Consider the following 72,089-nt stretch of genomic DNA (forward strand, 5'->3'; position numbering starts at 1 on the left):
TGCACTAATGGCGTAAATTCTTCAATTTCTAACCTTTACTTTTTACTTTGCTACCACTCTGCGTATGCTTTAGTTACAGCCTTCAGTTTTATGTTTCAATCAACATACACTTATGAGCGAGCATCAATCGTCGCAAGCTCCAATCCTGTCACAATGCAATTTTTTACTTCAATCTTGCTAAAAAACAACTATCAAAGTTTAATCTTAAAACAATCAATTTTCGCTTCTTAACTTCACGTTTTTTTTTCTTTTACTTAAAACATTTATAACTCTGACGTCATCACAGCTTACAACCACATAAAACAAAACAGACAGACTTGACCGGCCACATGTATGTACTACTCACGATCTTCTTTTAAGATTTGTCTTACCCGCTAGATCTGCTCCGATTGGAACTTAGGCTAATTCCTTTAGGAAAATCTTTAAACAATCTCGTCTTCTATATGTCCCACGTAAAAGGGCTCTGAATTAAATCTGCTGCTAGCACTTTTTAAAGCCTAGGAACAGGGCGTATCCTCATAGCGTGCCTACACTGACAGCTATTTTTCCTCATATATTATTTGACCTCACTCAAGTCAATATCTTTTTCCCCATATACATATATATTGCACTCTTACTCTTGCATTATATTTTATCCCGTGTCCCTCCCTTACTCTCCACTATTCACTATGCATGCATTCTTTGCCATACTCTTTGGTCTATTCACTCACAGTTCGCATGTTTTTCATCTTCGGACCCTCGGGATCACTGCCTTCGTTACCGCCTCATCCAGCCGCTTTTCAATCCCCTTCTCATAGATGTGGGAGGGATTTCTATCTTAAAATAGGGGTTCTGTCAAACCTTTCCTTGCAAGGATTTTTCCTATTCTAACCACTACCTACGGGGAGCTTAACGTCCTGTCAGCCGAATGGCATAGGTCGTGTGATATTGCCGAGACTCAAAAATTACTTATGTCGACTGCCAATGGTATCTTATGTAACCATCAAATCTCTGCTACCAAGTGAACTGGAGGCTTCCAGCCCTTTAAGATGAGTAGCAATCCCCTGGAGATGGATGGGGATGCAGAGTTTAATCAAACATCAATAATACAGATGACACAAATTGCTTGGCAAAAGTACAACGAACATCAGCAATCGCTTGATACTCTGACTCTAACTCATTTAAGAAAACACAGCATTTTTATAGACCAAATGTGTCACTACTGATGTTTTAGACCTGCTGCATTACCAACGTCATCCTACGTGGCAAACTTCACTAACTTATTGGGAAGCGGGATTGGTCCTAAGTGAATAACTAAGCATAGGTTCTATATCTGTATGGAGTAACGGACAGAGGTAATAGGATAGTTAACATCAGGTGGAGCAACTAAGCCCTCCCCTCAAAATGGCCACTATGAACATCACTAAATGTACGACGTCCCATTGGCTACATAAACTATAGGATCCCAAACTACGTGGTCCCTTACAATTGGTTGGCTACTAAACCCTGTCAGTAATTTTCCACCTACATGAGCAGCACGCAGACCGAACCACCAGGTGCGGGTCAGCTTGTCTTGATACCAGCTTCCCACCAATTAAAAACTGTGATCCATCATCACCTCAACAGTCCAGTGTCAATTAGTACGTTGAAGTTGGCCTTGAGACTGTACTGTTCTCTGAGAATTTTTAAGGAGTATGGCTACTATCCGGCTTCCGTGCGTAGGTATGATGTTCTCATCCGTCCAACTTTCTTCCATCACGTGACTGGACACTACGAATTGAGCCTTTTCGTGCATTTGATTTTATTCTTCAATAGTCCTCTGACGTCTTTTGTTTTTGTTTGACCTTCTTGAACAGGAGCTTCTGTTCTTTCACGTTAATTGTATCTAATGTCAGCCAATTCCAGTTTGATAAGACCTTGGCTTACTTGGCTCAGTCAACTCCTTAGCTTAAATATATTCTGTTTAATTCAATTGCCTTTTGTAACTGCAACCCTGAAATGAGGCCTCCCTCGTTATTCAGTACTGCTTTAAACATAGTGGAAACATTAATTCTTTACTTAATCCATATGTATCTATGAGGTATATAGGTATATGTTGAGCTTGCCGCAGTCTAATCTATTTAAGCATGTGGCTAGCTTCATGATCACTTTGCTGCCTGTGTTTCATTGCATCTGTAAACGTTGAAACTAAGTTTCTTCATCAGGCTTGTGGCATAAGTCTCTTAATCTTGATCTCAAGATGTCACTTATCATCAGTATTTCTTTTGTTCTTCATAAATCATCTGCTTCTCTGGTCTGGTTATCCTTCTATATGGGTGTTGATTCAGCTTTGTACGACGTCAACATTCATCCTGGTCATTCAGTTTCTTTGTTTCATCAGGAATCTCGTTCAAATGGCCATCATATTGTCTTGGATGCACATATGGTTTCCTCAATAGGTACTTTATCATTATTCTCTTAAGGAATGGGCACTCTTATGGGTACCGCACGGAGCCCACGCTCTTCTCTTTGCTTGTTTATCTGTTCAGTATACGTCACATACTTTGGTTCATATGGCTCAGGCAATGTAGGCAGGGCAGGTGGAGTGGGGGTACTTGGCTCCTCCTCTACAGTCCAATCAAAGTAAAGAACCCCAATCCGCAGGAAATAACGGTTTTTACAAGTCCCATCCAAAACTAACATTGCCAGAGAGAGAAAGGGGTTCCATAAGCCCTACTAACTAACAGATTTCTCAACCCCATACATGAGTGGTACTCTTTATTTAGCCTAAACTGAACAGCAGGGGTTAACCCCGTGGCAGGCACCCACTACAAAGCAGAAGTGTGCAAAGCTGGAAGTTGAAGGAAGATCAGACCAGACAAGTGAGAAGGGGCAGCACAAAAAGCAACTGTTCTGGGGGTGGGGGTTACTATGTGTACAAAGCGACTGGGAAATGGGGACATTGGCCTTGAAATTAGCTGCAGACTTTAACTGTCATTGGTAATGTAATAATTCGACAAAAAACGATTGGGGAGAAAAGGGATGAATCGGTGAAGGGGATTAGAGCCCAGACACAGTGTGATTATAGACATGCGCAAAGTTCATATAGAATGAGGTTTATTTTTAAAGGTATCTACTACTTATAGGAATCTAATATCAAACCCAAAACGGCACCAGGAAAGGGGGCAAGCGTGGATTATAAGAAGGAATAACTGGTAGATATGTGTGTGGTTTTTTACAATAAAGCCCCAAGGGTAAAATAAATCCCCTCTGGTTAACTTTGACAGTATTGTGGCCCATCTCCTATACTAACATCATTTCTATTGCAGGTTGCTCAGTGCCTCACTTCACCAGCTGTTCTGGAAGGGTGGGATGGTTCCAATGTGGCCCTCTGATAACCCTGGGGAGGTTTAAAGCAGGCACACCCATGGCAGGGCCATAAAACCAGATGCAACAATAAGGTTAGGCAATTACTCTTCTGCCTCGTACTAATGCTGTTTAATAGTAATTTTGTCCCACTGCTGGCAGCAGTGAGATTCAGTATCAGATTGCACCTACACCTTAGCTTTCCAAAATAAAATGACTGTGCAGATATAGTTGGAAACACTTGTTAGATTTTTTTGTACAAATGAAAATGGGCATAGAAACCATGAAGGGCTTGAAAGCAAGCACACTTTGGAAGCTATGCAAGGAAAGAAGACTTCCCTTTAGCACAGGAATTAGCAAAGGTGAGCTGCTGGAAAGCTTCTGTACTTTTGAGCAAGCTGGGAAGAATGAAGAGACCCGGGGGAGAGTTGTGAACCTGAGCCCAAAATAGAATTACCCATCATAGCTGAGGGGAAAAAAGACATGGGTAGTGATGATAGCAGCCTCTCCTTTCATTCATCCATTTGCATAGGTGGCAGGACTTCCCAGAGGGGGGGGGCGTAATGTGGCTAATCCAAAGGGAGTTAGCACAGCCTTCCAAATGTCCTTTGTTTCTTGTAGGACCCAGGGTAGTCTGCCTGGAGCCGAGTTAGCCACTAGGCCATTCATTCTATAGGAGAGGAGCTAGCCTTAGCGGACTAGATACAGCGAGAGGTGGGAACCTATAGGCGCAGATACAGAGAGATCTAGTGAAGCATGAGCTGCACAGGTCTGAGCTTGAGGATTAGAGGGCTGCCCTCAGGAACACCTCTAGAATGGGGAGTTGTACCTCAAGTCCAGAAGCCCGGGTAAACCCTAGGTGTCAGATGCATGAGGATTTAGTTACGTACTATGAAGGTTGGACATCGATTTTTTACTGTTTGTTTTTGCACTGGAACTAGCATTCCAACACCAAGAGGCTACTGACGGAATCTTTTGGGTTTGACTAGTTGAGTTGTTTACTGACACAATGCACAGATATTATCATTCTGTGTACCCACGAGGAGGGGCACATGTATTCCGAAATGAGTGCTGCTGTATTCAGAAAGTTTTGCAAAACCCCAGAATAGTAAGTTAAGAGTTTTAGAAAACTCACATAAAGCGGCAGTCAAACTTTAGAAGCATTTCTCTCTAAAGTATTTGAGTGGATGCATATCTGGTAAAAATGTTGACACATTTGAAAGACTGTACAATTTGACTGCATCAGAGCATATTGAGAAATATTGTGAGGCAGAGTTGCATCAACATCTTATGGACAAGAGGATGACATACCCTAGAAAGACCCAAGGGAACTTGCAAAAGCTGCTGAATGGTATGTGAGCATCATGTCCACAAAAAGGCTCAGGCGATTATGAACAAATCAGAGTAGGCTTCTGACATACTTGAGCCCTTAAGTGCCAAGGATGAGTATACTCGTCCTTTTTTCACAGACTTTCCACACCCCTCCTCTAAGCAAGGCCCAAAAAGACTTATGGTAATCACCATCATCCGTGGCATCAGCCTCCTCAGGAAACAAGAGTGTGGGAACCCAAAGCACTTTGCCGCCTATGAGAATCTGTCCTATAGAAAGGGAGATCCAGCCTGCGAGTAAAAGCACAAGTGGTCTGTTGTCAGTGTTGCTCTAGAAGACACCATATTCAGTGTAGGGTTCCTACAAGGCCAGGGAGTGTCTGAATGTACCGTGTTTACTCTCAGCGGGAACATTATTGGGTCAACTACCAAAACCTCAGTACCTTAGAATGCGCAGATGTTAATGGAGCGTGTCTCGATAAATTGGAACAAACTCTTGCTGGTTATGACAGGGGCACAGGTATCACCACTGTTAGGTGACAGTAGGTGACATAGGAGCAGTACCTCCCACATGGGAATTGTTTTGTTAGGGGGTTACATGGACCCAGCTGATTCTCACAAGCAATGGTGTAACTTAGATGGGGGAGCACAGCTCTACACACCACATAACTTGAACAACTTTGTAATAATAATAATATCTTTAATGTGATTTAGTTTAAAAAAATTAACTTTACACATATACATCAGCATATAAAAAGACATAAAATCAGACAAAATTCATACCTTGGTAAAATACACTTATTACAAAAAATCCAACCATTAATCATCCTACATTACTAAAATACAGTTTTATCGATTCCTGCCATTAATCATTGTATGTCAATATCTTAACCGAATGATCCTATTATATCAAGTTGCGTATTAGACCTCATTCTTCATACTCATGCCAGCCATTCATACCAATATAATACAACTTACGCTGGCCTCGGCTAATACATCATGTCTGACCTCACAAGAAAATGCTAAGTTTGGTTTCCACTTTCAACCAAATATTGTAAATTGCAGTTAACAGACGCATGCTTTCAGTGTTGACACAATGGTTCCAAAAGGACCTCTCCTTGATCGTATCATCCTTATGTACATAACTTCCCAAATGATATTCTATTACATCTCTCATTTCATAGCATTCAGTCAGGACATGTTTGGCAGTCTATGGGATATCCCTATTCTTACAAAGGCGACAACATTACAGTTCTTTAGGAGTCTTATCTAACACCCAAGTGATCACCTTAGTGGGGAGATGTTCTAGTCTTAATAAAAGAATAACACGTCTTAATCTATTTGAGGGACATAGCATCAAGTATTGTTGTGGCTTCTTAAACGTATATAATCTGGATTGCACAAAATTATATGATTTAAGTTTGCGTAGGTGCTCATAATTCTCCAACCAATCCCATAATTCTACTCGTCTTCCTAATGCGACCTGCTTTTTCACTGTGAAGGGACCTGCCCGATGTGTCCAACAAACATCCCTCAGGAATTGTTCCATTTGATTTACCCATTGGCATGTGGAGCTTTCTTTATTAAATTCTTGAGCAACTGCCCTCAATAAGGCATTACCTGCTCCATTCACCATTTTTAGATACAATCCTGCTCTCTTTTTCAAAACCAATGCTTTCAACGATATCAACCCAAGCTCAAGTCTTAAGAGAGCCATTGGGATACATGTCAGGAGACCCAATACCCTGTGCCAATATTTTCCCTCAATTAGCTGCAACCAGTTTAGCTCCATCTGTATAAGTACTTCCAATCCATACACCAACATAGGGGACAAGACTTGGATGTATAAATGTTGTGATCCCCATAGCGTATAGCCCCCCTGACGTATTGTTAAACTTTTAAAGAGGGCTGGGATTTGGGCTGCTCTTATAATACGGTTACGCTTACATATGAGGTAATTACCTGAAGGTGCAAACTCAATCTCGAGATGTCTATAAACAGGAACATATGTGATTTCGATGTTGTCAATATAGAGCTTAATACGTGTAGTTCTTTTATTTGTATATCTTATCACGTGAGTTTTTTCTATATTGACAATAAGGCCATTTCTTTCAGAGGAGTCCCAGAGGGCCCAAGCCGATCGGCGTAACCCACTTATAGTGTGGTCAAATACTACTAGGTCGTCTGCATATGCAAGAACCAGACAAGGATCTTTACCAATCTTCGGAGGAAAGTTACTAGCCAAGGCTATTACCTGTGGTATATCATGGACGTATAAATGGTACACAACAGGGGCAGTAACGCACCCCTGTTTAACTCCTCTATTTTGCGAGACCTCTTCTGTCATGTGACCTTGCAGATCTAATTTTAATCTCACCTTGGTGTTCTGATTTAATAACCTAAGATAGTATAAAAGGTCAACTGGGCAGCCTAACATTTCCAACTTCTTCCACAATCTCTCTCTTGGAATAGAATCAAATGCTGCCTTAAAATCGACATAGAGCACGTACAGGGGGGGTTGCCCACTCTGCCACGCCCTACTTCACATTATATCCATAACCAAAAGGTTATGAGAAGTGGAATAGCCTTGTCTAAACCCACATTGAAACTTGCATAGTATATTCGCTTTGTCCACCCATTCTTGCAATTTTTTCAATATTAACGAGGCAAATAGTTTGCCTGTAGTGTCAAGCATAGATAGAAACCTATAATTATTAGGATCCATACGAGTTCCTCTTTTAAAGATCGGGATTAAAATTGCTGTTTGCCAAGAACTCGGAACATTACCTTCACTCAAAATCTTCTTAAATAGGATGTTGAGTAGACAGGCCCAAAAATCGGGATGAATCTTAATTACAATGTTCAGCAGGCCGTTGGGACCTGGGGCTCTAGATGATTTCAATAATTTGATCTCTGCCAAAATAGAGTTATATGAGATGTCAATTGTAGAGTCGGGTGGTACTTCCCTTAACTGCATCGTTTCCTCAGAATCAATAACTACATTACGATTTTCCAAAAACCTAATCCACTCAGCACTACCAATGGGGTCAACTGTTTGTTTTATCTTGTTCCCCCTGGCTTCATTCAATAATGCCCAGATGTTAGACATTTTCCTCAAGCAAATAGTCTGGACTAGTCTTTGCCAATTTTTATTACGATCAGCGCTTCTCTTGGCCTTAATATTAGCCCTATATCTATTCTTTAGTTTCTTGATAATCAGGCTATATGTTTCCCACGTAGAGCTAGATTTCTTCGCTCGACGCATATCCGCCCTCAAGGATCTTTTTGCACCCCTTATGTAACTATCATATATAGGAGGTTTCCCCTGGTGGCTGTCCATTGCTCTACTTTGCATTGTTGCGTGTTTGCCAGAGAACAGGAGAATCCATTCCTCAACCTCATTCATGGACATCATATTGAATGCATCAAAGTCAGGTAGACACTCTTCATTTAGGGCTTCCATTGCTCGTTGTATATTAATATCAGACCATCGTATTCTAGTGCCCGCATGGTTCACCTTAACATTGCCCTTATCATGACGTGGGATCTCGGCAACATGAGTATCAAAAGAGCACGCCAACATGTCATGATCGCTCCATTTGTTTTGTACCCCAGCCATATCATCCACAACTTGTAATAAACTTGGAGAGACAAAGATGTAATCTCATGTACTGATCGATGAACCATTACTACATGTATGCTTACCTGGATGATCACTATCAGTACGTCCAGTAATCATCTCAAATTCCCAATTTTGAAAAAATTGCACCCAGTCTTGCCCTTCCCCATCCTCCTTATCATGTATCATTACACATTTTGAATGCAGTTTCGGGTTATTCATACTCACTTCTCCCCCCAGCATATGCGCATTAAAGTCTCCCATCACACAAACCTCTGAGTTATCTTGGACTATTAACCAGTTTGCAAGTAGTTTGTGTAATGCTTCTTATATTAATTCACTCATCACTGCCCCTGGCGGATTATATAAGCAAACCACTAGCATCCTATCTAAACCTTTCTTGCCTTTATGTGCTATTTCAACAGCAATCATGGTGTCCTCTTGGCTCCCCTCAATCCTTTGCGAGCTAAAAATGTTTGATTCTCCAATCCAAAGTCCTCCATAGGGCCTCCCCCTTTCGCCTTTTTTGGCAAAAGTCTGATATCCAACAAACCCATCTAAGAACAAAGGGTTCATTGCCAATGTTTCTTGTAAACAGATGCAACTATATCCAGCTAACTGGGTTATCGGTCCTTTATCGTTTAATAAGTGTGCAAAGCCCCGGCAGTTCCATGTCACTAATGTCAATTTTCATTTACATTCAGCAACCGTAGGTACAACCTCGACTAACCACTTCAACACCAATTGGACGTCTGTCATCTCCACCTTCTTCCCAGTGGGTAGTTGAAGACCTAATGTCTTAACATTAGAGGCAGCTGTTTCCGTCTCTAAGCGAATGGCATCTTCATACTTTATGTCAGCATCTACCTCGATATCCACAGTTCTCAGCTCATCTTTATATGTCCTTAATAAGTGGGCAGTGGGCAAAAATTTACAATGCAATGCTGACACTTTAGGATTAGTTCCTGACAAAGCTTCTAAAAATTGAAAATCATCAGAGTGAAGTACTCTTAATTGGGGTACTGAAAACATTCTCTTCAGAAATTCCGATCGTGAAAGCCATTTACAATCGCCACTCTGATACAAACTTTTTATAAAACAAATACGATTTCCCCCCCACTTCATTACCCTATTTCTTGGATTCATTTACACAAGATGTTAAATCGAGAGGCCCGCCTTGGGCATTCGCCACCTTGGGTGTATTTGCGGGAATAAGGTCTTCCTCAGATAGATATTCAATCATCAAGGTTTCCACTTCCTTGGCCTCGTCAGGGGCTGTCACCTGCTCCGTTATCAGCCAACTGGTCAGGCGACCTCCCCCCTGAGCATTTCTCTTTTTAGCTCGAGCCGCTCTCTTTTTGGCTTTCTTGGAGCGGAGATGGATCATCTCTGGCACTATCAATGATTGCTCATGGCTATCTGCCCTTCTCTCAACCGATACTTGTCTGGTTGTTCTGCGCTGTTTGCAGGTAGTTATAGCATCATTGAGCTCCGACGGTGCTGGGTCTACGTCCGACCCTTGCTAATGCTGAAGCTCAATCCCAATCTGTATGACGTCAGACAGATTACTTTCCACCTCCTCAGTAGGAATCTGTCTTTGTAGATCATCCTTAGTCAATGTGTTGGTGTTAGCTAAGATACGCTCAGCCATCTGTAATAGAATTTTTAATGCAAACTGCAGAGACGCCACTGATGCTTGTATTTCAGCTATTTCCGTGGCTCCAGGATACTTGCTTATAGCCCTCTCGGCCTCAGAGCCGGAGGTAGTATCTGTCATTAGGTTGGGTGAAGCAGATAGTCTTCCTAAGGACGCCACCCCAATAGAGGGATCAGGGTGCTCTTTTACCTGACTCTCCATCTGAGGGATAGCCGGACTACCTGCAGGCGCTGATAACTGTGGAGTCATGCGTCTCTGTATATTTAGACATAGTTCTAAGAGTGAATTGTTGTCAATGTCTCCAAAGTTCAGCAAACTAACCAAGTTAGTGACATTTAACTCTGTCCCTATGGGTGTCTCCAAAACCGTAGAATTAATTTCCACTGATGGATTCAGAGGGAAGAAACCGGTAATCCTGCTTTGATCTATGGAGTGCCCCTCTTAGGTTTATTCTTTTTACCCTTCGCATCTTCTGCGGTGGTCACCATCGCTTTCGCCTTTTTCTTTCTTCTAAAGTTATATTTATTTGTTGGTGCCATAATTCACTCTCCCAACTTTAATAAGAGTACACCTCTCGGCCAGATACTGTCAAAATTAGCCAAACTAAGTGTCTTAAAGCGTTTGGCTCAGCAAGCTTTATCTATATCTTTTGTGAGCTTCCCTCCACAACCTCAATCAGTGTCAAGGCTCAGTATCATTAACTGGGCTCAGGATCAAAGGGAGTAAATCCCTGCAGTCTCCTGGCCGCTTTCTTCCGAGAGCTTGTTAAAGAGGGTGGATAGTATATTATAGCTGAGGTCAGCCTCCAGCACAATAGAACATAAACCACAGTGGTAATTATTCCAAAACTGCGCAATGCACCCGTGCATATGAATAAGTGTAGCTGGAGAGCCGTGTAGTCCTATTACATATAGGACTCAGCTTACAGAATGCTGAAGTTATAATACCCTTCAGCATTCCAGGAGACTCAATGCGCACCGGTTCATGTGCACACCCCTTATCTCTTAGGAGCTTGAGCCGTCTTTGTATGGCTGCCTCGTATCAGGACCTCGCAGGCAATCACCTCGCGGACTGTCACGATCGAACACTTCTCCCGCACAGTTACTCTTTGATCTCCGTTCCCGGAACAGAGCTCCCAGCTCCGTACGGCTTCTTCAGCTCGCAGGCTCACAGACTCATGGGATCGTGGGTTCACCACCATAAGAGAAAAGGACCCTCACTCCTGGCTCTGCCTCTACAGCGTGCGCATGAAACCGTAATGTAATGTGTCAAGCCGCACCCCTGCTCCACTCATCAGCCTCACAGCGTAGAGAGACGTGATGTGGTCACTAGAGTGATGGCTTTGTGAGAAGCCAGTGAAGACTTACTTGAGGAAGTTGGCCAAGAGGCTCTTACTGCTGGAGAGAGTGAATGACCAGTCCACCAGTAGCTAAATGTCAACTACCACAACCCATGGGGTTGCCTACTAGAAGTAACAGAAGGAGCAGTAGAAGAGTGTACATTCATCCTGATCTGACAGAACAACTGCTGGACTGCCAGCAGCTGCTCTGAAAGTTTCAGGCCTGTTCTCTCTGACACTCTGATGGGTGTGCCCATGATATTGACGCTGGAGATAGTAAAACAGTGAAGTGTAGGATTCACTGGATGTCAGACATTGTTAGGAACCATATTAAGAAAGAGGTTTTCAAAATGTTGACCCTAGCAGTGATTGAGACATCCCATATTGCAAAGGTTTTTCCTGTGCTCCTGATTCCAAAAATGTCCAGCAGTGGGACCACAGAAATTCACTTTTGTGTTGATTACAGAGGGTTCAATTCTGTTACCAAAACAGATTTTCCTCCCATACCATGAGAAGAGGCACTTATTAACAAGTTATGGACTGCCAAATTCATGAGTATGTTTCACCTCACATCTGGGTACTAGCAGGTCAGTTTAATGAATGGTGCCAAGCAGAAGTCAGCATTTTCACAACAGATGGGCGCTACCAGTTTACTGTGATCGGCATGGAAAGAGGATAGGAGCCCTCTCCCCCCCAGAAAGCCCCAGCTGCAACATCTTTGTGAGCGCGAGCACACACGGTGAAAGGCCTGCCTGACCTTGTCCGCACGGAGTGCCTGACGCGCTCATGCCGGGTGCATCGCGGCGCCACAACGAGGCTGAGCCCGCACTCTTTTGAATCTCCAACATCCGCCGGCAGGCGGATACGCCGGCCATAACGAAGGCCATACAAAGGCCTGTTCTGGAGCCAGAACCCCCACTCCATCATCCCTACGGCATGGGAAGAGGGTAGGAGCCCTCTCCCCCCCAGAAAGCCCCAGCTGCAACATCTTTGTGAGCGCGAGCACACACGGTGCAAGGCATGCCTGACCTTGTCCGCACGGAGTGCCTGACGCGCTCATGCCGGGCACATCGCGGCGCCACAACGAGGCTGAGCCCGCACTCTTTTGAATCTCTGACATCCGCCGGCAGGCGGATACGCCGGCCATACAAAGGCCTGTTCTGCGCCTGTTTCGCACATGGAAGCGCGGCGTGGCCTACCCCTTATGCCCAATCCAATTGACATTCATACCAATTAAAAGGAGGCGCTGCTAGCGGAACTATCCATACCTGGTACCCAAATCAGCCTACCCACCTTTCAAACGTACACTCCCTAAGGCTTCCTCCTGTCTTGAGCCTGTCAGGAGCTCGAAGAGCCGAGAGCCTGGACCTCTGCAATACTAATCTGTAAGACTCCTCAATCTACCTTCTAATTGCTGACTAAGTCTTTAACTATGCTTTAGCCCGATACGCTGAGCGCTAATGCTGTAAACACGGTAGCCAATTCACTTATATGAACGCCTCCACCTGCTAACCCGCCATCGTAACTAACCTGTACTGCATTGCGTATGCCATCTCATCATCACCTGTATACTTTGCATCTAGGCGAACCCCTCTGGTCTATTGTACCTGCTTGCACATGCCATTGTTAGCCTTACATGTGAATTCTGCATTTAGGTGAACCCCTCTGGTCCACTGCACTTGCTTGCACATGCCATCGTTAGCCTTACCTGTGAATTCTGCATTTAGGTGAACCCCTCTGGTCTATTGTACCTGCTTGCACATGCCACTCTTAGCCTTACTTGTGAATTCTGCATTTAGTTGAACCCCTCTGGTCTATTGTACCTGCTTGCACATGCCACTGTTAGTCTTACCTGTGAATTCTGCATTTAGGTGAACCCCTCTGGTCTATTGTACTTGCTTGCACATGCCACTGTTAGCCCTACCTGTGAATTCTGCATCTAGGTGAACCCCTGTGATCTACTGTACCTGCTTGTACATGCCATTATTAGCCTCACCTGTGAACTCTGCATTCAGGCGAACCCTTTTGGTCTACGGCACCAGCTTGCACATGTCACCCGAAATCCCTCATGCATCTCCACCACATAACTGAACCTAAATGTACTAATTGCTACTCTCCAGTTACCAGTGTACTAGGTCCTGTGCTAAAGTCAAATCTAGATGTCAGCTTGCTTGAGTACCCTGACTTCATCTCCACAAGACAAACGTACCAAACATTAGTCCACTGTACCTCCCAGACACGAATGACTCAGGTATATCACTGAAGCATCTACTTAATATCTAGAGGCCAGTTCACAGTACATCTCTGGAATAGCTAAGAAATGTTCCCCACGAAAGTCACCTTGACGCTAATAGTATTCACTGCTATAGTTAGTACCATGGCTCCCAAAACTAGCCCTTCTAAGGACAGAAACCTGAGACGTAGGTCCAGACTACCTAGCATCTATGAACCTGTAGGAAACCACCAGAATAATGCCAACTGACGCACCACTACCCAACCTAAAAACCTGCACTACTCACACATACAATCCAACTACACCAATGATCAAACCCCCACCATAACTTGCACAACTTTGGACACCCGATCACTCAAAATCTCTCAAACTAGCAAACCTAATAGTTCTCTAACATTACTAGGATCCCTCATCAATGCGAGATCTATGGTGGCCCATGCCACAGAAATTGCGGACATCCTAAATAAGGACAACCTGGCCATAACTGAGACTTGGCTTCACGAGGCGGCAGGTCCAACATTGATGCTAGCAGTGCCCGACAACTACCAAATTCTCAGAGCAGACAGGCCTAATGCCAGAGGCGCCGGACTAGCAATCATCTGCAAATCTACCCTTCCCATCAGACAGGCCACAGCAGTCTCCTACCCATCCTGTGAAGTACTTGCAGCCAAAATGCCCCTCTCTAACAACCGCACGCTCTCAATCCTCTTAATATACAGACCCCCAGGGCCCCTAGGCACCTTTGAAGATGGCTTAACTAGCCTTATAGCCATCAACACTAAAGACCATTCCCAAACCTTATTACTGGGAGACTTTAACATTGGCTTTAATGAAACTGACAATAAACATGCAGAGTCAGTTGCAGCCCTGCTCAAGGACCACGGCCTTGTCCAAAAAGTCCTCTCCCCCACCCACATCAAAGGAAGGACCCTCGATTGGGTATCAGAACTAAACTGTAACATCAATATCACCGCTATTGCTCCACAAACATGGACGGATCACTACTTAATAACCTTCTCCGCCACTCTGGATCTCCTCAGCACCAAAATCAACAACATGGTTCCCCCTCTCCTGACCAGAAGCAAGAAGGACATGACTGCTGAAAACATTATCCCCCTCCTCCTTCCAGCCATATCTGGTTTGGAAAGCAACAACCCAGACACCCTGGTAAATACTTTCAATAATGCTATGACCAAAGCACCAGACGCAGTTGCTCCAGCTAAACTACGTAAAGCTAAACAGGAAGCCCATTTAAATGTCTGGTTCACGCCCCATCTCAAATCCCTAAGACTACAAAAAAGAAGGCTCCAATCTATCTGGGGCCAATCTCCCACTGATTACAACAAAAATAACCTAACCGAATCTGCCAAACTGTACAAAAAAGAAATTATCTAAACCAAGAAGAACACCTTTAATGACAGGATTGCAAAAGCTAATTCCAATACTAAAGAGCTCTTCATCATCCTCCGTGAGATGGAATCCCCCATTCAACCAATAGATAACGCACCTAAAAACAAAGCATGGTGCACAAATATACAAAACGCCCTTGCTAACAAAATTACCTTGCTACAATGTAAAATTGCTATAAAAAAAGGCTACTCTTCCACCCCTGCACCTTTAAATACCCCAATCCCAGGAGAATAAGAGCAATACAGGATTTAGATTCAAATCTATCTCCATAATTGACACAGAAAAAATAATACTCTCCCTCAAACCTTCAAACTGTAAGGGCGTCCTCTGTCCTGCACAACTAATAAAGGATGCAGCTAGGGATCTAGCTCCCTTCATTACCAAGCTTATAAACTCTTCCTCTAAATCCAACACGGTACCCACCAACCTTAAAGAATCATGGGTCCTCCCACTATTGAAAAACCAAACTCTTGATCCCACCATCCCCACCAACTACAGACCTATCACCACAGTGCCTTTCCTACTAAAAATCCTAGACCGAGCTGCCTACATTCAAATCCAGGATTACCTAGAGGCTAACCACCTGATTGGCTCACGGCAATCTGGTTTCTGCCCACTCCACGGCACGGAAACAGCTCTGTTAGACCTCAAGACCCAAATTGAGGAACTTAAGGACAAAGGTAAAACAGCCTTGCTCCTCCTGCTGGACTTGTCGGCTGCATTCGACCTGCTGGACCATGCAATCTTATGCAACCACCTTGAATCTGCCGCCAGCTTCACCGGAGATGCTATAGCATGGGTCCAATCCTTCTTAGCAAATCGCACCATGCGAGTCTTCTCCACTACCAATTCAGCTGACCCCATCAAAATAACCTGCGGTGTCCCACAAGGATCCTGTGTCTCCCCCACCATGTATAATATTTTCACCAAGCCTTTGTTTGACAAATTGGACGGTGTGGGTGTCATCTACACGAACTACGCAGATGACACCCAGATCCTTATACCCCTTTCGGGCAATTACGAGTCAGACTTAGCCTTGGTGAACAAGATATACACCATCATTCAGGCATGGATGGCCGCACATGGCCTCTGCCTGAGTGACGATAAAACAGAACTACTAATCTTAGGCTCTGAAGTAAACATCCAAAAACTATGCCCAAACTACACATCCTTCAGCATTGATAACAACCCTATCAAGGTGATGTCTGTGCTAAAAACCCTTGGATTCTATCTGGACTCCTCCGTTACCCTCAAGAAACAGGTCAACTCCCTCGCCTCCTCCACCACCTACACCTGCAAACTTATCCGTGCAGCTAGATCTTATCTCTCTAGTACCAGCTGCATCACTTTAGCCAATGCCCTTATCATGTCGAGGTTAGACTACTGTAATGCCCTATACTCTGGAACCAACAAATATATCACTGATAAACTTAAAAGACTACAGAACAACGCCTTAAGAGCAGCACTAAATATCACGTACAGAGAGCACATCTCTAATTTCAGGAAAGAGGTCAACTGGTTAAAAATAACGGACAGAATCCTACTTAAAACAGTATCCCTCACATCTAAATGTCTAAACAACCTAGCCCCTCCGTATCTCATGGAAAAAATGAACAGGAAAACTTCCTCGCGACCCACAAGATCGGATAACATCTCTAAACTAGAGATTACAAGGTTTAAACGTTCCACCGCGGGAGGATCCAGCTTTCCCGTCAAAGCTGCTCACTGCTGGAACAAACTACCACTTGAACTCAGAACGGAACAACCATACCCGAAGTTCAGGCACAAGATCATCAATTGGCTGCGTGCCAATGACACATAACTTCTACCCTACCTAGCCACGACCTACCTTTGCCTAGACACCCTAAGACATGCCCTCTGGGTACCTACTTGTATATATTCCTGTACATATATTTCGTGCCGATTCTGCCTCTGCCAGTCCCCCTGGCCCATTAACGAAAGCACCAGCATGAAGGTCCTGCTTCCACAGGTCCACTCCCGAGTGCCTACCAGTGACTTAGACCATCGGGTAAGACCACTACCTGTTTAATAAGTGCACCTAACGTTTTCAAGCTGCCCAGTCAAGTTGCCACTGGCCCTTAATACTTTGGTCACTGCAGCTATCTATCCACCATCCACTATCCACCACACAACCGATCTGCATGTGAGTAATGCCCTTGATTCTGAATGCCTGCATTTGCACGCCCTGAACTATCCAGACCTAAGCAATGCCTTCTTGAATCATGAGTGCATGCACTGTCTGTTTGTGGACCTCCATAGTCAACTATGTTTGAGCAATGCCTCTCTGAGTCATTGATTGCCTGCACTGCCTAGCCTGTCACACCTGAGTATTGCATCCTGAGCCATTGACTGCCTGCACTGCCTAGCCTGTCACACTTGAGTATTGCATCCTGAGCCATTGACTGCCTGTACTGCCTAGCCTGTCTCACCTGAGTATTGCATCATTGAGCCTTTGATTGCCTGTACTGCCTAGTCTGTAATTACTAACGTGGTACCTTAGACAGGTTACCTCCATACAATTATGTATCTACCAGCTATTTACACAACCTTACTGAGGACTATCCTACAACTACTTACCATGCCGAATTCCAACGCATGTAACTCCTTGCCACCTCTTAAGCCCACAGTACACCCCAACACTAACCTTCCTGACTCCTATGTATGCTCGAGTCATGAGCCCCTTGTGATATCGCACCCATGCGACACTCCCTGTAGGAACTTAAGACTCCGTGCTAGACTCTCGAAATTGCATGAACCCACCCGCAGATCCCTGCCCTCTAGCAACATCAAAACCAACCTCAAGCAAACTGGCAAACCGTGTTATACCGGACAACCTTTACAACCTATTCCAACTCAATGTAATATCTTAAACACACCTAATAGGTCTACTACCCCACCTCTTCAAGCCACAGAGGTCACTAAAACCCCAACTATTGTGGGAGCACTCCTCAACGTGAGATCGCTTGTTGCCCATGCCCTAGACATTGCCGACATAATAATAGAAGGCAACCTTGATTTTCTCGCTGTCACTGAGACCTGGCTACATAATGCAGCAGGACCAGCGCTCATGCTAGCCATCCCTGATGGCTATACGATAGTTAGGCACGACCGAGTAGGAGCTAGAGGTGGCGGCATTGCGATAATCTCTAAAATAAGCCTCTCTCTTAGACTAGTACCCACCCAATCGATTCACTCTTGTGAGACGCTATCGGCTAAACTCCAACTAAATAATAACCAAACCCTTATCATCCACCTCCTATATAGACCTCCTGGTCCATTAGGAACTTTCGAAGATGACCTCCACATCTTACTTACAAATAACCTTAAACCTTGCTCTCAATCGATCCTTCTTGGGGACTTTAACTTAGGCCTCCATGATACTACAGATACTAATGCTACACTGGTAGCCAATTCTATTCACTCACTCGGCTTAACTCAAAGAGTTGATAAGCCTACGCATCTGAAGGGAAGAACCTTGGACTGGATAGCTGACTGTAACTGTACAACGTCTATCTCATCTATAATGCCCCTACCCTGGACAGACCATTCCCTGGTGTCCTTTAATTTAGTTACCGCCAGACCCAACCCCACGGCCCCCCCACCAGCACCTCCTTGCTTAACAAGAAATAAAAAATGCATCACCCTAGAGAAAGTAATCCCAGCTATATTACCTACCCTTCATGCGCTATCAGAGAACCTAAGCCCCAGTATCCTAGTGCAAGAATTTAACACCATCATGCTCACTACCTTAGACAAAGTAGCCCCTCTCAAGCTTAGACCGAGTAAGCCGAAAGCTCATCTAAACAAATGGTTTACTCCACAGTTAAAAGATCTACGTATCTTAAAAAGAAAGAGTGAAACCGCTTGGAGGCTTTGCCCATCAGCGGACAACAAAGCCAAACGTTCCACTCTCTCCTCACTGTATAAAAAAGAAGTCTGCCAGGCAAAACGTAATTCATATGATGACCGCATAGCGAAATCCAACTCCAGTATGAAAGAGCTCTTCTCGATTCTAAAGGAACTTGAGTCCCCCATTGCCATTCAGGACACCTGCACCAAGGACAAACCTTGGTGTACGGATATCCAGCAAGCCCTTACCAATAAAATCATCACACTCCAAAATAAAATCAAGCAAAAAAAAAATGCACTCAAAATTCAGGATCCGCCTCATACCAAGAACTCATTGGGGCATAGTAACACCTTCCACTTCTCCAAGATGACCACCCTGGAAGTAGAAAAAGTTATCCTGTCGCTTAAACCTTCAAACTGTAAAGGTGACATCTGCCCAGCACAGCTGATAAAAGACGCTGCCAGAGAATTATCCCCCTTTATTGCTAAACTGATCAACGCTTCCTTCGCTTCAGGTACGATCCCGGCCAACCTTAAACAGTCCTGGGTTCTCCCTCTCCTAAAGAAGCAGACATTAGACCCTCTCATCCCTACTAACTACCGCCCTATCACGAAGGTACCGTTTCTCCTTAAGATTCTGGATAAAGCTGCCTATATCCAAATTCAAAGGCACCTGGAACTACACAACCTATTAGGAGAAAGACAATCAGGCTTCCGACCCCTACACGGAACAGAAACTGCCCTTATAGACTTGAAGTCCCAAATCGATGAGCTAAGAGACAAAGGGAGAACAGTACTCCCACTACTCCTGGACCTCTCAGCGGCCTTTGATTTGGTGGATCACAGAGTCCTCTGTAGCCACCTGGACTCTGCCGCTCATTTCTCGGCAGAAGCTATTGGATGGATCAAGTCCTTCCTGAGCGAGAGAACGATGCGAGTCTTCTCTCCCTCCGCGGAGGCAGATCCCACCCCGATCTCGTGTGGTGTCCCTCAGGGCTCCTGCGTATCCCCAACTCTATACAACATTTTCACCAAGCCATTGTTCGACGATCTGGATCATCTTGGTATCACCTATACTAACTACGCAGATGATACACAGATCCTCCTCCCGCTTTCTGGGGATCATGCTAAGGACACGGAATTGGTGAACAAGGTATACCTTATCATCCAGGCATGGATGGCCACTCACGGCCTTTGTCTAAACGATGATAAGACAGAGTTGATCATCTTAGGTACCCGAGCCAATATCAAAAAACTAGGACAGGAATTTGCCTCCTTCAACATAGACGGGAACATCATCCAAGTATCCAAGGATGTTAAAACCCTGGGATTCTATCTTGATTCTACCCTATCTTTTGACAAACAGCTAAAATCCCTTGCCTCCTCCACGGCCTACACGTGCAAACTGATTAGAGCCAGTAAACCTTTCCTCTCCAACAAGAGTTGTCTAATCCTGGCCAGAGCCTTAATTCTTTCCAGAGTAGATTATTGTAATGCCCTATACTCTGGAGCTAATAAAAAAATAACCCAGAGACTACAAACATTACAAAATAATGCCTTGAGAGCGGCACTAGGCATTAACAAACAGTCCCATATCTCGTCCACCAGACGACATCACAACTGGCTGTCTACAGAGAACAAAATAAAACTCAAGATGCTATCCTTGACCCACAAAGCCCTCAATAACTCTGCCCCTAGTTACTTGTCTGACAAACTCCATAGGAGAACATCTTCCAGACCCACCAGAGCTGGTAACTTCAACTGTTTGACAATACCGAACTTTAGACTGAACACTATCGGAGGAAACAGTTTCCCAGTAAAGGCGGCTAAAACTTGGAATTCTCTACCACAAGACCTGAGAGCAGACATGCCCTACCGTTGCTTCAGGAAAAAAGTTATTCAACTCCTCACCTCAACTGACCTTTGCTGACCGGGGGCTCCTACTTCCTACGAACATCTTGACCCCCTTGAACTTGTATACTTGCTGTAATTACTGTATGCCTGATCTGTCTAACCCAATGTAATTTTAATGTACATTTTGCCATGATGTAACCTGTAAGTATCGTATTTCCTTGCCACTGCGCCCTGTTACCCCTGGGTCTGGCGCGCATAAAAAGTGAATAAAACAAACAAACAAACAAACAAACATATCTGCTTTTTGCTGCTTGTTTTTATATGATTGTGCCTAGTCTCACTTATATTTGCTCTCTTTTGCCATTGTGTTGTACATACTCATGCCTAACATTGTAACAAGCTTAAGTCTTCATGTAAACTGTTGCGCCCGGCTACCCACGGGTTTGGCGCGCATTAACAAATAAACAAACAAACAACCAAACAGACCCTTGGGTTACAAAATGCACCTGCTGGTTTTAAGTGGATGGTGAATCAGTTCTTGACGGAGCTAGAAGACTTCAGTGTCATCCGTTTAGATGATGTTGCTGCCTTCAGCCACACATGGGCGGATCATTTATTTCAACTGAAACAAGCTTCAAACCATGCAGAATGCTGACCTGATTACCAAGGCTACCAAATGCCTAGAACACCAAGTTGGTGGCTTTAAGAAACTGCCTCTCCAGGGCTAATGTCAAGGCTATCTAGGATTGGGATACCCGGATATTGTCACTTCTCCCCTAGCGTTAGCCCCTTCCTGAGAGGCCAGGAAGGTGACGCCGCTGCCCGATAGTGGCCCTGGGGATGGCACTCAGCAGGAAGATCTCATGGGGGAGGGAAGCCCCCTATGGCGCATCCCGTTGTTTCCACAGAGTAAAATGTTTTGATGTGTTTTACTTCATGGAAATTACTTCTAAAATACTTCAAATTTTACCTGAAATTGTGGGGTAAGGGTTGAAAGGCGGATGGGGAGGGATTTGTGTGGGGTTGGCATTGAAGGGGAAGGCAGCATGGATGAGGGCCCCCCAAAAAAACAAAAACAAAACTTTGAAGTATATCTTTAAAGTAATTTCAACAATGTAATTTACATCAAAGTTATTTCCTTTGTTGAAATGACATGGAACCCCCTATGGGGTTAGTGACAACCTGGGCAGAACATGGTATCCCCATAGCCCATTTTACGTTAACCCACCTTCCTCACCAACCCCCGACAACCCCATCCGTAATGTTCCTATCTGTTTTCTCAAAACAAGTAAGGTAGTAAGTAGTAGGACAAGGAAGAGGGTGGGCTCCTCAAGGGACCTCTATCCCTTATGAACTGAGATGAGGAAGAGATCAACTGACTCACTGGGAGTTCTCAAGATGAGTGCTGAGATGAGGAAGAAGTGAGGAAGCATAAAGAGAGCCTCTATAAACCATACTGAGTGGTCTAGTTTTCATGGACTTCCTATTGGCCAAGGGACAGCTGAAATTGAAAAGGGAAATTTAAACACAGAGAGAGGACCTCCATGGAGGTACTAGGATATTCAAATCCTGCACACACAAGGAAGAAGCAGCATAAGGCGGGAACGATACCCATCTGCTTAGGCATCCCCAGAAGGTCTGCTGTGGAAAGGCTGGAGCCTGAGATGCAAGGCGGAACAACCAGCTTGGCACAAAGGCTGAAGAGAGGGATCCGCCTGGGCCACGTAGCCCAATAGGAGGGAGCCACTGAAGTGCCGCTGCAGTGACTGGAATGATCAGAAGAGGCCATAGAGAAGCAGGGAACCACTTCAGAGCCGCCAAAGTCCCTCAAACAATCAGAAGATGTCAGAGAGCCGCAAGGAACCATTGCATATCCATTGCAGTCCCTGGAACAATTGGAAGATGCCAGAGAGGGGAGCCAAAGCGACAGGCCACTGAGAGACACCGCTAAGTGCCCGGAAGAGGGTGAGAATACTGGAATGGTTCTATGGGGTCCCAAAAAGAAAAAACTGATACCAAAGGGGTCTGGGAGACAAGAGAAAGAAACCAATATACAAGGGGCCTGAGACCCAGGAAAGAAAGACACTGATATAAAAGAGGGAAACCAATACCAAAAGGGTCTGGGACCAGAGAGAGAAAGAAACCAATAAGAAGGGTCTGGGACCCAACAAGGAGAATACCTGCCAGGATAATGAACTTGGTGTAAGTTCTAAGTAAACGAGATGAGCTAAGATGGGTCTGCAACCCACACACAATAACGAACTGCCTACAAAATCAACATCATAGTCACATCACCTGGCAGGGTAGTGAATCAGATGGGCTGTGAACACGGTGGCATTGGGAAGAGGTTGAGAAAACCCAGGGGAAGGAAGACATACCCCCTGGTCTTGATGAACATTACAAAAGGAACCAAGAGGAAGGAGTCCAGGGATGTCATTTGGGGGTCACCCAGAGTCGAAAGTGCGAACCCTGTGGTCGCATTTGTGACTCCTGCCCTCTCCCTTGTGGAAGCTTCTAGGCTGTGGGCAGTGGCGTAGCCAGTGCTTATATTGTGCCCAGGGCTGTCGCTGTCCAGTGCTAAACACCCAACACTTTTTTGGAAGACAGGGCTAAACACCAGCACTTCCTAGACACAGAGTGCCGAGTATAGCAGTTGCTGATTTTCTTTCTTCCAACCTGTTCAAACAAAATCCTGCCTTCTATTGGCTGGAGTCTTGATTTTGCAGGCAAAATGGCTTGGGTGGGCCTTTAGTAGAATATTGCTGTGTATTGGCTGCCCGCGAGAAACTTATGCCTGATTCCCTGGGGACTGAAGGCTGGCAAATGGCAATCCATGGAAGGGGAAGTTTCCCAGCTTTGACAGACCATGTAAGGTTTTGAGACAGGAAGAATCTCCTCAAACAGGTTGTTACTCCTCGGCCCGTGGCAGGTGGACAAGCCCAAAATGAACTCCTTAGAGTATTCCATTTATAAACGTGGGCCGAGTGCCTACTCACCCAAGGGGTACCAAGCACTGGAGCAGGGCACCCCGATATACCTGGCCTGCTCAGGTATGGCTGACATTTACAATGGAGACAAGCCCTTCATGGTAGGGGTCAGCACTGCGGCACTCAGCCAGCTCCACCAGCAAAACTCAGCTTACCCTGCCTATCCCGGCTCTGCGCCAGGGTACTCTCCCAGCCCTGCAGTACAGGCTGCGGACACCAGTTCTCTCTGAGCAAAGAGGCAGAAGGACTCTACTTCTGTCAGATGCCTACTTCTGCCCAGGCCCTACCAGCTGCAGCACCATTTCCAGCTGGGCTATCTGCAGGGTACATACAGCCACAAGCAGCTCTCGCCCCTTAGCATGGAGAGGGAGACCACCTGCAGCCCGGAGCAGTCCTCCAACACTCACACAGATTACTGGATGAAGGTTAAAAGTAACCCTTCAACCGGAAAGAGACAATAAACTGTTTACATTATGTCAGAGTGCTGTTAAGCAGAATACTGTGTTCCAGTTAGGTGTTGGGGGCTGGTGAGGCAGAGGTCAGTCCTCTAGTTAATTTACAAAGATCTTCATGCAGCAGTCACCTTATGGGCGTATACGTGTACAGCTATATTCAAAAAAAGCACTCTAACGCAGAGCACTGGGCTCCAGCGAGGTAGGTGGGGACATCGCTTTGTGCTGAGGCCTAATGCAGTCTGTACAGTTTATTAACAAAGGTCTATGTGCAGCAATACCCAAAGCAATGTGATCCATCTACTATGGGCATATGTGTACAGCTATATTACAAAAAGCATTCTAACACAGAGCACTGTGCACCAGACGTGGGAGTGGGTAGGAAATGCAGGGGACATGATTGCTGAGGCCCAGTGTGAATTACTTTTTGTTTACAAAAGTGCATGAGTCACCAACACAAAGGGATCCGTCTACCGTGGTATAAATGTACAGAGACGACAGATAAGTTGCTTTAACACATTGCGCTGTGTTTCAGAGAGGAAGGTTGTGGCTTGGAGGTCAATTGAGGTCTGTAATTATTTTATACTCGGTCCTTCGTTCAGAAGTTACTAGATGTCCAGCGAGGGACAAGTCTGATTTTACATAAAGCGCTAGGTTACATGAAGAAATAGCCCACTCAAGATATGAGAGATGAGGGCGTGCCTGACATTGCATGTTGCTTAAAGATCTTGGTTAAATGAAGAAATCACCCACTCTAGTGGAAGTGACATCATATGACCCTAGACCTCCGTATGAAATGTATATCATATTAAAGTGATATCGTAACTATATTTTTCTTAGTGTACTGAGGAACAATACTATGTGATGCCACTTACTGTTTTGTCAAGGGTTAAAGATCGAGTGCCATCACTTCCTGTGTTGTCACTTGGGGCGGGGACAAATAACATCACTTCCTGTGATGTAATCAGAGGTCATGGGTCATATGCTGTCATTTCCGCTATCCCTGACATACATGAGGTTGTTATTCTTTTGGCATTGTGAGAAGCCTGATAACGGCCAGGAGAAAAAAAGACACTTATCCTGCCAGTTAGAAAAAACTTTGAGAAACCTGAGAAAGGTCAAGGGGGAGAGAGTCATCCCCCTAACACTGTAAATATATGAGACTCTTGTTTAATACGCTTTGCTGAAATCCCAACCTAAGAATCCTTTTTAGACTTGTATCCTTTTAAAAGAACATTTTATTTGCAACACCAGAGCTGAACTTTGGATTGTTGTCCAGAAGAACGGAGCCATTCTTGGGCCACGAAAACCACACCTATTTCTTACTTAAGTTTATAGTGTAAGGCCTGGAAATAGGTTTTGGACACAGGATGGTGGACTCTTTGCTTTAGAATGACATCCTGACAGTTTCCTTAGTATTCTGGGTGGATCAGGGATGCAGGAGTGGGAGCTGCCACTATGGACACTTTGTTTGTAAGGTTCGGCTTAGAGAGATGTGAGGATAAATGGGACACACCATCACCCCTGGTGCACTTTCTTCTACTGGCGGCACGGGCATGCTGGGCCAGGCATTGGAAAAGGGGGCTCCTCCCCACAGTGCAGGAGTGGTCTAGCACAGCCAAAGACATACATCTCATGGAAAAGATCTCTGCAGCAATCCACAGAGGTAGTTCCTCGGTGGAAACTGAATGGTTAGTTTCATAACATGTTTTGGTGAGGGAAAAGGGGGCAGGTGGATGAAAGGGGGAACCAACCCAGCCTCTTAATGTGTAAAAACAGGAGAAGTGTGCCACAAACCCCACGGGGGCAAAGACGATATGATTGCAACCCACTCGGTCAAGAACTTGTACTCGAGAATACCGTTTGAACCTTTGTTTGCCTAATATGAGAGTTCACTTATAACACAGAGGGGTGGGCAGGGAATTAAAAGGGCAGCAGGACATGTTGTTTATCGCATTGCCAGAGGGCTCCTACCCTCATGTTGTCTTGTTTTATTATTGTATGACCTTGACAAAATCCAATAAAAAGAAATTTACAAAAAAGAAAATAGGGGATTAGATTAAATAGACAAAACTAATTTTCATGACAATATCCTTACCCCCAATCTGTCTTTCCACTTTAGCCTTCTGATGAAAGATACATCTGACCCAGGCTTCTGCATTTGAAGATGGCCCACAACAAATAGGCCACGCTATACCGAGGAAATCTACTGTTCTCTTGGTAAGAGACCTGACACCTCTTCCAGGTGGATAGAATGACTTCCCCAGGGTTTAGGGCCGGGATCAGGAACTTCAGAGGAAGCTGCAGCTCAAAAGAGAAATACTTGAAATGGGATAATTAGCATGGAGATCCTTTGAAGTAAGACAGATGGGGGCGACCAGGGAATCCAAGAGCCTTGAATCCTATAGGAAGATGATGTTGGCGCTCTTGGTTATTAATGTAAATCTTTTCCATCTTAACCCCTCCTGACGTTCTTAAAATCAAGGATTCTGGGTATGACAGAGCAGGGGAGGGAAAATGTGTAACAAAGGCATGGATTGGTCTTTAACAATAGGTCTGAAAAAGTGACCAATCCCCTGTTAGGACTTGACTACGTGTGAGGGTGAAACTCCCCTTTGGTGAACTCTTTTTTTTAATTATCTTTAAAGAAAAGCAGTCAAGATGAAATTCGTGTTGGAGTTACAGCTGCTGAATGTACCTGGCAAAAGGGGAAGACAAGAATTCCAGGGGAGGTGGCAGCTCCCACCACAACCACTTCTGGGAGACAAGAGAAGTGACTGCTGGGAGGAATGCTTGCCTGAAGACTGCTGGTACACAGGGATCATGCCCAGGATTGTGGCTGACTCTGAAAGCAGTGCTGAAGCAAAATCACTTGACTGCAAAACGCCTGGGGCCTGGTGAAAGGACCCTCAACACTGAAAGCCGAAAAGTGCTGACATTGGCAAGGCTATTGTAGGACCCAGAATTTCCTAGTTTCAGCCACATCAAGCCAGACCAGACAACATTGAAATACCACTGAGCTGCTGACACAAACCTACTTTCCCATCACCTGTGCTCTAAACTACCCTACGCTGCATCAGGCTGCCCAGAGAATCCAGTCAAGCCACGAAGCTGGCACCACTCATCACTGATTCTGACCCGTCAAGAACAAATTACAGTATTGAACCATGAAGACCGTTTCTTGCTACTGGGAAGGTGCTTTCACTAACTTGAACACTTGTTCCTGTGTTATTCGAGTTTTCACTTCCTCAAGGGGGCGGAGCTTTGGCGGAACACGTGACCAATCACGTGACAGGAATCGCATTGAAAACCAGCGCCCAGCCACCCTTGCGGCGTTAAGCCCTGGAGGCAGTAAGGGCTGGAGACGCTGTTTTGCTGTTCGGCTGTGATCTGTGAGTAACCTGAACTCGGATCTTGCTGCACAGTACATATCACTTAATCAGCTCTAAGGGTCTGGGGTGGAGAGTCGGACTCTGGCAGCTCCACAAGCTGTCGGGCGTTCCCTACCCTGAGACTGAGCGCTCCTCTTAGATCCTCAGACAATTGTGGTTTCTGCTAAAATTAATCCTCTTTGATTACGTATGGACTAAGATCATTTATCCTTAGTTCACAATACATCTGTTTTTATTATTCTGTTTTGGGGCGGGGGGGGCTGCATAGATCCATTTCTTTCTGTATTTTTAATCTAAGAGTGTTCTTGGGACAATTGCTATTATTTTCTTTCTTTTTTGTTGGCTGAGGTTGCCTTGGTCTTCAGTGTAACATTTATTAATTATTAGATTGCTGTGCTCATATTTTTTATTGACTGTGGTGTATATAATAGGTATCATTGCAATCTCAGTCCACTTTTAGCTTAACCTTTCGCTGCTATATTCTTAAAGTCCCCTGTTTTTAACTACTGGGCTCTGGTTCTCTCTGAATGACACGCAAGGGACTGCGAAGTCAGACAGCTATGGAGGCCTCCCTGGCCTCGACTCCGTCTGCTACTGGTAAATTACCCTCTGTCTCATCAGTTACTACTGTCAGTCCCTCCCCGGTCACAATGGGGAATTTACAGCATGTTCCACCAGATGCCCCTTATAACCCTTTACTCCTTAAAACCCTAGCCCGGGCTCAAATCCATGTCAGCGATAGGTCCGAGGTACTTAATGCTATGGGTAGTTTACCCCGCAATGCAGCCTACAATAGCTGCATTTTTAATGGAACTCATGACATCTCGATAGACACACAGGAAGAACGCCTAGCAGCTACCTTAGCCTCTAATCTTGCAAAAGGGGCTATCCCTCAAAAAGATAAGGGCCATCTGGATTACTCCAATAATAATGTGGTTAATTCCGTTCTTTCAACATCTGCCAACTCCGACTCCAGGATGCCTACCCTATCTGTTAGGGCGGCTGACTCTGTAGCTACTGCCTCCGCACTACCAAGGATAACGGTTAATGGGAACTCTGCTCTTCCCTCTACTGAACCTCCACTCGAGGTTAACTCTGCAATTAGGGCCATTAATCATACTTCGACTCTACATGTTAATCTGTCTACTAATGTGGCTGGTACTCCATATACGCCTAAAGGGAAATCGACACCTACCATGTTCAAAACTCCATTTAACAAATCCCATAATCCCTCCCTTAAAACAAAATCCAATCTGGGTATCCAAGGGAAACCAATTCAAGGGAAAAACATTTCACACTTCTTTGGAAAGAGGTCTTCTTCTAGTACCCTTGTTAAATCCTTACACTCACTTCCTACAGTTTCTTCATTAGATCATACTAATCTAGTTGATGTAGTTAAGAAATTGGTGATTGAAGATCCTTTAGCTCAGGATATTGACGATATCAGCATCATAGAATGTGCAGACAGGGCAATTGCTGATAGTCACCAGGCCCCTAATTGCAATAATACTAATAATGTCACCCAGCAAATTTGTGATGATTCTTTTGTAGGCTCTCCTTCTGATCTCATCAATTTTATTGATGAGTACACAGAGAAACAAAATTGGTTGAAAGAAAGGGGTTTACTCCCAGACTCAAAAAAGGATCAGGGTAGCGAATCGATCTTACATCACACTCTTAAGGAGGCAGATGAAAGAATTAAACTTTCCCAACCTACTATTTCGGCTCTGAATATGGTTCTGAGTTCCTTTGTGAGTCTGTATGACAATATATGGTCTGAGGTCAGATCGCACTCTCTCCTCTTATCTGAAATTTATTCTAGGTTAGAGGGCCTTGACAGATTTGAAGAGCTAGTTAAAATTATAAAGGAAGAACATCCACTTTTGCCTACACACGGTCATGACCCTACTCCTCTTAATCAACTACCCTCTGCAGCCCATACCGTACATAAAGGACTTACCGTGATCACGCCAAGTATGCAGGAGGTGGTTTTAGTTCAGGGCCAGAGTCCTACGGTCCCTCAAGGTCCAGTTTTGAATTCTTGTACCCAACCCGCTAAGATGTCGATAACTACCTCTGAGGGTCGGCGAAAGTTTACTGGATCGAAGCCACTACTAACTACCCCTCATACCAAACTTACGATGGTATCAATGGAGGAGAAAGTCCAAGAGGAAGCGGCTGGTCAGCTTCCTAATCCTATTGTTCAAGGTCCTCCCCTTATGGGAGGGTCTTTAGAACTGGCAGATCTCTCCAAGGGTCCCCCTATCGCCTCCTCCCTGGAGTTCATATCTATTTCGACTTCAGAGAATTCATCTATTTCCATTGAACCCATCAAAGAAATCCTACATCAAAAAGTTGTGCCCTGTATAGGAAGGAAAAGGAAAATCACTCAGCAAATGAAGAAAACTAAAAATCAGAAAAACGTGAAACATCTAAATTCTTATACGAATCAATTTTTTAAAAATCTCTTCTTGGCGAATACTGTGGCTTCCTCATCTACTACTCTCGTTCCAAAGGGGACTGAGAACCATGCTGACTCAGTGGCTTCTAGGACCCCCATTCCGACTAGGGTGGCTAATACAGCCACAGCTGACCTACTTCCCATTACAGCAGTTCTATCTCCCTTACCGGATGGTGTGGTTGATGGTCTCTCGATTAATAACATTCCTTCTCTAGTAGTGGGACCCAATATCGAGGGGGTTGTGGACTCTGTGGCTTCTGGTACCCTGACAACAACCTCAACTTTATCAAAGCCGACCTCCGTTAATGCCTTGACTGTGCCTACTACTTATGCTACTGTTAAAGCAAAGGATTTCTCTACTGATGCAGTATCCCCGACTATCTTATCTAACTGTATATCAGGGTCAGTTCAGAGTCACTTAGAGACTACTCGGCCAATGACTACAGCAAACCTGGTTAACATTGATATGGTCAAACATCTTTTCCGGGAGATACTGGCTCCTAAAACTGTATGTGGGGCAGTGCCTAAATCTAATGTATGCCTGTCCCTAGATGGGGCTTCTTCCACCCCGCCCCTATCTCTGGAGCCAACGCTCACTGCTGTCACTGAGGGTTTCCCTGTGACTACTGAGCTTATAACGAGGGACGGGGATATGGGAGCCTTACTAGAGAGGGATTCTTCTGCCCCTCTCCCTTCTAACCCAGCTTTTCTAAGTTTACCTATTGCTGCCCCGATTATGGACCGTGAAGGTGCTCCCTTTGGGCTCGATTCTGTTCGCTACAATACTTCTCTCAATTTCTGTGAAAGACTCCCAGTGGGTCCAAATGCTATTCAAAATAGGACTATACTAAGAGGTGCTAGGGGTCCCGACTTGGCGGTTGATTCTTTATCTCAGTTTACCAAAAAGATCTCTGACTCCCTTCCCAATATGTCAGAATCAAAAGTTCCTCAGGATATTATACAACTTACTAGCCTTTGGGGCCAAGATACGCCAATTTGCTTAAACCGTGGAAATATTTTAAAGATCTTCCATCAACTTCCCTCGCTCTCACTCATCTCTAGCTATGACTTGGATAGCATTATTTTCCCCATTCATGACCGGGTAGATGTAAGTAATATCATCCTTAAATCAAGAGTGGTTTTGGATTTGATCATGGGACATAAGGAAGGGTTAAAGCAACTTGGCTTTGAAGCAAATTTACTGAAATTCACCCAGCCCTCCACTAACAATGAAGGGGATCCAAAATATAGGGATAATCTCACTATGGTATATTACCCGGAAAGAACCTCACAGCCCCATGGGAGGCAATTCATGCCCAAATCAAATGGACACTTTCGCAATTGGGCACAGGTCACTGCAGGTCTGTGGAAATGAGTCCCTCCTGATAAATCCAGAACTACCTCCAGATGCTCTTCCTGTGAATTCCTTTGGGTTTCTCTCTTGGAATTCTAGAGGTAACTCTCACCTCTTTACGAACTTAGACACTGTTACTGTGATCAGGGCTTCACACTGCTTCTTTCTTCAAGAAACCTGGATGCTCTCAACTCCCATTCTAGATGGGTTTAATATCTTTTCTCAAAATGCTAGACCCAGCCTGGGAGGAAGGCCATCGGGGGGTCTTCTCATGGGATTAAGAACTTCCTTGGGTTATAGGTCTAAGGTGCTTTTGGATACGCCTTTTGGTATCCTGGCCCTGGAGGTGTTCTCTCTTGATCTTACGGTTACTCTACTTCTGGTTAATGTATATTGGCACAAGGGAATCTCTCCTCTTGAGCCGTTTTTGCAAAAGTTAACGGATATGCTTCTTTCTTGGAGATCTGTGCATCCCAGGGGTAAACTGATCCTGGCAGGTGATCTTAATTCGGATTGCTCTATCTTTTCCGAATCCAAATATGACGACTTGGGACTAGCAATGGAGGATGACTCCCGCCTAGGCATGAAATTTGCACGTGGTCGTTGTTGGAATCTCGCCATGGATTCAGTGGGTCTTACTTGTCTCAATGGTTACTACGACGCTACCAATCTATCTCGACCCACATGGCGTAGATCTTCATTAACATCTACCTTAGACTACGTGTTTGTAGATCACTCTCTCACTCCTTTCTCGTCTAATGTCGAGGTTTCCTTCAATTCATGGAGTGACCATGGTATTCTTCGGGTCTCATTTCTTTGTTTCCTTCCAACTAAGTCTTTGCCCGTGGGGGGACCTACCCATCTCCAAACTGTGGGACAAGGGACAGGGGTTCGTTGGACTCCTCTCAATATCAGCCTACTGAATCGTAAACTGATCTCTTCTTTCAACCATACCTCTTTTTGTTGGAAATTGGCAGTTTTCAATACAGCTCATTTCGATAGCTTTCTCACTGCCTTACAGCGCAGTATTCACGGCCAGCTTAGGAAAGGTGTTATTAAAATATCTCACCCTCATAGATTTGATCAAGAACTGGCTAACGAAAAGGGTCTCACTAAGAAACTTATTAGAGATGTACAAGCCCTAGACATGGAATGGGCCGACAAAAATAAAAAAATTAAAACCATCCGCCAAAAATATAAAAACTATTGTAAGTTTAGAAAAGCTTCTATGCTACAAAATGATGCAGATCATATGCTTGCAGTGCTCATAAAACGAGATCTGAGGGCATTTTGGGTTACAGTAGCTAGCCTAGATAATGCGGCGGTCGCCGACCAGCTAAATGCCATTCCTGAGGTTCAATGGGTTGAGCACTACACCAAACTCTTTGACATTGGGGGTGAGGGATCAGTTCCCTGTCTTCTGGGGAACAACCCCTCTAAGGACTCATGGAAACCTCTGACTGATTCCGAGACAATACTTGGACTCATCTCCAAAGCCAAGAAATCTAGGGCTCCTGGGCCTAACGGCCTTACTAACAACACATTCAAAGCTGAGCCAGTTCTCTGGGCTAACCTCCTTTCTCTGCTCTTTGAAGATGTCGTTAACTCCAGAAAGGTACCCACTAGTTGGCAAACTGCTCACATTGTCCCAATTTTCAAAAGAGGCCTGCGTAACGAGGTCAAAAATTATAGACCTATCTCACTTATAGATGCGGATTGTAAGCTTTTTGCCTCCTTGTTGCTCTCGCACCTTAATGTCTGGATCAGGGAAAATCATATTCTCCCCAAACTACAAACAGGCTTTAGGGCAGGCCACTCAACTAATCTCAATGGTCTTATTCTCAGTGCCCTACAATCCGCTTCTTGGGGTAAATATGATGGTCCTCTCTATGTTGCATCTATTGACCTGTCAAATGCTTTTGACCTGGTTATCAGGTCAAGACTATGGGGAAAACTAACCAAATGGGGCATTCCGGCAGGGCTTTTATCTCTTATCATGGCCATGTATGAAAATTCAGGGGTCCATATCAGGCTCGACTTGGCAGGAACCCTCTCCAGAAGGATTAGGACACGTATTGGGGTGAGACAAGGTTGCTCGTTAGCTCCCTGTCTCTTTATCCTTTATATGGCCGATGTGGATGACTTCCTGAGAAATGCAGGCATGGTGAGTGCTAAACTAGGGGATCTGAGGCTTTCATGGTTGGCTTATGCCGACGACTTTCTCCTTTTTGACAAAACTAAAGTGGGCCTGCAGAGACTCATATGTAAATTTGAAGAATATGGTATTCTTAATGGCCTTAAGATTAACCCGAGCAAAACCCGTACTATGGTCTTTTCAAAGGGGAGAATGGGGAATAATAAAGTATGGAAAATAGGTGGCGAAAATATAATTAGAGCAAACAAAATCGTCTATCTTGGTTATCTGATTTTGGCTAGACCCTCGGCGATCGAACTTAGACGATTTCTCAGACACAAATTGCTCCCTCTCATCTCCCAATCCCTCAAATTAGATAATAAATATGGTATGTTCTCCCTTAAGCCTGTAGTAGATTTTTTTAAGGGTAAGGTTACTCCCAAACTTTTGTATGGAATGGAATTTCACTACTTGGCACTTTTGACTTTTTGGGACTCTCTTGAGGGTATCTATTGGAGGAAAATTCTAAAACTACCAAATTCCATTCCAATAGCGGCTTTTAGGTATGACTTAGGGTTAGTCTCATTTCGAGCCAGGATTCTCTGGAGGATTCTCTCACTTTTTTCAGCTTTGCTTTCTCCTAAACCTGACACTCTTTATGCTGATGTGGGCCATATGATTTCTTCTCAGGGACATTTAGTCAAGAATCTATATCTCAACGCTTTTAGTGATCTCTGTGACAGGACCCTGTTGGATATTTCCTCCGATAGGGACACCCTACTAACGAATCCGAATAAGGTCAAGGAGAGTCTCTTTTCTCATGACTGGAGTAATACTATTGAAAAATTACACTCGTACCCCTCTCTGAGAGATTTACAATTTGATCATAAAAAAAGAGGCCTGTTGTCTTTTATTTTGAACCAATTCCCCAACAGATATTATCGCTCCCTTCTCACTAAACTCAGATGGAATCTCCTCCCTACTTGGGAAGTTCTACATAAAAGGAAGGAGTTCTCTGATTTAGATCCTAGTTGCCGTTTCTGCAAAACTATGGGGGTGATTGAAACCGCTCGGCATCTCTTTTTAGACTGTACTGTTTTGACAGCTTTAAGGGACAAATATCTAGGACGTTTTAATGTAATGGGGCAAATGGGGGAGGCCCATTTGATCTGGTCTCAGTGTCTCAATATTTCAAACACTAAGGATGGACTTGCTGTGGCTGGATTTATCAAAGCTTTAGATTTATACGCCCCGCTGTTATGATTATGCTTGTTATGACTATGCCTGACTCTATGAAATTTCTCTTTATTCTCTGCAGGCTTCTTTTCTACTTTAGAATTTTGTAAATTTTAAAGTTTAGTGTCGGTATAATTTTAATGCTGCAGTGTATTTTGCACCGAACTCTTTAAAATTTAAATTTAAATTTGTCCCATATTCTCTGGAAATCTTAACTGGAAATTGGATCTATGTTTTAACGCTTGTTTGTATAGTTGAAATTTAAATGTAATGAATGCTTTTCTACCTTTTAAAGACAATTTTTTTTTTTTGTAAAGGTTTCTTGTAAACCATATACAATAATAAAGAAAAAAAAAAAAGAAGACCGAATCGCCTGATTTTTAATCATCGAACTACAATGTGTGCCATTGGAAAAGCACTAAGAAGAAGAATGACTGGCAGCTGTTGATTCACTACAAAAAGAGTAAGGTAGAGTTGTGGATGGATTAGAGGCCACTAAAAAGGCATTCCTAGATTCTGCTCCTTGACCTTCATGCCTAAGGCAGTTACGACACATTCCTACATTAAAATTAATTTTTAAAGTAATCATTATGCAATTTATTTGGATGCAGTTTCCACCTTTGTGGGTGGAGCATGAGGTTTTGAAACCACCACTCTCATGTTCACTATTGCTGGGAAATAGTCATTAGCCCTGATTCATGGAATTATTTGCGTGTAAAACAGGGATTTGCATGCCATTCTGCCCGCAAATCCCTGTTTGATGAATCGGGATTTGCGGGCAGACTTGCCTTTCTGCGATTCCTCCAGAAACATGGTCTGGGGAACTTACACAAGCTAAAAAGTGTGCAAAAGGAAAGGAAAAATAAACAATATGCACTGTGTTGAAAAATGCTTAGTAATTACACAACCACACACAAAGTGGTTTGTAAATTAATTCAAGCGAGATGCTAACAAGCAAAGCAAGAAACAATACGATATGATGCAATGATTTAATTTGTTATAGGTTTACAAAACCAAATATCATATGGCAAAATCCAACATCATTTCAAATCCAAATTCAATAAAATTCCCACTGTTTTACAATCAAATCTTTACAAATATATCCTCATTTTACATTCAAATAGTTTGCGAAATGTAAAAACGCTAAAAGACATGCAGTTAATGTGTGGATTAACTCCTTATGGTACGTACCTCACATCTAATAAAAAAAAAGGGTTTTGACAACACACAAAACAATACTGAACTGTAAAATCTGAGACCCTCCCACATGTTTTAAACTTAATTCAAGAGAGAAACGAAAGCAGGTGTAGCAGAGAGAGACCTCAGCTTTCCTGCTTTGAACAGAAACAACCGGGGCTAGGGCAAAAACACCCTTACCCTTCAGGAAATCAAGAATAAAGAGGTGTCTTTTCATTCATTCATGGGTAGATAAATGAAGCAGCCCTTTTACCCTCGCCAAGGAAACTCTCAAGGGGGAATGAGTAATAAGGCTAAGGGACATCCTCCCATCAGATAAAGAGAAATAAAGAACATCACATACTCGATCTCTTCCTGCCTGGCATCTATATGGGTACATGATTCTGACTTCAAAATTGCAGCAAGATTGAGCACAAAGGCATAGGCTGAAGCACTAAGTCGGGACAACCAGCAGTGAGCAGACATATTCCTGGCATTGCACTAAAACAGCCACACTTGCTCCCCGCTGTCTTGCAGACAGTATCATTCTTTAGTATCCCTCTCAAACACTAACATTCCCAACCCATATGTCCCCATTTGCCCTGCATCGGCACCCACTCCCACACCTTCTCACTGATGCCCCCATTCAAATCAGTGTTTTCCCCAGCGATCAAAGCAATCCATCCCATTAAGCTAATCAAGACCAGGCTTAAGCTAACCCACGAAGTGGGATCCCTTTACCCCCACTGAGTTTCCAATCAAAGCAGCTGTTTGCAACCTATTTGCCCTAGCTGACCATGACAGAAATGTACCTGTGTATTGTGCTGTGTATATATACTGGCTCAAGGCCTAGATTTGTATACTACCCTGTTGTGAGGTTTCCCCATTCTGTGTGCTTCTGCACTGGCCTTTACCTACTTATTCTCTTATCATCCATGCAATTATCATATATTTGAAAAGGTACCCTACCTAGCGATTGCCTTTGCCATCTGGAAAGAAGGCCCGAAACGCTTTCAGAGCAGATGGTGTTGCCAAAACTGAGAGAGAAATGCATGCTGAGACAGGTTGCATTAACCCAGAAGACAGTTAAGAAGCAACATATTAAAAAGACGAGCAATTATCTGAGCTGGGCAATGACGTCTACTGTCTTATTGAGAGTAAGAAGGAAAGATGAGTTCGTGTTGGCACATGTGCTCTAGGAATCAAACATCCATTAAAGATGACCTACAATCCTGAGCCATTAGTGAACAAGGAAGTCAAAGTTACCAAATTTGCATCGTGTAATTGGTGAAAGGGAAAAACGAAAGCATGCAAGGAAGCACAGCCCTGTGACAGAACAATGGGTAGTGTTGTTGAAGTCAAGTCTTTAAAGACCATGAGCCAAAAGTGCTAATCAAAACTGATGCATGCATGGACATAGGTGCTATCAGAAAGTGCAAAGTATTGCTGCTCAAACTATGTCTTATAAAGTGTCAAATATGAGAAAGACTGATTTCTGTTGGGATTCATATGCAAAACCAAAAGTCATTGAGTCATTGTTGTTAATACCAAGTCTTACCAAAGGCAAAGAGTAAAATGTGTGCAGTGTGACTGGATCAAGGGCCTGACCGTGTCAGGGGAGACCTGGAACACCTCACGACGTGGGACAGGGAGCCATTAGTCTGCAAGCCAGAGCAAGTCCTCTTCCAGAAGTGGGGAAGAGCGGTTGGGAGAGGGGGCTCAGTCCTTGAATTCGCCATATATATTAATAGGAGTACTTTGCATTCTGTGTCCTAGTACTGTTGGTAGGCAGAGTCCTCTTTCGTCTTTTTTTAGAATTCACCTGAGAGCAGCCAAGGAAACCCAGAACAGAACCAGGAGAATGGAGTTGAGAACAAGAACGGGTTGCAAATGTGGTGGAGACAGAATTACTGCCACTTTTTGACTGCACCTCCGAACTCATAATGAGGCCCACAGTATTTCTAGAAATCTGCATCTGTAACCGCAAAACCAGCAGATTTTTCACAATTGGTGGAATCCTACTTGACATCTTATGTCTACTTCATGGCGCATGAAAATTAGACATTAAAGCGAAATGACATCACATGCTATAATCTGACATAACATGACCTAATCAGCTAGTTTAAATAGAAAACAGCCAGGGGTGAATAAATACATAGAGAATAAAACAAAAAGAAAACGTAGGCAGATTTAAGCTAACATGCATTTAACAAAATGCATGACTCATTTTGGAGTTCCCCATAGTTTACATGCAGGGGAACTGTTACTATTCCACTATGGCATACACAGGTCCCCTCCACATAATGTTCAATATGTGCACATCGGAGTGCAAAAGGGGATTCTAAAATTGTGACGTACTCACCTGTACGCCACCCTTTGGCACTCCAACATGCAAATGATGTAAACAATGCCTGCCATGTATGCATCACAGCCAGCGTTTACAATGGATTCCTATGTAGTTTAACTGCTTTTTGCTGGTGCAAAATACAGGCGGACACCGTAGCACTCCACAGCATTTACACCAGCATGAAAGACATACTGGTGCAAATGCGTGAAGTATTTGTATGGTAGCAAGGAAGGAGGAGGTGGAACCATAACCTACAGTCAGCCCCTCCTCTCATACAAATGAACGGAAATTAGATGCACCGTTAATTCAATGCAAAAAAGTCCTGTGCAGGACTTTTTCGCATTCAGTTAATGGTACGCCAGGAGCAAAATTAGCTGCATAGATGCAGACAAACATTACTCAAGATGCTTGTACAGCTCAAAGCATGATATGGCATAGCATAACATAACACAGTGTAGCATACCACATCTAAGCAGGTGCAACATTTCAAAGAAGGGCAAAGCATAGACAATATAGCAAAGTGCAGACACATTGAAATGAGAATGCAGTGCTCTTTTGTAGGCCAAGGCCCAGGGCTCAAGGGCAGGAAGACTTCACATCCATCCTTCATATGACAAAATGCTGTATCCTTTTGTTGGGAGGTGCTATTTCTCTTTCCATTAAGAAGTGCTTTCTCTCCTGGCTACAGGAAGGAACACATGTGGACTTGTTGGCAAGTGAGTCCTGGCTCATTCTTTGATACAACTGGTGGCTTCCATAAATAAAGGTTTCTTTCGACTTATTTCCTAATTTCTTATTTATTATTTATTTGCATTTGCTTCGTAGTGCCTTGAGACACTACAGTGTTTTGCAAATCCCAGGAAAGAAAATAAATACATTAATAAACCTGAAGCAAACAAAAGAGGGTTTGGTCAATCACATTACTGCTCCCATGCCCTAGGGCCCTGAGAGGGGTTCTGAGAAGGTATGAGGCCCTAAAAACACCTTCCTTAAGGACCAGCTACCTGGTTGACCCCGATGAACCTTTCAAGTAAATAGAAATGAATATGAATATTTTATGTTAGATATCTTTCATACAGTGCCATTGTAATACAACAATGTAGTACTGAGTGTTGAATAGCATCCTGGCAGGACAGAAGTCAATGCGTAAATTAAGATACATTGGACATAATGACTAATTACTTCTGTGAAGGCCAAGAGAGAGTTGTGAAGCTGAAAACTGAGAGTGAAAAGAGAAAGACTCGACACACATGGAATATTCATACAGCAATGATGAAGGGAGAATGGGAGAGGCAGAAAGGTCTTGAAGATTGAAAAAGGCAATGATACTCAAGAGACTCCATCAAGAGACTCCATAAAGTACTCAATACAATACATATTGTTGTGTAATTCTCAATGAGTCACAAGTTGTTTATTGCCAATGGAATAATTACATGGTTTCTTTTCATTCACTGCACAACTGTATTTAGCAAGAAAGGTCCTACGTTCCATCCGTTGTGTACTTGGACTAGCAATCTCAAGTTCTTCTTTGTTGAGATGCGTTTTGGACTCAATGATGCCTGCTACTAGATTTGATAGGCTAAAAACTGTAAAGCAAGAACAAATGTTGCATTTAGCATAATTGAAAGAAAAAAACAGGAAACATCACAGTTTCACAAAGTACATCATTTATAACTTGCCCAATTCTAGGGACAGACATTTTTTTACATACCCCTAGCTATAAATTAAGAATGTTTGTTTGTTTATTATTTATACCGCGCGCCACAACCTGAGGTATCTGTGCGCTTTTTCAAGACAGCTTAGTGTACATACATACATATGAGTGAACATTAATACAGAATACAAAGTAGAAGGTGGTAAGAGCAATGAAAGAGAAAAAAATTACAGTTAAATACAATGGTTACAAAAACAGAAGCTGTACATGATAGCAATTACAGGCGTAATTGTGCCGGTAAGGGGCCAGTGGAGTCTAAATAATAGACTCAAGCACTGAATGCAGTGTCCTTGGTGAGGAGTCATTTATTGGTATTGGATCTAGAGCTGTAGAGATTGTGGTCAGTACGTAGGTTAAGTGGGAGGGCGTTCCAGGCCAAAGCTGCTTGTACCTGGAAGCTGGTACCTCCAGCTCTTTTCAGGTTATAGCGAGGTGAGATAATGCAGAAGGAGTTTGTGGATCTCATAGGTCTAGATGAGGTTTTTGGAATAATTTTGTCAATCAAGTATTTGGGGGCAGCGTTCTGAAGACATCTGTGGGAAAGGGAGACAAGTTTAAAATGAATCTTGTCCTGGATAGAAAGACATTCATGACTTCTTCTTGTTTCGGAGATGTCGTCCTTTCTTGGGATGGCCAAGGCAGTTCTTAGTACATTATTTTGCAAGATTTGGAGTTTGTTTAGTACTTGTTTATTTGCTCCTGCATAGAGGACATTGCAGTAATCAAGTTTAGACAGGATTAGCGCTCATGCTAAGATCATGGGGCTATTAGTAGAGAGCTAGTTTTTGCATGCATGAATAAGGTTGCAAGTATAGGCGCTAGCTGTCGCAGTGACGTTAGCTTGTTTCTTAAGGTTCAAGGCGGAATCGAGATGGATGCCTAAGGTTTTAGTTTCCTTGGCTGTGATGATCAGGTTACCGTCCATACTGAACGATGTGTATTTAGGGTTACTTTTTTTAGATAAATAGGGTCGCCTAGTATAAGAATGTCAGTCTTTTCATCATTTAGGCACAAGCTATGGATGGCCATCCATGCCGGAATGACGAGGTAGATTTTATTTAGTCGGTCGTTGTCAGAGTCGTAGTTGCCCAATAGTGGGAACAGTATCTGGGTGTCATCTGCATAGTTGGTGTAGATGACACCCAAAGGGTCCAGGATGTCGAATAAGGGTTTGGTAAACACATTGTATAATGTGGGGGAAACGCAGGAGCCTTGTGGCACTCTGCACGTGATAGGGATGGGGTCAGCTGCATCTGAAGGAGAGAATACTCTCATCATTCGGTTGTTTAAGAAGAAGTTAATCCAAGCTGTAGCCTCCGGGGAGAAGTTCGCTGCCAATGATAGATGCTCACAAAGAATATTGTGGTCAATCAGATCAATGGCAGCGGAGAGGTCTAATAGCAGAAGTAGTGCACATTGTCTGTTTTCTTTTATTAGGTCTATTTGCTTTTTCAGATCTAGAAAGGCTGTTTCGGTCCCATGAAGGGGTCTTAATCCGGATTGTCTAAGCCCTAGGAGTTTGTTAATCTCTACGTAGGACTGGATTTGAAGGTAGGCTGCCTAATCAATGATTTTGAGAAGGAATGGGACTGTAGCTATTGGCCTGTAATTAGTTCGGATGGTAGGCTCAAGGGAAGCTTTTTTGAACAGAGGTAGTACCCATGCATCTTTCAGGTTGGTAGGAACCTGGCATGATTTAAAAGAGGCGTTTATTAACTTGGTGATGAAGGGAGTGAGATCTCTCACTGAATCTTTCATAATTTGAGCAGGGCAAATATCACCTTGGCAACGTGAAGGTTTCAGAGTGTTAATGATTTTAGCGACCTCTGTTGTAGTGACTTGGGCGAATTTGAATTCTGGTAGAGTATTGGTGGGGATAGCAGTGTCCTGGTTCTGAACTGTGTCAATGCAATTGATATTACGTCTCTTGGAGGCAATTTTCTGTTGGAGATTTTCTTTTGGAGGATGGTAATTTTATTGGCCAGGGCGTTTTGGATGCCAGTGCCCCAGGCTTTGTTTTTTGGGTGAGAGTCATCCGGGGCTATGGGTGATTCTAATTCCCTTAGGATTCCAAATAGTTCCTTAATGCCAGAGCTGGCATTTTGGATCCTGTCATTGTATGTTTCTGTTTAGTTTTGATGATCTCTGCTTTTAGCGTGCAGAGGTTTCTGTGACTATGTCCTTGTTCTCCTTGGATGGTAAGTTTTTCCATGTGGCCTCACATTTTCTTTTTTCAGACCTCATGGTATTTAGTTGTGGTGTATGCCAGGTATTGAGGTGATCTTTAGGTTTACTCGTACGTAGTTTCAGAGGGGCAATAGCGTCTAGGGCCATTGTCATGGTATTGTTGAAAAGATCTATTAGTTCCTCCGGATCTTAAGAGTTATTGGCGTTTAGTATTGGGATCAGTAGAGGGGCTAATATTTCAGCTGTAATGTTACGCTTGTTTCTAGTAAGTAGTGGAGGTGCAAAACCGCGACACTCCAAGACAGGCACAGACAGGCAGAAAAGCCTTTTACTGCCGGCCTTCTACTGCAAAGGCCGGCTCCCGCCTACTGGCGGTGCAGATTGGTTGAAAAGCAGTGGAGGAACCAATCACGAGGTGACTGTGGATATTGCCAGGCAACGTCAGCCTGACACGGTAGTGGCCATTTTGGAATGGTGTCGTCGTTAGAGATGGGTAGTGGATGCAAAAATGTGCTGCACATCTGATGCTCTGCTTCTTCTGGTAAGAGAAGCAAATGCAGTAAAATAATCTAATGTTTAGATTAACACTCGGAGTCCTTGCAAAGGAATAACTACATCTACCAGCTTCTTTCCCCAATAAGAGAATGTGAAAGCAGTTCCCCTGAGTAGAAACAGAAAGTGTGACAAGGAATTATAAAATGAGTACAGAGATCATCCAAAACCCCCTAACAACTTCGTCTCTCCCACACAACCCACACTCCTCACCCACAACACACACCCAGGAGGCTAGTGAACGTACCCACCAAAACACACAAACTGCACATCACTCTAACCCAGCTACAAACCCAACCACCTCAGACAATAAACACGTTCAAACACTGGACGCCACCTCTCTGGACACAACAAGCCGAGTGCACAAAACAAAGCACATCCAGAAGCTCACAGACACCAGTTGTGCCTCGTTCTGCATGCATCAACAGATGAGCAAAACATCTACCCTGTCCCTAGCCCCTCACTAACCAAACTTTCCCACTTTTCCTTGCAGAGTCACATGAGTGCCTGGAGACCATGAAAATGGCAGCAGTGAGCGGTATGCTATGTTATGTTATGTTATGTTATGTTACTTTGCATTTATGTAGCACCTTATATACCATTGGTATGATCTGAAGGCGCTGGTAGGTTGAACGCCCTCGGGAACCGTAGTTCATGTCAGTAGAGAGAGAGAGAGAGTCATAAGATGCATGTGTGCACCGGATATGTGGGCAGCAGGTGTGGCACTCGTATGATAGCTACTCTTAGCGGTATGTGTGGTGGTCAGGAGATCAGGAGTATGTGTTTGTTCTGGCAGGTGATACCAGACTGATTCTGGCTGCATTAGGCCTGAGGAGAACGCCTAGGCTGACGGTTGTGCAGCCAGCTGTGTTTAGTTAGGATGATGTGGAGTATGTGGCAGGTGTTGGTATGAGAACAGCTATACCGAATGTGTCAAAGTATCGCTGTGTTCTAGTTGAGTGGTGGTGTATAGAGAGTAAGCGTGGTGATGTGATATGGAGGTTTTCAGTAGGTGCTTGAGATCGAGCGCCTTCATGCTCCATGCATTCCATGCACTCCAACTGTTATATGCACTCCAAGCGTTCCATGCACTCCAAGCGTTCAATGCACTCCAAGCATTCCATGCACTCCAAGCGTTCCATGCACTCAAACCATTCTTGCACAATGTCCTTCCTTGCCCTCTAACTGTTCCATACATCCTATCCGTCACATGTACTCACTCAGTTCTATGCACTCCATCTGTTCAATCCGTTCCATGCATTCATTCCGATCCATGTACTTCGGCCGATCCGTGCATTCCATCCATTCAACCCACTTCTTCCGTTACAGCCACTTCTTCCATTACATCCACTTCATCCGTTCCACCTGCATCTGTTCTATCGGCTTTGTCCGCTCCACACACTCTTCGTCCGCTCAACACACTCTTCGTCCACTCCACACCCACTTCATCCGTTTCACCCAATTCATCCGTTCCACCCACGTCATCCGTTCCACCCACGTCATCCGTTCCATGCACCCCATCCGTCCCATTCACTCCATCTGTCCCATGCACCCCATATGTCCCATACACCCCATCCATCCCATGCACTCCATTCAAGTCATGCACTTGATTCATCTATATTGTTCGTTCCGTTCGTTCCATGCACTCTGTCATTCCATGCCATCTATCCTTTCCATGTACTCAATCTATTCCGTGCACTCCATCCATATCATGTACTCCTCCTTTCCATCCTCTCATACAATTTATTGCTCTCGTCCATTTAATTTATTTCATCAATTTCCTTAATTTCATCCACTTCACTGCTTTCATCCAGTTTATTCTTTTCAACCACTTCACTACCTTTATCCACTTCACTCATTCTATTCAGTTTATCCGTTTTAATTTACATTAGGGGTTATTAGTTTTCGATTTCTCACTCGGATCATGCTGCTGGGTTGTTATTTACAATAAAGCATCTTTGGGCTAAGGTCATTGCTTGCTGTTATCGAGTTTGAGTTAAAAATCGATTTTAGGGGATGAGTCATGTTTTCAGTAATTTGCGGAAAGACATGAGGTCCTCGGTGAGTCGGATGTGGAGTGGAAGTGCGTTCCACAGAGTGGAGGCCAGGGCTGAGAATGATGATCCACCTAACCTATCTGAGTTGGTTTTTGGTATGACTAGGAGGCCCGCAGAGCTTGATCTTAGAGTGCATGGAGGATGGTAAGGTTTTAGTTTGTCTTGAAGAGATTGAGGTCCGGTTTTATGCATTGCTCGGTGAGAGATGCATAAGGTTTTGAAGGTCACCCTTCGGGCAACCAGAAGCCGATGCAGAGTTTTGAGGACTGGGGAGATGTGATCTCTTGGGCCAAGTGCTAGTAGCAGTTTGGCTGCAGCGCGTTGTGCTCTTTGTAGTTAAGTCAGTTGGTACGTGTGGACTCTGAGGTAGAGGGGGTTAGCATAGTCCAATCTTGATATAACAATTGATTGGACCGCAGAGAGTCTGTTGGGAAAGGAGAGGTATGGAAAAATGCGCCTAAGCGTTTTAAGGTGGTAGTGGCAGGACTTGGAGACGTTGTTGACTTGGAGCGAGAGAGTTAGGTATGAGTCTAGGGGGCATCCAAGGTTTTTTACTGAATTTGAAGGTGTCGGGAAGTGCCCATGACAGATGGCCAAGGTGTGGAATCAGAAAATACAATATTAAGGCTTTTACACCATACAAAGAGAAATACACCGACACAGGCTTGTAAAAATTCTCAGAATCTTTATTGCAATTCTGTACAGTTTACAAAACAAAGTACACAAATAGCTATTTGGCCGTCAGTACATCACAGAGACCACCAGCAGGTTCAATGTGAGCAGTGAACAGGATTTGCTAGCTGGACATCAGCGTATTTATACAGTTTCGTTACAACGATGTCCAGCCTCTTACAAGTGAATCATGTACTGGGCTAGGGTCGCGCCAGGTTCATTCCTAATTTATATATCTCGTGCATGCGGTTTACTCTTTTAATACGTTTGCTAACAAACACTATTATTCTCTAGGTTTAACTTTACACTCTTTACACATTGCTTTAATACAGGTCATACAGATGTTTCACATATCGTGTTTAGATAGCGTTATTGTTCTTGTATACTTGTAGGTTAACATCGCCGATTCAAGTAATCCCCTGATCCCGAGATCAAAAAAGGACAATGTCTACATGACCCTAACATGTAGCCTGAAGGCAGGTTGGACATTAACTCTCCTACAGAGGTTGAAGAGGTTAAAGCAAGAACAAGAGAACACAAGACGGTCATTTTAGGCTACAGGGTGACTTTGTACGATAAACTAAAATGGCGGCTTTAACCTAAAATGGAGGCTTGATTCACTTTAGGTCACGACCTTGCAATATGGATTTCCTCGCAAAGCGACTGGGCATAGGCCAACATATACAATGAGGACGAAACAATATTATATCAGTTCTAACAAACCCTCCTTTTGGCCTATGCCAAGTGCTAAACTACCTTCAATCACTTTGCGACTAACTCCACATTTCAACGTCTATACACCCCAAATCATTGTCAGACATATCTATTGCCATTAGATCAGACACTAGAGTTTCTTTCAACACATACTCCTCGGAAACCTTATCTGGGGTGTATATTTTATGCCCTAATACACTTGTTGCTTGCGCGCAACACCCCCTAATACTGAACATATACCAGGGAGACACTATATACAACAACAAAGGAACAGAAACTTCCCAAGATAATCAGCAGGGCCGAAAACAACTTCCATCCCCACGACCGTAGGAGGTCCCAAAACCATGCACTAAGTTCCCAGTTTCCCTCAGGAACATGCACTTCTGAACTAAGAACATGTAGATTTTGGATAGCCCTAAAGATCATTGGAGAGGAATTCGTAATTTGCCCAAAAAATGGCACAAAGGATTTCATGATGTCTCCTAGAGCTTGCGCGGGAGTATCCCCTTTCACGCCTCGTCGTGGACGAGTCTTCAAAATTTCTGCAGTACTGGCAATAAATACCCCAGGTAATGGAATCCCTAAATAACAGGCTCCTTGCCAATCCCTGGGCAACCATGGAAATGCCACATTACTGCAAACAAAATAGACAGGTTCACCTACGTACAGAGGTCTGTTCTCACTAGTCAAATTCGCAACGTTGGCGCATTTCCCAAAATTACCCATTGACCGTGTTCCATTCCTCTGTTCCTCTGTATGCATAAGGATACTGAATCGGGGCTATGGTTAACAGAATAAGATGGAGGCGTGGCATCCTTATTGCCTATAGGAGCCATTTTGAAAGAGATCAAAGACTGAAAAGGACGAGACAATCTATCAGAGGGCCTAACGGAAACAACGTTTGGCTTACTCCTATTTGCAAAAAGCGAGCATCGCAGGGGCATCAAAACATGTTTTTCAAAACTATTATTTGTACCATCAAAATTCCCTGAGATGCTGTCATTCCATCGGCCAAAGAATAGTGCTCTAAGAGAAGCATAACAAGCAGTTGTCAAAGGTAAAGGATGAATATACCAACCTAGCCCCTTATCCCCATGTTGTGGTAGATGTGAGCAGATCCAGCAATTGGTCCTATTTGAAATTGCATGAGTGGCATTCATTATTAACAAAAGGGTATTATTCTGATAGTTCCGTCTATGCGAAGAATCTCTAGGCGATAAGGTATGCAATTGCACGGAAGGAGAGGGGAAAACAGATACATTTTAAACAAGTAAAAAGTCCTCTAGCAGATATGCTTCCTCCAGATACCATAACCCGAAACCAATAGTTAATAAAAACCCAATTATTATTACAAAAAGGCTACAATACACTTTGGGGGTCGCTTTACATGCTTGATCATTGTCTCTGCTAGTCACATATTTATCTAAAAGTTTGGTACGAGCGGTAGCGGGTGCAGGCATCGTAGTCTTCAATCGAAAAAACACCAATTGTTTGTTTGCTGGCTACTCCAGTCGCGCGTCTTCTTAATGCCTTTCCCACAACCCTTTGCCAACAGAATCCTTTCATACAGTCGGGCCAAAAGGCAAGCCCTCAAATGATTTCCACAATCGCACAGTCAAACCGTGCTGTACGTCTATTTCCTTGGACGTAAATTATATTTCACTATTTTTGGTGCTGAAGGATCGGATAACAAAATGTCGTCACTTCCCACTGGAGGTGGCGAGTGAACAGAAATGGGATCAGAAAATGATTGATCCGGAAGTACCACTGTTGGAGAGTGCGGAGACAAGATGGCCGTTTTGTCTGGCCCTGCGAACTCTGGAACGATCTCCGATACTCTTGTGTCGGTTGTTGCTGTTTCGGGCACGTTGGTTACAGCAGTGGAAAGGGATTCTGTGTCTTCTGTATCGTATGGCACGGGCTGCGGGATCTGTTTGGTGTACGTTGCGTGGATCCAGTTCTTACGACCCGCTACCCGCACAGCAGTCTGGGTGACTAGCAGGACCTGGTATGGACCCCTCCACCGAGGTGCAAGGCAAGATGACCTCTCGAAAACTTTTGTGAGGATCCAGTCCCCCGGTCGTAGACTGTGACCAGGACCCTCGTAACGTACAGGTAATTCCTCTCGCACCTGGTGATAAATTGAAAACAGATTTTTAGTCAACTGGTTACAGTAATCTGAAAGAAGCACATTCTCTATATCCCGCAACGAGCTACTTTTTGGCATACCCCAAATATTAGCAGGCCTCCCCATCACCACCTCAAAGGGAGAGAGCCCAGTCTTAGTTTGAGGGGTTGTTCTCATTGACAGCAACACGATCAGTAAGGCGTCCGGACATTTTAACTTGGTGCCAGCACACGTCTTAGCGAGCTTGTTCTTTATAATGCTGTTATGCCTTTCCACTAATCCGGCACTTTGGGCATGTCTGGCCGAATGGAACCGTTTATCAATCTGTAATCCTTTGCATATTTGTAGGATTACAGCAGCGATAAAGTGTGGCCCATTATCCGACCAGATGACTCTCGGCAGCCCGAACCTAGGAAAAAACTCTTTCAACAGAGTTTTTGCCGTGGTTATGGCTGTTGCATCTCTAACAGGGAAGGCCTCAACCCACTCACTAAAGGCACAAATGACAACCAACACATATTTAAGATTGTTGCAACGTTCCATTTCAATAAAATCAAAGTGAATAACCTCAAACGGAACAGAAGGTGGAGCGAAACTTCCTCTAGGAGTCGAGGTACCTTTTCCTACATTGTGCTGCAAGCAGACCATGCACCCTTGGACAAAGCGCTCTGCAATTTCGAAAATCTTATCATTGGCCCATACACTGTGTAGCATTTTAGTCAATTTACGCACGCAGAGATGTGTCGGACCATGAGCCATAATAACCATCATTGTAATGTAGGCGTCAGGGAGTAACCATTTTCCTTCAACATTGTCCACCCAACACCCATCATCATCCAATCTTCCTGCACCCTCAACCCATTTCTTGGTTTCCTCTATAGTAGCATCTGCTTGAATGTCTTTTACAGAATCGATACTTTCACCAAAAGTGCAAATATTTACAGTTTCTCTTACAGCATACATTTCTAAAATCAGTGGCAGTTTGTTTAGCTATCTGATCAGCGAAAGCATTCCCTTTTCCTATATCATCTGTAACCTTTTGATGTGCTGCACATTTTATAATAGCTAACTGAACAGGGAGTGCGAGTGCTGAAAGTAATCGCACTATTAAAGTGCCATGCTGGATTTTCTGTCAGGCTGAGAGGTCCTGTGTCCGCAGAAGCTGCTGAACCCCCGACAATCCCCCTGAAATGTAATTCCCAGAACTAGATTTTAATTCAGCTCTGTTAACTACACCCCAAAGGGAAAGGGGGAAGTGGATAACAAAACAACACCAGGCAGACTGCGTCAAGGCTAATCAGAGCTGAACCTGCAGAGGATATAAGAAAAGCAAATACAATTCCTTTATTTACTTACTAACCTTATGAATGGGAAAACATTAAATCCTTAACTAATAATTAAGACTCATACCTGGTTCTTCTCTTGAAATTTCTTAGAGAAGTTTGTAAGAAGCTGAAAATCTCTCTTACTTGAGACTCATGAAGTTTATAGCAACTTCTTACTTGAAGCCATTCTGGAAAGCTTAGTTCGTTGTCTCTTTTCCAAAATGCACTGATCTCCAGTTAGATTGTCTTATATAGATTCTTTCTTATTTTCTCTCAAAGCTGTTCAAACTATTTACACTTCTGTTGAGTTTTTTAATCTTTGAAGAATACACGTGAGAATTATGTCCATACAGATGAGCTTCTCGTAGAAATCCTCCTGGATTGAAGAACGCGCGCAAAAAGTTCACCCACGAACGAATACACGCGGAAAGAAAAAGGACACGCGCTAGAAACCACACGCGCGACAATAATCTCACGCGGTTCTTAGATTAACGCGTCAGAAAACACACACGCTCTTTAGTTCACACGCGACAAAAAGTTTTCTCGCATAGAAGCACAAGCGCTATAGAAAACACGCCCACATAAAAACGCACGCGATTCTCAGATCCACGCGCTACTGAATACCCGCGCTGGAAAAACACACGCGCACTTGAATACGCACGCGATTCTCAGATCCACGCGCTACTGAATACCCGCGCTGGAAAAACACACGCGCATTTGAATACGCACGCGATTCTCAGATCCACGCGCTACAGAACACCCGCGCTGGAAAAACACACGCGCACTTGAATACGCACGCGATTCTTAGATCCTCGCGCTACGGAACTCCTGCGCTGGAAAAACACACGCGCACTTGAAGTCGCACGCGACCAACAGATTTTCGAGCTTCCGCGCTGGGAAACACACGCGCACTTGAAAAGTTCAATAGTACTAGTACAAAAAATAACTTTTCTCAAATGTTTTCAAGGAAAATGTCATTGGGGAAGAACAGAGTTACTGTACAAATAAAGTCACTTATCTCCTGAGCGAATTCATAAAGATCTTCTGAATCTCCTGTCTTCAAAAACGAATTCCTGTTAACTGATGTCTTCTCCCGGAACCCCCAAGAAAGTAGCCGCTCAACTGCTAACACCTGAAGGATAAAATCCACCAGGCCCAAGTCTAAAGCAGGAGCAGCCACAAAACACGTCTTCTCAGATGGGGTTTTGGTGATGAAAGGCACAGAGTGACAGTTTAGAATGTTCATTGTTGTTCTGCATTGTCTTCCAACCAATCAGAGCTGACACTGTGAGACTCCATTTTGCTTTGGGTCAGAACCAGGATTCTGAGTCAGCAAGTTAAGGCCAAACCAACTATAATAGAAAACTTCCCACCCACACAAGGCCAATCTGAAAAGGATAATTAAAGTGAAATAAGGAGAAGGAAACTTAAATGAGGAAAAAGATAGCCTGAATAGGGGAAGGAAACCTGACATTTTCATGCCATGTGAGGTCAAGAAACCTCATTCTTTCCAAAGTCTAGCGAAGTTGTGAACCACCCGAAAGACATACTGACTGTTGGTATATATATTTACTGTAAGCCCTTCAGAAATTTCACAAGCTCGAGTTAACGCTATAATTTCTGCGGCCTGCGCAGAATTATACATAATTCTTTTGGTTTCCACAATCGTGGTTAAAGTAGTGACGGCATAAGCAGCCGTGGATGTACCATTCGGAAGTTTAAAACAAGAGCCATCACAAAATAGCTCTCCTTGTGGGCTATTCAAAGGCATGTCTTTCAGATCGATTCTACTTTTAGTCTCTTGTTCTGTCGCATAAAGGCAATCGTGTGACGTTTCGTCACCATCAACAGTATCTTGCGGTACAGGTAAAAGTTCAGCCGGATTTAATACACAACACCTCTGAATTTGAATGTGGGGAGCAAACAAGATCAATTCATATCTTGCCAATCGTGCGGAAGTGAGGTGTTGCGTTTGAGTTCTATTCAATAAAATATCTACAGAGTGAGGTACCATTAGGGTTAACGCATGACCCAGGACCATTCCCTCACTCTGTTTTACAGACACAGCAGCAGCAGCAACAGCTCTCAAACATCTCGGCAAAGCGCATGCAACAGGATCAAGGGCGGATGAGAAATAGCCGCACGGCCTATTCTTCCCTCCATGTTCCTGCGTTAACATAGCCAAAGCACATCCATCACGTTCATGCACATACAACACAAAGGCCTTTTCATAATTTGGAGTTCCTAAAACCGACGCCAAACACAGCGCGGTTTTGAGCAAGTCATATTCTGTCTGGTGTTCCAAAGTCCATGGCAATTTCAAAGAAATGACCTTCTTTGTCAAAGCCAGCATTGGTTTAATCGTTAACGAAAAGTTAGGGATCCACAATCTACAGTAAGAAGCAATACCTATCAGGGCTCTAACTTCCTTCTGCGTATTTGGGACAGACATGCAAGAAATAGTTTTTATTCGTTCAGGTGTCAACCGTCTTCCCTCCTTTGACAGGAGATAGCCTAAATAGGCGACCTCCTGACAACAATATTGGAATTTTTTGAGTGAAGCTTTGTGGCCATGTTTTGCTAGATGACAAAGCAACAACATGGTGCCTTCTTTACAGGCACTCACAGAATCAGCAGCCAAGAGGAGATCAACTATATACTATAGTAACGTGCAAGTAGTAGGCAACTCGAGAGTATCGAGCTGCTCTTTTAATGCCCTACTATAAATACTTGGACTTTCAGTGTACCCTTGATGTGCACGAGTGAATGTGAACGAGCGTCCACCTAGGGTAAACGCGAACAAATACCTACTATCCTTGTGTATGGGAATACTGAAAAACGCGTTTTTGAGGTCAACAACGCTAAAGTAAGTGGCAGAAGCCGGAATCATGGTTAGTATTGGTGTAACATCAGGTACAATAGGGAATTGAGGAGCCACAATTTTATTAATAGCACGTAAATCAATTATAAACCGAAAGGGAATCGCATTATCACCTTTCTTGTATACTGGCAAAATCAGGCTGTTACACAAACTACCCATAATTTCCTCAATTACTCCACGATGTACAAAATCAGAGACTATACATTTCAAAGCCTGTTCGCCTTCAACTGAGATCTTATATTGTGGGATACGAGGCAATTTAACTCCATTTTTCAGAATAATTCGAACAGGTTCAATTTGAAGAATGCCCACATCATTATCATCAATTGCCCATAAGCATTCCGGAATATTACTGAATTCTGGCGGTAAAGGTCGAGTCAAAAACTGAGAGGCGAGTGATTGCTGAGGTGAAATTGTTAACCGAACTCCGTCCGGAGAACAATGTATTACTGCATGCAATTCCTTCAACAAATTTAACCCCAGCAAATTCTCCCCACAGTTTGTGGTAAATAGAAATGGACACTGCTCCGTGAAGGGACCCAGTGTTATCGGTACCGGCAAAGAGACCGGGCAAACTACAGGAGTGCCTGAAAACCCTACGGAAATGTTGGACTGCCCTGACAGGGGAATATTTGGAACCCGCGAATGGTCAATGGAACATTTCTGTGCTCCCGTATCTACTAAAAATAGATGCTTCCTATTTCCCACCGCCATCTCAACACAGGGGCCTTTCTGATGAACGGGAATAGGCGTTGGTTCCAAATCCTGCTTCGGCAATCCTAGCGAAACAGAATATCGTCAAAAGGAAGCTCTTCAGAGAGGTACGCGGCAGAAGGGTGATCAAAGGTGTTTCTATTATCCACATTCGAAACTTGTTTAACCTGCGAAGGAGGTTGCTGTGATTCTGGTGCAAACTGACTTCTGCCAGGGCTCCCTGCACCTGGGCGACCTCTGAATCGTCTACCCATGTTCCCAAATGACCTTTGCTGCAAGGTCGGACCTTGTGCGTGCCAGTGGCCTTCCTGTCGACAATAGGCATACTCGTTAATGGTTACCGGAGCCAGAGGCATACTCCCCTGTGGAACGTACTGAGCTCTAAAGGGATTACCCACTCTAGAGTTTCTAACAATCTGTTGTAATAGGACTTTTGTTTTCAGGTCACCCTTTTTTTTGTCAAGTTTTTCCTTTTCATTGTTCACACGGTTTTCATAGTACTGAGCCATGTGCAGTACTTCTGATTGAGACTTCGCCTGCCAAGCGCTTTCGGAAGACATAATCTGTAACTGGATGTAAGGCAGCAATCCACGTACAAATTTGTCGACAAACAGCCTTTTCCCTGACTCTGTGCCTAAATCTTGTCCATTGAAATCTGAAAATACCTGTTCAAACCGATTGAAGAAATCGGTAGCACCCTCAGACTTTCCTTGGACACAGGCCGTAAGCTTGTCCCAAATTATTCTTTTTTTCGAGAACTATAGTTTTTAATTTTACAATAATCCTATCAGGCAAAGTTAATATCACTTGAGGCGGTCGCTCGCAAGCTGGTCTTTCTCTGTCGAGCCTAACCATGTTATCCCATGTATCTCCTGACCCAGGTACATCATCTACAGTCCTAATCTGTTTCCACAAATCAACTGGCAGGAGTACGGTAAATAATAAATCAATATCACTTAAGGTGAATACCGAAGATTGTAAGACCGACTCTATTTCTTTATAGAACCCGGTCGGATTCTTTCTTACATCGGGAATAGATTGCTTTATGGTGTTCACTTCCTGTCTTGAAAACGGGACGTGAACAAACTGTGATACGTAATGTGCAGGAATTTCCCCCGCGAGTATTCCTCGTGCAGCATCGGCCGCAATCTCAACTTTTGGGAAAAATGTCGGAGGGACCTCTCTCATAGGCAACTGAGAAGTAGGTAGCTCCGAACACTTACTAAGGACCGAGCCAAATCAAGCGCTAAGGCAGTCGAAGAAGTATCAATCGAAAGGCTCTCTTATAAACCCTCAATAATTCTGCCGGACAACAAATCTTTCTTTTTACACACTCATTCTGCAGGTATTCTACCATAACCTGTATCACTTTCTTTTGCATTTCTAACGTATACTGACTATATGTGTCCCATACTTCATCTGGAGTTATCGACATATCTGAAATCCATCTTATCGCATCCTTTGTACAAATTCGTGCATCCTCACCTTTTAATTCACAGCGGGGAGAAAACCGTCTCTGTACGAACATAATACCTAAACTATCACCATCTGCTTCCTCATTCTGTAACCCTTCCAACTCCTTCCTATACACAAAAATCTTCTCAACATGCTCATATACTTTCTCTGCAGTATCTCTGGACAACGCTAAGGCGTTCAAATACCGTAATCCTTGTGGGAGATCTACATCGTTTAATCTATTCCACATTATACTCAAATGAATCCCTAATCCTTCAATAAAGACATTTTTCTCAGGAATACCTTTTAAATTTTGGAGTGTGGAAAAAACATCAGCTTGTTCACCCTTCTCCATGCAGTGTTTAGCCCAAGCAATCAATTCGTTCTTTTTATCTGGGGACACAGTATTGCGAGTCACAACCCTTGATCCTGCTCCCTGGTCTACTACAAGCGGTGCGGAATCACTTGGAAGAGGAAGAGTAGGCACATTCTGAATATCAACAGGTGGAAGCAAGGGGGCAGGCAAAGGAGTGACGGCTGGAAGAACAACAGGAAGAACAACAGGGAGTACCGGAGGAACTATAGGAGGAGGAATAACAACGGGAAGGGGCAAAGCACCAGGAGGAGGGACGTACGGGGGTGGTGTGGAGGCATCGGGCCTTCGTTCATGCAAAAGTTTATTAATCAATTCATCTGACGTATAAAAATCTTTTGAAGGGTACATTTTTTGAATGCCTAATTGAAACGCTCTGTCCGTGTTCCTAACTGACTCCAATTGTTTATTTTGATCATATAACCGTGCCTTTTCGACACTTGTCATATGTCGACGCATATGTTTCTCTCTACTCTTTTGTTGCTGCAAATCTTCTGTTTTCCAACTGTGTAATGCATCAAATGCTGCAGGTCTAGCCTTTTTCTTTACCAATACAGACTCTAGATATTCTATACGAGGGATTTCAAAGCTACCATTGGTTGGGCACCGAAGATTAGAGTTATGTCTGGTCTGTCTGTGCCAAATGTCATTAAATGCTATACTACCAAAGCCTTTCTTACAGTACATAGTACATGCCGGCGACCCCTCCTGTGGTGTGGGACGGCTATCTTCCAAAGATTGTCTGTCGCTGCGGAATAATGCTCTAAAGCAGGCAGACAATTTCCCAGGCATATCAAAGTTCTGGTGTTACCTGGTCAAATAATTGTGCTCGCGAGTACAATGCGCCAAATTCAAATTGTCATGGTTAAATTAAGAATCGGGTCACAATTCACCTGACCAAAGGACTGGGAGGCTGTTACACCTAATTTGGTCTCCGCAGTGTTTTTCCGACTCTCGAACACGGCTCAAACACTTCCGGGTATCTACGGAACGGTCTGTAACGCTCTAGCGTTCTCTCCAGATCTCAACCGAAGGTTGACCACGCCCCCTGACTTCCGCACAGTATATCCGGATACCCAACCCGTCGCAAGACGCGTTGCTTCTCTCTTTACGACAAGTTGTACGCTCTGTAAGTTTCGCGTAGATCTCCATCTGCCTTAACCACTATTTCCTACTCCTTACCACCACCCTCTTAACGCTGTTTTCTTAATTATTTGTGTTTTCTTATCTTACGCTAGAAATCCCCGCCAGGCTTGCAGGCAAAGGTTCTTTCTTCATTACGAATCTCCCTCGTTCCTCTTGTGATTTCCACAGGTACACTACGCTCTGTGGTCTGTTTCTCTCCACTTACTTATTATCTCCGATGGATACTTTTATTAGTTATTCTTTGCGATTTCTGTTATCTTTACAATAGCAGTTCCTACCCCAGCCATAGCCACGGAATCAGTTGGATATTCTACCCGGAAGTACAGGACAGGGATTTCTCTTTGTTGCAATCACAAAGACGGTAATGGAGGCACTTTTAGGTAGTAAGACAGATTGTAACATACTATTGGAAGGTTTACCAACTTATTCTTCTTTAGACCTATAGAATCAGGACAGAATTCCTGCTTCGTCCTGTTCTTACCTTAAGATAGACCGGATAAGACCCAGGTAATCCGTGTTTTCTGTTTACTTTAATTTCTCTTACTTTCACTCCTTGTACTCACCAGCCTGTCACTTTGTGTATTATTCTACCCAGTTTTCATTTCTACAGGTCCATTGACGATCATCTCCTTGCCTGAACAGAGGAAGTTTATTCCGGCTAGTTTAAGGACTCTACGAACCCTAGCAGCCCGACACTGGGTTTTTTCCCCCATTGGGGGTTTTCCCTGGGGGTTCCTGTGCGTCCTGACTCTTGGAGTCGGAGGTATAGGGGTCCCTAGGAGGAACCTCATTGTCTTCTCTTCAACATTTTCAGATCCAGTTAGCAAGCAAGTCTTGAGGTGGGTAACAACTTGTGTGATTGGGCCTCATTACGACCCAGGCGGTAAGTTACCGCCTGGGCCGTGACTTTACCACCATGGCGTAAACTACGTTTACGCCATGGTGGTTGGCGGACTTACCGCCCCATTCCGACCTTGGCGGGGCGGTAAGTCCCCAATCCCCATTTACCCTTCCCCATTCCCATTTTTGCCCCATAGGGCATAATGGGAGTGGGGAAGGCGTTAATTACGCCACCGTAAATTACGGTGGCGTAATTAACTCCATGGTCCCTTAGCGCCATGGATTTTAACACCTGCTAAAAGCAGGTGTTAAATCCGCCATGGCGCTAAGGGACCTCGTACTCAGGCGGTAAGGGTCAGCGCTGTTTACGCTGCCGTAAACCCCTTACCGCCTGGGTCGTAATGAGGCCCATTGATACTTCAGTTTGATGAAAGAGACAAGTTCCGAAAATAGACATTACAGTAAGCAACGCCCAAATTGGCCTAGAACTGAGTATCGGTTTACAAGTTGTTATTTACCATGGATCAACAGATTCAACAGTTAATAGCAGCAGTACAGTCTTTGACTGCAGAGGTACAGAACCTCAAACAGGAGAATGCCAATCTACGGCAAACAAAACAGAATCAGCAACAGGCTGCTCAAATTGCAGCTCAACAATCAGCTGTAAGTAGAGTCCCCCATTGTTCTGAAGTCCCTCCGGGGCCCTTGCCTGGGGGACAATTTGATGGAAATCCTCACAAGATCAAAGAGTTCCTTGATGCCTGTTCGATTCAGTTTTCTTTTAAAAATGCCTTTTTTCACACTGATCGTGATCGAGTGGGATACATGATTTCCCAAATGGTGGGCCCAGCTCTTGCCTGGGCGACTCCGTTGGTTACGACTAACAACATCATTCTCGATTCCTATCCTGCTTTTTGCAACAGTGTAAAGTCAATGTTTGGAAAACAAGAGATAAGAATAGCTGCTCAGGAACACCTGCTTGACCTTAGGCAGGGAAGTCAGGACTTATTGACATATATCACTAGATTTCGACAGATTGCTAGTGAATCCAATTGGTCAGATGACGCCCAAGTTACTTTGTTTAGGAGGGGTCTTTCGGGGGAGTTGAAGGACGAGATTTCTAGGGTGCCTCTCCCAACATCCCTTACTGAATTCATTACTTTAGTTATGCAGATAGATTACAGGTTAAAGGAAAGAAGTAGTGAAAGACGTAAGGGAAGATTTACTCGTACCTTTTCTGCTCCTGTCTCTACTAATAAGGGATCTAGTTCTGAGGAACCCATGCAGTTGGGTGCAACAGGGAGAGGTCCCCTTTCACCAGACGAGAGGGCTCGTAGAAGGTTACAGGGTCTTTGTATGTATTGCGGCTCTAATTCCCATATGGTACAAGAATGTACCGTGGCCCCTCCACGGAAGTCGGGAAACGCCAATGCCCGGCCGTAGGAGGAACCACGGTCCGGGATCCTGACACAAAATTAGGTTCCTCCAATCTCTTGCAGACCTTTCAAGGCATTACTCCCTCAGCCTCAAACATGTTGGTATTACGTGTTACTTTGAAGTTTGGAAACCAGGTCCTACCGGAAGTATCAGCCTGACTGGATTGTGGCGCAGCCGGACTTTTTGTTGACGATGGCTGGGCTGTACAACATCATATACCCAGAATTACCAAGACAGAGGCCGTTCCGGTAGAGAGTGTTGATGGTAGCCCTCTCATCTCTGGCCCTATTATCAGTCAAACTATCCCTATATCCATGTGTATCGCCACCCATCAGGAGTCTGTTTCTTTGGACATCATACGTGCAGCCCATTACCCCATTATACTAGGATTACCATGGCTTCGAAAGCATAACCCTTTTATAAATTGGACGGCTGGGTCATTTTTTTTGGGATCTGAGTTCTGTTTAACTCATTGTATCAGTCATTCAGAGGAGAGATCTGTGGAAGTCTCTTCTCAAGCTGAAACCCCTAGACAGGGTATCTGTGGACCAGTAACTTCTCTCAATTTTGTAGCAGGCCTCCCTACTGAATATCAAGAATTTTCTGTGGTTTTCTCCCCGGTGGAATATACTCAATTACCACCTCACCGAAGAGATGACTGCGCTATTGAACTCATTCCAGAACAACCTTTGCCCTTTGGCAGGATGTATATTTTGTCCACTTCTGAGAAGGAGGTTTTGAGAGATTATTTAGATACCAACTTGAAGAACGGTTTGATCACGGAATCCACCTCTCCTGCCGCAGCTTCTCTCTTCTTTGTGCCAAAAAGAAATTCTACGTAACTTAGACCTTGTATAGATTTTAGAGGGTTAAACAAGATCACCATCCCCGATAGGTATCCTATGCCCTTGATCCCAGATATCTTGGAAGCCGTCAAAGGGGCAAGTTTTTATACTAAATTGGATCTTAAGGGGGCCTATCATCTAATCAGAATAAGAAAGGGGGATGAGTGGAAAACTGCCTTCCGGACACCCTTTGGACATTTTCAGTATCAAGTCATGCCTTTTGGACTATCTAATGCTCCAGCGATTTTCCAACGATTTATGGATCATTTATTTTCAGATTTACTGTTACATTATGTAATAGTTTACCTTGATGACATCTTGGTATTCTCTAAGGACAGTTCGGAACACAAGGTTCACGTCAAAGAAGTCTTGCAAAGACTACTGAATAACCATCTTCAATGTAACTTTGAAAAGTGTTCTTTTCACCAACCCAAAGTAACGTATTTGGGTTATATTTTGTCAGCTCAAGGCATTGCCATGGATCCGGAAAAGGTCACGGCTTTTCAGGATTGGCCGATTCCCAACTCATGTAAAGACATTCAAAGATTTGTGGGATTCTCAAATTTCTACCGTCGGTTTATTCCTAACTTTTCTACTCTATCTCAACCTCTTACCAATCTGTTGAAGAAGGGTGTTCCATATCTTTGGACTGAGCTTACACAAAAGGCGTTTGATACTTTAAAAAGACGTTTTGCCACAGCACCCATCCTTAAGACTCCGGATCAATCCCGGGGATTTATCATCAAAACTGATGCATCTCAGTATGCTTTAGGAGCGGTCCTTCTACAAAAGGATGAGCAGGATACAGAACGACCTATTGCCTATCTATCCAAAACCCTTTCACCAGCAGAATTGAATTACACCGTGCTTGAAAAGGAACTTCTGGCGATTAAAAGATCTTTTGAGGAATGGAGGCATTTACTGTTGGGAGCTGTACATCCCACTGAAGTGAGAACCTACCATCAAAATCTCCGGATTCTGCAATACGCTCAAACCTGTAATAGCCGTCAGGCTAGATGGGCTCACTTCTTTTACCCATTTAGAATTATTTTCACCTTTATCCCTGGGAGAAATAATTTGCAGGCTGATGCTCTGTCTCGGAAAGATGGGATTTGCAATCGGGCTACCAGACCTGAACGCATTTTTCCTTGCCTAGCGATGAGTTTGGTTAAAACTCCCAGTTTTGTACACCGTCTTGAACAACATTCTGGCCCTTCCTCTCTTAAATCACTCACTAAAAATGAACAAGACAACCTGTCAGAAAAGGAAGGGTGTTATTTCAGGGGCAAGCAAGTCTATGTACATACTAAATCTTTACAAAGAGAAGTGTTGAACATGTGTCATGATTCTAAAACGGCTGGGCATCGTGGATATGCTACCACTTATGAATTGATTTCCCGTGACTTTTGGTGGCCATCTCTTAAAGAGGACATTCGAAGTTATGTGGAATCTTGTCCCTGCTGTTTACAATCCAAAAGTCCCAGACATTCTCCATTTGGTTCATTAGTAAAAATGCCATTGCCTGTTCGATCCTGGCAAATAATCTCAACGGATTTTATTGTCGATCTACCCGTGTCTGGAGGATGTTCCACCATCATGTTAGTTAGTGATTCTTTCACTAAACAGGCTCATTTCTTCCCGTTGGCAGCTTTACCATCGGCAGCAGTTATGGCACGTATCTTTGTTACCCGGGTATTCTCCTTACATGGTTTACCTGATACCATCATTTCGGATCGAGGATCCCAGTATACGTCTAGATACTGGAAACATATTTGCCAAAGACTGGGGATTACTCAGGCCTTAAGTTCGGGTTATCACCCACAAACTAATGGTCAAACAGAGAGACTTAACCAAACTCTAGAAGGTTACTTGAGGAAATACATTTCTGCTGCACATGACAATTGGAAGGACTTGTTACCAATTGCTGAATATGCCTACAACAATTCCTACCACTCTGCTATCAAAACATCGCCATTCTTTTGTACTTATGGTTTTCACCCCACAGTGTTTCCTGTGAAGAGAGCAGAGGATAATAAGATTCCAGATGTAGACTCTTTATTAAAACAGATCCACCATGGCCAAAAGAAATTGCTAAGGAGGCTCTAAAGAACACCGAGGACAGGGTGAAACGGTATGCAGACCAACATCGAACCCCTGCTCCAGGATTGAAACCTGGGGATTGGGTTTGGCTTTCTTCTAGGTTTCTCCCGCGACATCTGAGACCATCTAAACTCTCACCTAAGTTTATGGGCCCTTTTCGGGTGGTGGCTTCCATGGGCACTGCGGCATTTAAACTGAAACTTCCTAAGACATGGGCACGTATCCACCAGTCTTTCATGTTTCTCAATTGAAACCTGACCAACGGAGTGCCTTTCACCCCCATGTCTCCTCTCAGCCTGCTCCTGTTTTTACGCCTACAGGACCAGAATATGAGGTTTCGGATATTTGTGACTCTCGGCTGCACCATGGGAGACTCCAATATTTGGTCAACTGGAAAGGCTACACCGCCTCTGAGCGAACTTGGGAACCGAAATCTGCAATACATGCACCTAAACTGTTAAAACGTTTTCATACGAGACACCCGGGAAAACCAGGGGGAACTGGATCTGAGAAGGGGCATACTGTTACACCTAATTTGGTCTCCGCAGTGTTTTTCCGACTCTCGAACACGGCTCAAACACTTCCGGGTATCTACGGAACGGGCTGTAACGCTCTAGCGTTCTCTCCAGATCTCAACCGAAGGTTGACCACGCCCCCTGACTTCCGCACAGTATATCCGGACACCCAACCCGTCGCAAGACGCGTTGCTTCTCTCTTTACGACAAGCTGTACGCTCCGTAAGTTTCGCGTAGATCTCCATCTGCCTTAACCACTATTTCCTACTCCTTACCACCACCCTCTTAACGCTGTTTTCTTAATTATTTGTGTTTTCTTATTTTACGCTAGAAAACCCCGCCGGGCTTGCAGGCAAAGGTTCTTTCTTCATTACTTATCTCCCTCGTTCCTCTTGTGATTTCCACAGGTACACTACGCTCTGTGGTCTGTTTCTCTCCACTTACTCATTATCTCCGATGGATACTTTTATTAGTTATTCTTTGCGATTTCTGTTATCTTTACAGTAGCAGTTCCTACCCCAGCCATAGCCACGGAATCAGTTGGATATTCTACCCGGAAGTACAGGACAGGGATTTCTCTTTGTTGCAATCACAAAGACGGTAAGGGAGGCGCTTTTAGGTAGTAAGACAGGTTGTAACATACTATTGGAAGGTTTACCAACTTATCCTTCTTTAGACCTATAGAATCAGGACAGAATTCCTGCTTCGTCCTGTTCTTACCTTAAGATAGCCCGGATAAGACCCAGGTAATCCGTGTTTTCTGTTTACTTTAATTTCTCTTACTTTCACTCCTTGTATTCACCAGCCTGTCACTTTGTGTATTATTCTACCCAGTTTTCATTTCTACGGGTCCATTGACGATCATCTCCTTGCCTGAACAGAGGAAGTTTATTCCGGCTAGTTTCAGGACTCTACGAACCCTAGCAGCCCGACACAGGGTTTTTTCCCCCATTGGGGGTTTTCCCTGGGGGTTCCTGTGCGTCCTGACTCTTGGAGTCGGAGGTATAGGGGTCCCTAGGAGGAACCTCATTGTCTTCTCTTCAACATTTTCGGATCCAGTTATCAAGCAAGTCTTGAGGTGGGTAACAACTTGTGTGATTGATACTTCAGTTTGATGAAAGAGACAAGTTCCGAAAATAGACATTACAGAGGCCCGATCGGGTTACTAAGGACAATGCTAAGGACCCACGTGTCTAGTGATTTCGGCAAATTTACCCACCTCGATATATGGACCCTCGTCAAGACGTCATCTCGGGCTACAGCTCACCGTTCAGGGATCGGATCATGCTATTCTGTCGAGGAATTCACTTCTCGTCCAGAGGGGCCGTTTCTGTTGGCACCGTCCGATCCCGGTCCGATAGCCGAGCCAACCTTCAACGAGACGAAGTCGATCTTGAGGGTCCCTATTCGGGCGCCATCTGTGGAATCAGAAAATACAATATTAAGGCTTTTACACCATGCAAAGAGAAATACACCGACCCAGGCTTGTAAAGATTCCCAGAATCTTTATTGTAATTCTGTACAGTTTACAAAACAAAGTACACAAATAGCTATTTGGCCGTCAGTACATCACAGAGACCACCAGCAGGGTTCAATGTGAGCAGTGAACAGGATTTGCTAGCTGGACATCAGCGTATTTATACAGTTTCGTTACAACGATGTCCAGCCTCTTACAAGTTAATCATGTACTGGGCTAGGGTCGCACCAGGTTCATTCCTAATTTACATATCTCGTGCAATTTGGTTTACTCTTTTAATACATTTGCTAACAAACACTATTATTCTCTAGGTTTAACTTTACACTCTTTACACATTGCTTTAATACAGATCATACAGATGTTTCACATATCGTGTTTAGATAGCGTTATTGTTCTTGTATACTTGTAGGTTAACATCGCCGATTCAAGTAATCCCCTGATCCCGAGGTCAACAAAGGACAAGGTCTACATGACCCTAACATGTAGCCTGAAGGCAGGTTGGACATTAACTCTCCTACAGAGGTTGAAGAGGTTAAAGCAAGAACAAGAGAACACAAGACGGCCATTTTAGGCCACAGGGTGACTTTGTACGATAAACTAAAATGGCGGCTTTAACCTAAAATGGAGGCTTGATTCACTTTAGGTCACGACCTTGCAATACGGATTTCCTCGCAAAGCGACTAGGCATAGGCCAACATATACAATGAGGTTGAAACAATATTATATCAGTTCTAACAAAGGTAGCGGGTGCAGAAGAAGTTTGGTGTTGCCACATACCATGATTTCAGTTTTGGAGGGGTTTAGCAAGAGATGGTTAGTGGTCATCCAGAGATCTATGTCGAGGAGGCAGGAAGCGAGGTCGGGTTGGCAGCTGGGTTTTGAATTCAGGAGTTTTAGGATTAGTTATGTGTCATCGGCGTAGTTGTAGCACAGTATATTGTGCGAGCGGATTATTCGTGGGAGGGTGGACATATAGAGGTTAAACAGGAGGGCTGATAGGCATGCTCCTTGAGGAACTCCAGTGTTGACTGGTCGGGCGTGGGAAGCATAGGTGGAGAGTAGGGTTATTGGGTTCCTATTGTCGAGGAAGGATACTATCCATTTGAGAGCGTTTCCACGGATTCCTAGGGAGTGTAGGCGGTCAAGGAGGATTGAGGGGTTGATTGTGTCGAAGGCGGCGGATAGGTCAAGAAGGATTAGTGTGGCGCATCCCGCGGAATCAGCAGTGTTTTTAAGTTCATCCCAGATTGAGGTTAGGATGGTTTCAGTTCCGTGTCGGGCTCTGAAACCTGATTGAGCGGGGACTAGGAGATTGTTGGCATCGACAAAGGCATTTAGTTGGGAGTAGGTGGTTCGGTCAATGAGTTTGGCAAGGAACCTGGTGCTTGAGATGAGGCGGTAGTTTTTGGGCTCGAGAGGGTCGAAGGAAGGTTTTTTTAGAAGAGGCTTGACATGAACAGTTTTGAACGCGTCGGGAAAAATTCCAGATTAGAGGGAGTCGTTTATGATGGTTCTTGCATGTTCTCCTGCGCAGGTAGATGCGAAAATTTCTTTGAGGGTTGTGGTTGGGCAGGGGTCCAGCGGGGAGCCAGATGGTTTGCGGGCAGAGAGAAGTTTGAGAAATTGGTCAGTTAATATTGCATTGAAGGAGTCGAAAGTCGGTTGGGTAGCGGTTGCAGGAGGTGGGTTGGCAAGTAGGGTGGGTGGATTGCGTGGTGGTTGTAAGAGAGCTAGTTTGTTGGTTAGAGAGTTTGTTCTTTCGAGGGCTGTGGTGTAAAAGTGTAGAGAGAGTGAGTCGCACAGAGATTGTGAGGGGGTGGGAAGGGTGGTGGTACATGATGGTTTGGTGAATTCGGTGATGATTTTGTAAAGATATTTGCTGGGGTTTTTACAGTTTAGGATTTGGGTGTTGTAATGGGCTTTTTTGGCTTTCCGGATTTCGGCCTTGTAGTGGCGATGGTGCCGGGCCAAGGTGGATCTGCTCAGGGCTGTTTTGTCTTTCCGCCATTTGCGTTCTAGTGATTTATATAGCTGTTTCGTGGTCTTCAGTTCTGGCGTGAACCATCTAGGAAAAAGGCCATGTCGAGCTGATGGTTTGCAAGAGGGGTAAGCGAGATTAGAGAGGTGTTGAGCCATGAGTCAAAGGCGTCGGAGGTTAGGAGTTCATTGGGTAGGTCGGGTAGGGGGAGGAGCTTGAAGGAGTGCATCAGCTAGGTCGGGAAGGATTTTTAGTTTCTTCCAGCATTGCGTAGATTTGGAGGTTCTGGTTCGGGTAAGGGGAGCGGGTTGGGTGAGCAAATGGCGAAACAAACTATGAACTGATCGGACCAGATAATAGGGGTGGGATGGTCTAGATGTATCAGGTTGTGGGAGCTAAAGATGGCATCAAGAGTGTGTCCTTTATAGTGAGTCGCCCCATTTATGTGGGTATGGAGGTTAATCACGTCTAGGCCACAACCAGAGAGTGGCTCATAGGGTTGGTGGGGATGTCAAGCCATATGTTGAAGTCTCCTAGAAGGGTGAGGGTGGGATGGTTTGGCTGGAGGGTGGCAATAGAGTCGCAGAGGTTGTTTGAGAATTGTCTATCGTAGCCAGGGAGTCTGTAGATGATTAGGAAGCTATGGGAGAATGAAAGGGGGAGGGATCATTTTACGAGGAGTGATTCGCATGAAGGAATGGATGGCTGGTTGTCGATGATTGAGGTGTAGAAGTGAGACTTGAAGGCGATTGCTATTCCTCCTTTAGAGGGACGGTTCAGTGGGATGAGGGAGTAGCCTTGGGGGAATGCTTTATTGGCGATAGGGGCGAAGTCATCAGAGAACCAGGTTTCCGTGATAAAGATCAGGTCCAGTTTGTCAGAGGCAAGGAGGTCAAAGATGCTGTGTCTGGTTTTTGCTACAGATCTGGCATTAAAAAGGATGCAATTTACTTTGGTATAGGAGGATGATGAGGGAGTTGTGGAGGTGGGGTGTGGGAGGGGAGGGGTTGGAAAATGGGGAGTGAGAGCGGCGGGGTGGTTGGTGGTTGATGGGAAGAGTAGGCGGGCAGTTGAGTTGGTGGGTTTGGGTGGGGAAGGGTTGGACTGGTGTGATGGGTTGATTGGTTTTGGGTCGGAGGATTTGTGGGTGGAGTGTGGGGGGTTAGGAGTTTCAGTTGTGAGAATTCGAGGGAGAGGGGTTTCAGGTAGGGTGAGGGAGGGGGGAGGGTGGTGATGATCGAGATTGGGAGGATGAGGAGGTGGTCGAGACAAGAGTAGCGATGAGTACTCAGAGATTGAGGGAGACCAAGTACGTTTTATCTTCAGTGTTTTTGTTGGGGTTGGTGAGTGAGAGAGGGTAGGGGGTTCAGAGGGGGAAAGGGAAGCGGCTACTGTTCTTGCTAGGGCGAGGCATGCAATTTTTAGGGAGGGGAAGGAGTGGGGTTCGGAGGGGGATGATGGTGGGAGTTGATGAGGGGAGTGGGGGGTGGATGGTTGTGGGGCTGGGTGTGTTTGGGAGGCTAGGCGGGCCATTAGGGGAGGGATATGATGATAGTAGGTGGGTGGGAGGAGCAGTAATCTTAGGATGGTTGGTGTGCCATCGTGCCCCTCTGGCTTGGTGTTTGGATAGGGTATGGGTAGGTGATGTGGTGGAGGGCAGGATGGTTCGGGGAAGGGGGGATGGGTGGTAGGGTGGGCAGAAAGGGTGGCGGGTGCGAGGGGGTCATTTTCGGCAGGCCTTGGTGGTTTGGGTGGACTCATGGTTTGTATTAGTTTGAACTGTGTTATAGTTGGCGTGGGATGATTTCGTTCCCACCTTCCCACTTCAACTATACCACCGGATGTTAATTTAACACACTCTCTATGGTTAACTGTGCTATCTTTACGGATAATTTGCCTATCTAAGTTCAACTGATTATTCACAGTTTCTAAATTCAACTATACTACTGGGCAGATTATTCACAGTTTCTAAGTTTTAACTAAGCCACAGGGTGGTATTATTCACACTTTCTAAGTTCAACTATACCACAGGGAGAGATTAATCACAGTTTTAGAATTCAACTATACCATAGGGTGATATTATTCACATTTTTACATTTTTAAGTTCAACTATATCACCATTTCTAAGTTCAACTTTATCACAGGTTTATATTATTCACAGTTTCTAAATTCAACTATATCACAGATTTTCTAAATGCAACTAGACCACAGATATGCTATTAGGCAGATTTTCCAAATGCAACTAGACCACAGATAAGCTATTAGGCTGACTTTCTGAATTCTACTAGGTGACAGTTATGTATTAGGCAGACTTTCAAAATGAAACTACATTATAGATATGCTATAAGGCAGACTTTATGAATGGAATTAAACCACTGATGTGCTATTAGGTTGACTTTCTAAACACAACTACATCACAGATATGCTATTAGGCAGACTTTATGAATGGAATTAAACCACTGATATGCTATTAGGTTGACTTTCTAAATGCAAACCTCACCACAGATATGCTATTAGGCAGACTTTCTAAATGCGATTAAACCACAGATATGCTATTTGGCAGACTTTCTAAATGCGATTAAACCACAGATATGCTATTAGGCGGACTTTCTAAATGCAACTACATCACAGATATGCTATTTGGCAGACTTTATGAAAATACAATTTTATCTAATTGCAATTACTAAATGCTGTTAGGTGGACTTTCTAAATGTGATTAAACCACAGATATGCTATTAGGCAGACTTTCTAAATAAATGCAATTAAACCACAGATATGCTATAAGGCAGACTTTCTAAATGCAATTAAACGGTATCAGGTAATATAATCGCGGCAAAAATGTTGCAGTAAAAAAATATCGCGGCAAAAATGCTGCTGTTTGACCCGGTAAAAGTGTGCCCCATTATACCATTTAAGGGGAGCGGGGGTTGCGGGGGTGTCCCCCACACCCCTTAAATGGTATAATGGGTCCAGGGGTTGCGGGGGTGTCCCCCGCATGTTTTACATTGACTGCGGCGCAAAAACGGTGGCATTTTTGCCGCGATATTTTGTTATCACAGCAATTTCTGCCGCGATTATATCACATGGAACCAATTAAACCACAGATATGCTATTAGGAGGGCTTCTAGATGCAATTAAACCACAGACGGAAGAGTTTACAACAGTTAAGCTTTTTGCGTGGTAGGGTAGTATGGCGTGAAGTAATTGCTTCAGTCCCCGCCCTTGCCACACTTACTTATTGTTGGCTTCTTGCTTCTCCTGCGGATACCTGCAGATACGAACTGGAGCTGTCACTGTTGTAGCCGTCCTTTGCCTCTGGTCCTTAGCCGATGGGCTGCCGGGTAGAGGGCTGCCCTGGGAGGACTAGCAATGAGATGGGGACCCTCTCGTCAGGACCAATCAGGGTCAGTGGGCGGGATGGGAGGCAGGAGGGAGAGGAGAAGACCAGGAAGCTGAGGAAGGGGAGGCTGGGCAGTGCTGGGGCACACGGGGCCTGGGGGCTCTTTTACACACAAAAAACCACCAGAAAAGGGGTCACGCACAGCGGATTGACTCACCTGCTCCTTACCTCCTCCTAACAATACCTATACACTAGACAAAACTGTTGGCTTTGTCCATGTTTGTTTTTAACAGAACTTCAGTTCAAGGAACAAATATAAGTCAAGTGGCTGAAGGCATCATAGATAAAGCCATTTTTATTACACCAGTAGCACATTCATAGTTGCAATTAAGCCATTAGCTCTCAGACGGCTTAGAAATAACACTTATTCCGGACTTGGGGCATTAGAGCACTGGCCCTTTGGTTCCTAAAAACCGCCAGCTAGTGCAAACTGACCGGAATCTCACTAGAACTTAGGCGCAGCAACCAACAGTTCCAAGTGCTCTGACCACTCCCTTGACGTAAATCATTAGTGCCTCAACCTAAAATAGTGGTGTGCTCACACTCCCTTGAATATTCCAGGGCAGTGAGCAAGCATCAAGGTCAACTACAAATGGTAGACTTCAGCTTGTGGCCTACTGATGAGAGACGATTGACTAATTGGGAAAATGGGGAGTAGTCCGACAGGATTAAAACACCTACATTCTTTTTTGTGGAGCCAAAAGTCCAAGGTTGGCATAGTATGCCAACCAAACAGTGGAGTTGAGGGACAACCCAATGTGCAATATAGCATAGACCAATCCACTGTTTTGTCCAATATAATCAGTACTTTACGTATTTAGAGGTAGTTCAAGGCGTGCCCTACAGCTAAGGGGTAGCTAATGATGTACTAATCCTTTTATGTTCTATAAGTAGATATGTTGCCTTAACCAATGCTTTCCCTCGATAGGTTTTATATTTTGCCACATAGAATGATATAATAGATGACGGAATATTGGGGTATAAAACCTCCATGTAATCAAGCTGCTATGCAAGTGTGCATGTATCAGTCTGATGTTTGTCACGTCTTCCTACTTTATTAAACTGACAATAAAGTAGTACTTTTACGATATTCTTTGGGTCTGTCCGATTATTTGGTTTGAGACCATTTATTGTAATTCCACCTAGCACAAACAGATGCGTCAAGGTGCAAGTGCGCAAACGTTTGATGGACTTGTAGTTTCAACAGATGTGAATTGTACTTGCATTTAAAGTCACCTTCACTTTTGAGCTTAGCACATGTACATTTTTAAAGCTTCATTCATTTGTTTTCTTCACAGGTAATAGTTCTGATTATTTATTAAGTTTGTTTTCAGTTCAGTGTGAAGATGTGTGTGTTAAACTTTTCATTAGGTTCGGAATTTAATATTGGTTAAAGGTTTCATTCCATTCATTTAACACTTTTATCTTTGTAAATTGCCTTTTATAACGTGCTCAGCACTCAGACTGTTGAAAAATGTGCTTTCATTTACATGCAACCACTCAGATACACAGTAATACTCCACCTAACATCAAACATTCGCATACCGGGTTTCCGTTCACATAGAAACTCAATGGTTGCTTCTATGGCGATTCCCGCAGCGCAGATCTCTCTGCCTTCTGTTCACCGTTTCAGGGCTCCACCTTCTGCCCCTCAGGCACTCCTGGGTCGGCTTCTGACCCCAGGAGAACAAGCACTTCGAAAACCAGAAAAAGGGACAGCCTCCCTGCACGGCTAACCTTTCAGTGTTCCTTCGGTTCCAAGGAGCCCCAGCTCCTGGGTCGCACACACGTGAACCGTTGGCGTGTTGCAAATATACAGCTCCCTACTGCTCCTCTTGGACTGTCTGCTGCTGCGTCACCCGCCACTCCTTCTGACATCATTTCATTGGGCTTTTTATACACCTGCAGTTCTTTAACAGGGTGTGGGCGCAAATCAGCCCTGCCTGACCCTCATTAAGGTGACATGCCTGACCTATACAATTCTCAGTAAGCCTCTTCTTCGTCCCAGTACCTGATTGGTAAAAGCACCTATTCTTTATTACTCCTTGTTACCTCTTCATCGTTCCAGTATTGTCAATGGTTATATAGGAGGAAGTTAAGGAAGGTGACTCACAATAACCCATAAAGTCAGGGGAAGGGTTGGGTGTCAGTAGGAAAATGGGGATACCATGTCTCTCCCAGGGGCATCCCAGTCCCCAAAGACCCTTCACCCAAATGATGCTCTCTCACTTGTCCACCCCCAGGGTCAGGATCCAAAACCGTTGGCCTTTACCTGGCCACCTGCCTAGAGGGTCCATGGGGAATAGGAGTGAGAATACCCTCATGCCGCTGCCCACCTCCCACTCTCTACCTGCCAGAATCAGCTCAATGACCCAGCATTACAAATAAGCCCACACACCGACGCATACACTCACTCATTTAAACATCCCATTCACCATACACTCGCACATTCACATGAGCACCCAGCCCTCCATGCAGCATACACTCATACACTCCAGGCACACATGCATACATACATAATGAGATTTATGAAGTGTGCCCATAGAGCTTTGTAGGTTATTTGTGGGGATATCCTAGCCAATTATAGTCTTTCCAAGTTATTATGTTATCGTATGCTATGTTATATTATGTTACATTTATGTATGCATGAAAGGAATGAGTGATGGAGGTTCAGGACTGATGCGTCTTCTTTGGCGAGGCGGTGAACCCCTCTGCCAAACAAAAAGCAAGTGCGCACATCAGCCCCCTCCCCCTGGATGTGAAAGAACACAGAACATTGTTATATGTTGGCCGGCATCCACGGGGAGGGGGCCGATGTGCGCACCTGATCCCTCTGAGACAGAGGGGTGATGGAAGCCCTTCCCAAAACCAGAAGCTCCAAACTCCTGCTGGTTTCAGAAAAGGTTTCTCGGCCCTCTCTTAACAGAAAGCTATAGACGGAAGCCTGGCCCCTCAGCTCACATTCCAGGGGGGTGGGCTGCAGTCCGATTAGCCCAATGTCGTTGCGCGCCTGCCCCCTACCCTTCCTATAAATCGAGGGTTGGCACGTCACATGCTTTTAACATTGTTTTAAACAGACAAGCAGATGTTGCATTGATCAATTAACAGGTGCTGTGACACAAAATACTTAACCTTCTTGAAGTGTGTCTCGAGCAAAGCGTTGTATGTTGTTTACGTTTTCATCATAAAATAATGAATACATTCACTGCAGGGTGTGGTGGGGATTTGGATTTGAAATGCTGTCACAGCTTCACACAATTAAACAAGATGTTGACTTTTTTCATACAAAAGGACTACTGAAGAGGGGCTTGCCCAATTGCCCTCGAGGCAATGTTCCATCAATTGCTGAGCCTGGCAGAACAGTTGCAAAGTATTACAACAAAGACCAAAACAGAAAGAAAGTCA

This window comes from Ambystoma mexicanum, chromosome 12 (genome assembly GCF_040938575.1).
Source record: "Ambystoma mexicanum isolate Mex_15411 chromosome 12, UKY_AmexF1_1, whole genome shotgun sequence".
NCBI lineage: Eukaryota > Metazoa > Chordata > Amphibia > Caudata > Ambystomatidae > Ambystoma > Ambystoma mexicanum.